The 72,089-nt window shown below is 37.4% G+C and overlaps 1 protein-coding gene, 2 long non-coding RNA genes and 1 other non-coding gene across 5 annotated transcripts; 2 read left to right on the top strand and 2 right to left on the bottom strand.

Annotated features, from left to right (window-relative positions):
- Positions 1–29,503: 29,503 nt before the first annotated feature.
- Positions 29,504–30,589, top strand: LOC126626636 (uncharacterized). Of its 2 annotated transcripts, none has more exons than XR_007624747.1 (4): positions 29,504–29,655; positions 29,736–29,815; positions 29,921–30,004; positions 30,304–30,589. It is a non-coding gene; the product is annotated as an uncharacterized LOC126626636 (long non-coding RNA). The 2 variants fall into 2 exon arrangements; XR_007624748.1 differs by having other exon boundaries at positions 29,910–30,004.
- Positions 30,590–34,777: 4,188 nt separating this feature from the next.
- LOC126625460 (uncharacterized) lies at positions 34,778–36,460 on the bottom strand. The gene has a single exon (XM_050294553.1). It carries the CDS (start codon positions 36,458–36,460, stop codon positions 34,778–34,780), a length of 1,683 nt encoding a protein of 560 aa, XP_050150510.1.
- LOC126627552 (small nucleolar RNA R71) lies at positions 35,804–35,908 on the top strand. The gene has a single exon (XR_007625048.1). It is a non-coding gene; the product is annotated as a small nucleolar RNA R71 (small nucleolar RNA).
- A 19,527-nt stretch (positions 36,461–55,987) lies between the features above and the next one.
- LOC126626640 (uncharacterized) lies at positions 55,988–56,905 on the bottom strand. The gene is made up of 3 exons (XR_007624755.1): positions 56,827–56,905; positions 56,530–56,693; positions 55,988–56,050 (listed from the first exon to the last, which is right to left on the bottom strand). It is a non-coding gene; the product is annotated as an uncharacterized LOC126626640 (long non-coding RNA).
- Between the last annotated feature and the right edge of the window lie 15,184 nt (positions 56,906–72,089).

Below are 72,089 nucleotides of genomic sequence, written 5' to 3'. Positions count from 1 at the left end.
TAAACAAACCTAAAACTTAAAACAGCAACTAGAAGGCTCAAAACTGCCTAAAAACCACTTTCTGGGCAGTTTTGAGCACTTACACTAATCTGGACGAAATTGGTTGAAAACTTGAATCAAAACACCTAGAAACACAAATCAAAACACTTTCTAACTAATCTAAGACTTCAAAATAAAGGGGGAATAGTTTTGGACAGAAATTGAAAACAAAACAGAAACTTTAATTAACACAGATTGTAAAAACGATTTTGGTGAAAAGGATGGATAAAAGGCTAGTTAGGAGGTTCTTCTCCACACATGTCACACTTGCAAACAAAACGATTTTCAGTTGTTCTTCCGATAAACTATGAATACTCAACGCCCCAAGTTAACCGTGAATTGCACTAATTAACCCTCAGTTTTTCCAGAATTTATCAAGTTGGATGATTGCATACGACAACTCAAAACATTCCCTACAAGTTCCCTACATGAATTGCATAATAGAGATACAAGCAAGAATCATTACGTTTTATGAAAAACATAAGCATTGACGAAGCATTTGTTACTATGAATTGCGTGAAACTTATGCTAAGAATTCATTCAACGCGATCGTTTTCAAGCGATCTTCACTACTTGTGATTATAAGATTATAACTATTAGGTGAAACTCCCTCATAATCTAGCATCATATTCATGCATGAAAACTAAGCGTGCACTCTCAATCAACATACATAAATAAGTATCAATCAAATAGATGAACGAATTGAATCCACAACTTATGAAATAACAACTGAATGTAATCGAATCAAATTGCAAGCATGTACATGGTTTCGAATCACCCCCCAACTAAGGGGGTTTAGTTCCTCATACTCACAACACAAAGTTTATTGAATTGAAACATCGAAGACATAAGAAAGATTACACCTAAAATGCCAAGGAAGTCCACTTTGAAATCTGCACAGAAAGCTCCTCTTTCTTCTTCTCCTTGCTGCGGCAGTGAGGGTTAGGGGGTTTTTGGATGGTTTTGGATGAGGGAGAATGGTGGAAAACTATCTAGGATAGGTGTAGGGCACGGCTAGGAAGGTTTGGGGTCAGAAAATATGGAGTTGGGTGAAGGTTGGGCTCGGCAAAGGTGAGGGACAGGTTCTGGCGTGAATGGAGTTTCTGGATGTGTTTTTGGTTTTTTAGAATGGAGTTAGGATGATAGGGTGGTGCGGCAAGGTGTGGGAAAGAGTTATGGAGGTGTGGAATGGTGTCTAAAGGTGGAGGATGGTGGCTGGAATGGATGAATGGCTGCGGCAAGGTAGGGATTTGGGTGATGGTGGCTGCGGCAAGGTGGGGAAAGGGATGTAGTTTTCTGATTTTTATGGAGAGGGAAGAAGAAGTGCGGCTAGGGTGTAGAAATATATATATATAGGCACTTAAAAACCCTAGCAATTCAGATTAGAACAATGGGCTAGGGTTAAGGTTTGTAAAATAGGGCTTTTTGGATGGAAAGGTGCGGCATAGGCTTAGGGATTTCCAATCAGATTTTTGCATGTGAACAAGGCCTAGGTGCGGCTGAAACAATGGGCTAGGGTTAGGGTTTAGGTACGGCATAGGTCCAAGAGTTAAGGATGGGTCATCCAAAAGCCCAAAACCGAGAATAGAAACTCACGAAAATGGAAACCTCCAAGAATAGAAACTTCCAACTTTAGAAACTTTGGTTGCCAATTCCGATTTAGGAAAGATCAACCCAAAATGGAAACTTTTAGGCTTAGCTTTCCTACTTCAAGTAGGAAACCTCAAATCTTCAACTCTTCAATTTCATCCCAACCTTGCGTTCCAAGCATGTCCTTTTTACTTCAAGCTCACTTTCTGCTCCAAAAGCTCCAAACTGCATCATTTCATGTAATACGTCCGCTAAACCTGAAAACACAAGAAAGTAGCTTAAAAGACTACTTTAACGAAGAAAACATAACAAAGATGCATAAGAACTAGCTAACTAAGGCGCATAAATATGCTCCTATCAAATTCCCCCACACTTAGCTTTTGCTAGTCCTCGAGCAAAACAAACAAAAGAAAGAAAACAAAATGAAACAAACTAACCAAAACAAAACCTAAACCTTTCAACAATTGCCTCAGGGATTTCCAATGCACATGACATGTTAAAGATTGTTATCCCCACAAATTTGAGTCATCTTTACACAAGCACATACTTAATTAAAGCCACCACTTACTAATTCACAAGTAATCAATCAAAACAATGCTTTGAATGTAGTAACATGCCTTAGAGAATTCCCTCAATTCCTTACAAGATATACACTCTATTTTCACTCAGATTTTCTAACTCCACACCCTACACTAGTCATATGTGAGAAGATTGATGTAGAAATGAAAACGAATGCTCACATAAATGTATCACAAAGAACGCAATTTCTAGAGTTATGAAGCATGTTTAGATATGATCTCATGAATGGAATGCTACTACTTAGATGCGAGAACCAGTGACACCATATGCTCATACCAAATTCAAACTCCACAAATTGAAACACATAACACTCAAGATAGAAGTTAAGGGTTGTAATGGGGCTTGGGGTGTTGGTTAACAAGGAAAGGATAAGGAAAACAAACGTTCTTCAAGCAATAGTAAGCAAAGCAATGAAATTGAGACTTAGAATTCACTTAGAGTGCAGAAATTAACTTTAAAACACAAGGGAAAGATTTAAACAACTCCTTAGGGCCGAATTCATTGTTTTGGACCCTTACTTCAACAAACAATACTTTGGAACTCTTTTTCTCAACTTTTCAACTCTTTTTCACACTTTTCATATTTTTTTCTTCATTTTTTCTTTTTCCACGAATTTTTTATTTTCTTTTCTCTTTCCACACGTGCCTATGGCACACAAAATCACAACGAAATACTTCCCCCACACTAGTTTTCTGCCAACATAAATCAAAAGGAATTCAATTTGAATCATGCTTTACTATGCTTTAAGAACAAGGGTTTGGATGGTCCTAAACTAGGCTAGGTGAGGAAAACATGGGTTAACAAATAACGAAGGCTAACAAGGCTCAATGGGGTTAAAACCTACAAATCACAATGACATAGGGCACACGGCTTTTTGGCTAAGGTGGTGGTCACTACACAACTTCATCTTGAATATGTGTTATGCAAATCAATAACATGCTTTGAATGAAATGGGCATGAGTTCTAGCATTTGGAACTAAATGATGAAACGCCTTCTAAGTAGCAACCAAGCAAGGAATAATGAGATCATGCAACGACTTAGAAAACAAAGAATGCACAGATTTTAACTCTCCAAATAAGCGTTTAGGCTCAAGTCTCACAAGGTTGTAGCGTTAGTTTGAGTTCCTTCCTTCAAGCATGTTACAAAAACTGATTTTTTTCTTTTATGATTGCATGTGAATTCATAAGTTATAACCACAACTAAACATAACAAAGAGTAAATCAAACTTTCATCCATGTTAGTCACTTTCTTTAACAGTCATGCACTTAAAAACCAAATCCTCATCATTGTGTTGGAAGGTACCCTAAGACACAAACAAACACAAAAACAACTCTTTTTGGGTTTTTAAAACAAATTTTTCAAATTTTTATGTAATTTTCGGATTTTTACTTCAAAACACACTAAAACACATCAAAACTGCTCAAAAACACTTAAAAACAGCAAGGAACAAGTCTTCAAGTTTAGGGTGATAAAATCCCACGAATTTGTATCTAAAACACTTAGTTACCCCCCCACACTTAAAGAAACATTGTCCTCAATGTTTCAAGCATAAAAAGAAACACACAAACAGCAACTAAAACAACTAAATAGGCAGATTCGAAATAAATAACAAAGGGAAGAGTTTAGGAACGCAAATCTGGAATTGGAGTGATTCCGTGGTCTTCCTTTGTTGCATTGCATGGGTTGCCTCCCAAGTAGCGCTTTCTTTAACGTCGTACAGCCGGACGAAAAGCCCATTCACTCTCCATTTGTGCCCACGGCACCCAAAGAAATATCATCCACGGTGATTAGGAGGGATTGCTAAACGCTTGGAAACTGACTTAAACACTCAAAAACAAAGTTAAAAACACTAAACTAGACTCAAAGAATGCAAAACTAAAAGTTAAAACACTTAAACAAACCTAAAACTTAAAACAGCAACTAGAAGGCTCAAAACTGCCTAAAAACCACTTTCTGGGCAGTTTTGAGCACTTACACTAATCTGGACGAAATTGGTTGAAAACTTGAATCAAAACACCTAGAAACACAAATCAAAACACTTTCTAACTAATCTAAGACTTCAAAATAAAGGGGGAATAGTTTTGGACAGAAATTGAAAACAAAACAGAAACTTTAATTAACACAGATTGTAAAAACGATTTTGGTGAAAAGGATGGATAAAAGGCTAGTTAGGAGGTTCTTCTCCACACATGTCACACTTGCAAACAAAACGATTTTCAGTTGTTCTTCCGATAAACTATGAATACTCAACGCCCCAAGTTAACCGTGAATTGCACTAATTAACCCTCAGTTTTTCCAGAATTTATCAAGTTGGATGATTGCATACGACAACTCAAAACATTCCCTACAAGTTCCCTACATGAATTGCATAATAGAGATACAAGCAAGAATCATTACGTTTTATGAAAAACATAAGCATTGACGAAGCATTTGTTACTATGAATTGCGTGAAACTTATGCTAAGAATTCATTCAACGCGATCGTTTTCAAGCGATCTTCACTACTTGTGATTATAAGATTATAACTATTAGGTGAAACTCCCTCATAATCTAGCATCATATTCATGCATGAAAACTAAGCGTGCACTCTCAATCAACATACATAAATAAGTATCAATCAAATAGATGAACGAATTGAATCCACAACTTATGAAATAACAACTGAATGTAATCGAATCAAATTGCAAGCATGTACATGGTTTCGAATCACCCCCCAACTAAGGGGGTTTAGTTCCTCATACTCACAACACAAAGTTTATTGAATTGAAACATCGAAGACATAAGAAAGATTACACCTAAAATGCCAAGGAAGTCCACTTTGAAATCTGCACAGAAAGCTCCTCTTTCTTCTTCTCCTTGCTGCGGCAGTGAGGGTTAGGGGGTTTTTGGATGGTTTTGGATGAGGGAGAATGGTGGAAAACTATCTAGGATAGGTGTAGGGCACGGCTAGGAAGGTTTGGGGTCAGAAAATATGGAGTTGGGTGAAGGTTGGGCTCGGCAAAGGTGAGGGACAGGTTCTGGCGTGAATGGAGTTTCTGGATGTGTTTTTGGTTTTTTAGAATGGAGTTAGGATGATAGGGTGGTGCGGCAAGGTGTGGGAAAGAGTTATGGAGGTGTGGAATGGTGTCTAAAGGTGGAGGATGGTGGCTGGAATGGATGAATGGCTGCGGCAAGGTAGGGATTTGGGTGATGGTGGCTGCGGCAAGGTGGGGAAAGGGATGTAGTTTTCTGATTTTTATGGAGAGGGAAGAAGAAGTGCGGCTAGGGTGTAGAAATATATATATATAGGCACTTAAAAACCCTAGCAATTCAGATTAGAACAATGGGCTAGGGTTAAGGTTTGTAAAATAGGGCTTTTTGGATGGAAAGGTGCGGCATAGGCTTAGGGATTTCCAATCAGATTTTTGCATGTGAACAAGGCCTAGGTGCGGCTGAAACAATGGGCTAGGGTTAGGGTTTAGGTACGGCATAGGTCCAAGAGTTAAGGATGGGTCATCCAAAAGCCCAAAACCGAGAATAGAAACTCACGAAAATGGAAACCTCCAAGAATAGAAACTTCCAACTTTAGAAACTTTGGTTGCCAATTCCGATTTAGGAAAGATCAACCCAAAATGGAAACTTTTAGGCTTAGCTTTCCTACTTCAAGTAGGAAACCTCAAATCTTCAACTCTTCAATTTCATCCCAACCTTGCGTTCCAAGCATGTCCTTTTTACTTCAAGCTCACTTTCTGCTCCAAAAGCTCCAAACTGCATCATTTCATGTAATACGTCCGCTAAACCTGAAAACACAAGAAAGTAGCTTAAAAGACTACTTTAACGAAGAAAACATAACAAAGATGCATAAGAACTAGCTAACTAAGGCGCATAAATATGCTCCTATCACCAAGCCCACCTCACGATGATACGATGTTTGGCTAGCAACAATAATAATGAGAGAGTACGCTTACTCATTTGCAACTAATGCAAGTACCCATCTTATTTGGCCTCTAGAGAATGTCACCTCACAATGATATGATGTTGGTTCCATTGCACTTAGTTAAGTCATTCCCACCATGCTTAGTTCGTGAAGGGGTTCAAGAATAGCCTCACGATGATATGATGTCGGCTATCCTCGTTGCCTACACTAACCTCATCATATGTTTATGGATTCCTCCTGAGTATAAGCATGCACTTTGTACTCCCCCATGATAGGGTGAAGCCGGTGTACAAGTCATAAACGATTGGATCCCACCACGGTGGAAGGCCTACGAAAGAGTGTTCTAAGCACTCTCACGCTTATCAACTTAATAAGGGTTTGGTTGAGGGTTTTAAGTCTCATCATATATAAACATACATTTTAATCTCTATTAAAACTATTTTGGTCCTATTACAACTATTGGTCCATATGATTGTTTTTAGTTGTATATAATACTCCCACTATGCTTATAAAATGGTTTTTAAAGCAAGAGTATATGATACTACTAACATAACCTTTGCATTCATTTGATGGACTATATAGTTGCCTTAGGGCCTTAGGATGATTATGAACCTTTGTTTAGATTCAACATGAGCCTTGTGTTGAATCTCGGTCTAGGGATGGTGATTGATTTTAGTTACGCGTTTAATCACATTAAGGCGTGTTGTCTTAGGGGCGTTGGACCCAACTACTTCATTTTCATGCATATCAAATAAAGCAAGAAAGAAGTACTTCAAAGTAAAGGTGAGCTTATGCTCATTACAACATTTGCATAAAACAAATTACCTTAAAGTAAAGAAGAGCTTAAGCCCTTTTACAACATTTGATCAAATCAAATTACAACCAAAATCTAATCTACACATTCCCATGGTTCAAACAAATTTGAAACGGCCTTTCACATAGCTCAATTATATTAGGCTTAGGTTCATAATCACCCTTTAATTAATTAACACTTTAACTAATTAAATTGAATGCAACATTTTCATTTGGTTTTTGTATCCATAAAATTGATTTAAATGGAGCTAAACAAAATGAAAATCCAATTCTCATTTAAAGAGACAAAACAATTTTGTTCTCTACCTAATTTGGGCCAATATGCAATAACCACAACTTTTGGGCCATAAAGCAATTAACCTCAACTTTTGGGCTATATTGCAAAACTTTTGGGAAATTTTTTCAACAATTTCATAAAGCCTTGCAAGTGGTTTTTGGTTGGTGTAAATCATTAAACCATGCATGTGGTGTGTAAGGTGTGTAAGTCTTACACACCCATCACAATTTCTATCACCTTTCAAAAAATATAAATGTTTTGATGATAGATATTTCACACCAATCAACACAAAACAAAGACTTTATGAAATTAATCAAAACTTTGAATCAAAACACCAAACTTTTTGTTCTTGGCAAAAATGTCAAGAACATTGAAGAACATTCATGAAAAACCCAAAATTTTTCCATGAACTTTTTCCACCCAAAAACATTCCAAAAACATTCAAACTTTAGGGAAATAACATCTAACCAAACTAGGGTACATAGGGGTTCCAAAAGTCACTTGAAAACACTTTTAACAAGTCAAACAAGAACCCAAAAATCCACCCTTTGGATTTGGCCGAAAATCCCCAAAGTCATGGCACCAAATTTTAGCTCCAATATTCATGCTCATATGAACTACATCTACAACATTTGAGATGGCAAATTTTCTAACAAAATTTACATTCAAAGAAACAAGAATAAAGCTTGTAACAATTACAACTTTTAAATCACAAACTATGAACTACAAAACCCAAAAGGATTCACCAACTACTAGACCTAGGCTCTGATACCACTTGAAGGATTATTTTGTGAAAACATGTTCATTTAAGCAACATCAATAAGCATGCAATTAACAATTAAAGGCGGAATCATGCTAACATGCACTTAAAAACAAAACATTAACCAAGAAATTCAAAGCCTAGTAGATTGGTGAACCAAAACTCAACTCAAAACATAGTGAGTTGAAATTTATACCTTTGTAGATTCCTCTTTGCATAAGCAAAGGCTAATCACCCAAAGAGAGGGCCTTCATTCCTTGCATCTTAAATCTATGGATTTGGATGGAAGAATAGGTTTCTCCAAGTTCCCAAAATAGGGAACCTCTAAGCCTCTTCACCAAGGAGAGATAGGAGAAGAAATGAGTGACCTTGGAGTAGTGGGATTGCAAGATGCACCCCCAAGGTGGCCGGCCTCTTTAGAGAGAAATGGAGAGACATGTTCTCTCCAATTTTCTCCAAAACAAACCCTTTATGAATTTTAGGCTATAAAGTCATATTTATACCTTTATTCATTTGAGTGGCAAACTTGTAAATAAGTCCAAGTTCACTACCCTTAGCATCATGGCTGGCCCTAGGGTATTTTTGGGCTAATTAGGCCTTTGTGAATCATTATTCATTAAGTTGTCATACAACTTAAGTCAATGGGCTTGACGTTCGAAGCCCATTGGGCCTTAAGGTCCAAAACCTATCCCGAGGTCTTTAACGAACTTATTCGTTTGATTAATTAACATATTAATTAATCCTTGCCATAAATAAATGATTAAACCATTTAATCATTCTTACTCATGTCCATTGTTTCTTCAATCTCCACCTTACACGGTGTGCGATCCATTAGGTTCCTTTTAGCGAGGCAGTGGGCGATTAAAACCATTTTATATCGATTGTGAATTGAAACTTACTTTCAATTCTCCCTTTAGTGATTACACACATTTAGGGCTTCCACAAACCATGAGTGACACCTTGCAGCATATCATGGTTACCCAAGCTAATCAGAAGAGGTAGAGAAAACCTATTCAGTTTGGGATTACAAATGCAATACGGTCTTTCTCTAATCTAATACTCCTGACCACATTGTTTGGTTTGATAGTTTATTTATTCATGTCTACTATCCAATGTGATTCGTGTGCTTATATGATTTCCTTGAATGTGATTTAGAACGACTTTTCTAAATCTCATTCATACTCTGGCCAGAGATTCTAAATCATATCATAGAGTATTCTCCCTCAAACAGTTTGAAGGTTAGAGATCCCTTGTTGCGCATTCACTTGCCTCCATGGCTAAGTGGCTTAACCCCAACGATGTCGTGGACACCCCGATGGGGTGACTTTGACATAATCAAAGATCAAGGACTTAACCACAAGACAACTGTGATGCCTCAGGTCAAAGGACTAATTTGCATTATCCCAAACATGAGTATGAGAACTCTTCGTTGATCACGTTCAGTGAACTCATTCTCTACTGAGCACCTACGTACTTGTCTTGATGTCACACACACCAATGACTCGAGACTAGTCACTCTCCCTGAGAGAAGACATAGCACGTACCGATCTTGACGGACTGTCAATGCCCAATTGGCAATCCTATGATCAGGAACATTTAGGATGTGTCTACGAAAGAATGGTCTTATGAATCTAACTTCATTAGATTACATTCTTCCAATCACATATTCCTTGGACTTTATCGTTTAAGCATATAACATTTATATGAGACGGCTCAAACAATAATCTTTGCCCCTTATAGTTAAACTAGATTAGTTTAACATGCGAAATGTCCGTAAAGTATCATCATATGATTGGTTTTAGGGCACATTTCCAACAACATTTCCAACACTTGGAATTTGTTTAGACACCAAATAATTCACTAAATCGGCATACCATGGCTCACTTACCTCAATGGACAGCAGCTGCTTATCTAGGAATGCTTCTAGGATGGGTAAGGGCTCCTCATTGAGTACCAAACGGCTCAAGTGGTTAGCCACCATGTTCTCACTTCCTTTCTTGTCCCAGATTTCGATATCAAACTCTTGGAGAAAAAACATCCAGTGAATAAGCCTTGGTTTGGCCTCTTTCTTTGCAAGTAAATATTTCAAAGCTGCATGATCAGAATAAATGATGACTTTAGTTCCAAGTAAATAAGATGACATTTAAGCGTTATTTAAGGCATTGCATAATAGATGACATGCGGCTGCTTGTCCTTCCTTTGTCCCAAAACAGCCCCTATTGCATAATCTAAGGCATTGCATATAAGCTCGAAAGGAAGACTCCAATCTAGTGGAACTATGATGAGGGTCGAAGTTAGCAAAGGTGATTGAATGCCTTCTCACATTCATCGTCGAATTTAAATGGCACATCCTTCTGTAGGAGTCGGCATAGGGGTGTGGAGATCTTCGAGAAATCTTTGATGAATCGTCTATAGAATCCTGCATGTCCAAGAAAACAAGGTTAGTTTCGATTTATCAACCTCAATTCCTTTTTCTGAAACTATGCCTTGTTTTAACATAAAGTGACATTTTTCCTAATTTAAAACAAGGTTAGTTTCGATGCATCGTTTCAAGATTAATGTGAGATTAGTTAAACAATCATTAAACAAATCACCAAAAACACTAAAATAGTCCATGAATACTTCAATAATCTTCTTAACAAAATCTGAAAAGATACTTACCATGCATCTTTGAAACGTGGCTAGTGCATTGCATAAACCGAATGGCATTCAATCATAAGCAAAGGTACCAAATGGACAAGTAAAAATGGTATTTTCTTGATCATCCAGAGCTATGACAATCTGATTATATCCGAATAACCATCAAGAAAACAATAAAACGAATGACCAGCTAACCTTTCAAGCATTTGATCAATGAATGGCAGGGGGAATTAATCATTTCTTGTGGTGGCATTGAGCTTTCTATAATCGATGTAAACTGGGTGGGTACAAGTTCGTCTTCTTCATTCTTCACCACAGTGACTCCTAATTTCTTTGGAACAACTTGGACCGGGGAAACCCAACGACTGTCCGAATTGGATAAATAACTCCACAATCAAGAAGCTTGATGATCTCCTTCTTCACAACTGATAGGAGCATATTTATGTGACTTAGTTAGCTTGTTCTTGTGCATTTGTGACGTTATTTCTTAGTTAATTATGTATTTTAAGCTATTTTCGGGTGTTTGTAGGTCATAATAACAAAGTTGGCAAGAAAGTGCATTCTGGAGCATTTTAGAGCATTTTTTGAGCCAAGATTGGATAGTGCAAGCTTGGAGACATGAGGATGGACGTTTTTGAAGATTTGAAGGCTAGAAATCAGCATGTGTCTGTGCAAGTGTGTTGACTTACAACTTCAAACATCCATCCACTACACCCATTACATCCACTCATTACCAAACACTCATCCACTACACCCATTACATCCACTCATTACCAAACATCCACCCACTACACCCATTACATCCACTCATTACCAAACACTCATCCACTACACCCATTACATTCACTCATTACCAAACATCCACCCACTACACCTATTACATCCACTCATTACCACAACACTCACCCACTACACCCATTACATCCACTCATTACAACTCCATACACTCCTCTCCCTAGCCTATAAATACATCCACCCTTCACCATAATTTGGGGGCCATCATCCAAAGACACTACATTTCACATCTCACAACTTCATTCACAAACACAATTTCCTTGCCGTGACCTCCATCCATTCATCTAGCCATACTACATCTCACAAATCCATACACTTTCATCTCTTAGCCGTGCAAATCTATTCCATCCATATATCCATACACATCATAGACACTTGTGCTACATGATAGGAGCATATTTATGCAACTTAGTTAGCTTGTTCTTGTGCATTTATGTTGTTTTCCTTAGTTATTTTAGTGTTTAAAGTCATTTTTGTGCAATTTCAGGTTTTAAGGACAAAGTATGCAAAAAGATGCATTTTGGAGCCTTTTGGAGCAGTTTTGGACATCAAATGGATTGCACATGCTTGGAGCTGAGAAGATGGACGAAATTGAAGATCAAATGAGCGTAAGATTGAATGAAGATGTGAAGAATTGGATTCAGGACAAATAAAGAATGAAGAGTTCAAAATTGGAAGCCAAAGTTTCTAAAGTTGGAAGTTTCTATTCTTGGAGGTTTCCATCTTTGGCTCTAAACTTTCCTAATCCTAATTCACCTATGTTCCAGCTGCAAGGAGGCTTCCTAAATATTTTAGGACACTAAATAAATGCTTCTAGAAGACCTAGACCTATCCCTAATCTTTGCCGCACCCACCTTCCTATTTTTCCTACTTTACCTTCCTTGTTTCCCTTTCTTGTTTTCCTAGTTCTTGCAATTAAACACATTCCTGTTTTGTTCCATCCCTTGCTGCACAAGGGAGAGATTCTCCTTCCTATTTTATGTCCTAAAACATATTTCCTTTTCCCTAAAACCCTATGCCGCACCTTACATCCTTTCTTGCCTATTTTCTGACCCAAAACACATTCCTAAATCTGCCCTACAATTTCTGCCGAATTTCCCTTTCCTTTTCTCTTTAATTCCTGCACCTTTCTTGCCTATTTTTTGACCCAAAATCACATTCCTTTTCCTACATAAATCCTTCCCTAAAACCACTTCAAATTCGTAGCCCTTCCTTCCCCTATAAATAAAGGTCCTTGCTGACCATTCTAAGCATTCCACCCTTCACCATAACCTACCTACATCCATCCACCACCATAAAACATTCACCATTCACGCCAGAAACACCATCCCACTCTCTGCCGCACCTTTCCTTCACCATTCACCATATTTTTTGACCCAAAACCACCCTAGCCGTCCCATACACCTATCCCAGCCATAAACCCATCCTTCTACACCATCCATAACCCCCAAAACTCACCCATTCGTGTGTCGTAGCAAGGAGAAAGAAGGAAGGACTCTTGGATGCTCAAGCTTCATCGTTGGTGCATTCTAGGTGTAATTCGTTTTATGATTTCAATGTTTAATTTCTTTTCCTTTCGTTTTGCTATGAACATGAGTGGCTAAACCCCTATTGGTTAGGGGTAATTTTGAAGCCATGACTATGTGTGCAAGTTGATTTGATAAATTCCAGTTAAGGTTGCTAGTCACGATCGCGTTAAGTCCAATTCCTAGCATGAGTGACATAATGTCATAGTTGCAAGTGCTTTGTCAATGCTTATAGTTTTCATTGAACGTAATGATCTTTGATTGTATCTTTATTATGATGTCATGTAGGGAACTTTTGAGGAATGCTTTGGGTTGTCGAATGATGTCATCCAATCCAATAACACAAGGAAAACTTGAGAATTAACTAGTGATGTCACGGTTAATTTGGGGCATTGTCATTCATAATTCAATGAAGGAATAACTGGAAATCGAGTCGTTTGCATACTTGTCATGTGTGGAGAAAGAGCCTCTAACTAATCCATCATCCATTTAAAACCCCAAAATCGTTTTCAATTCTGTTTTTACTTTGCAATCTGTTTTGTCAGTTTATTTTCGTCCAAATCAAACCCCCATTTATTTTGAAGCCCTAGATTAGTTAGAAAGTGTTTTGGTTTATGTTTTTAAGTGTTTTGGAACAAGTTAAAACCCAAATTCGTCCAATTTGGTGGTTTGTGCTCAAAACTGCCCAGAAAGTGTTTTTAAGGCAATTTTGAGTCTTTTGGTTGCTGTTTTGAGTTTTTGGTTTGTTTTAGTGTTTTAAACTTTAGTTTTGCATTCTTTAAGTCTAATCTAGTGTTTTAAACTTTGTTTTTACGTTTCTAAGTCAGTTTTCAAGTGTTTAGCAATCCCTCCTAATCCCCGGTCTAGAACGATCCCTACTTATTCATACTACAATTGTCAACAAGAGGGTTTAATTTGTGTGCTTATATATTTCGCATCACTACAACAAGGTGGTGAAAACGAAGGTCCTTGGCGTTTCAAGCTTGGAACTTTGGAGCGTTTTAGGTGTACTTCATTCTTGCTTTCAATGTCTACTTTGTTAGTTTCTAATTTTATTGCAATTATGAGTGGGTAAACCCCTATTTAGTTAGGGGGAAGTTTGAAGCCATGAACATGCTTGAGATTTGAATTGATTTCTTCCAATTGTGATTTGATAAGTTGTGATTGCAATTCAATTATCTATTTTATTCATAACTGATTCTTGTATGTTTATTAAGGATGCATACTTAGTTTTCATGCATGAATTAGATGCTAGAATATAAATGAGTTTCACCTAATCGTTACAAGTTTATATTCATGCGTAGTGAAGGTTATTTATCACAATCACGTTAATTGAATTCTTGGCAATTGTATCATGCATTCATAGTTATAATTGCCTCGTCAACACTTATGATTTTCATTGAACGTAATGATCTCTGATTGTATCTCTATTATGCATTCATATAGGGGACTTTTAGAGAATGATTTCGGTTGTCGCTTGCATTCATCCAATTCAATGAGTAAAGGAAAATCTGAGGGTTAATTTGTGCATCACGGTTAATCTGGGGTGTTGAGCATCATAGTTTATTGAAAAGCAATTGGAAATCGATTCATGTACAAGTGTGTCATGTGTGAAGAACAGACCTCTAACTAATCCATCCATCATCGTATTCCTCAAATTTGTCTTACAATCTGCCTAGTTTTATAAGTTGTTTGTTTGATTCAAATTCATCAAAACCAAAATCCCCATTTTACTTTCTTGTTTCAAAGTGTTAAATTTCCATTTTGTTTGTGTTTTTGAGTGTTTTGATTCAAACCAAAACACTAAATTCGTCCAAAATTGTGTTAGAGTCAAATCTGCCCAGTTTGTGTTTTTAGGCATTTTTGAGTCTTTAGAATCTGTTTTGACTCCCTTGAGTCTATTCAAACATTTTTAACTTTGCTTTTATGTTTTTGAGTAAGTTTAGAGGTTTTAGCAAACCCACCTAATCCCCGGTTTAGAACGATCCCTACTTGCATTTATATTACAATTTGACAAAAAGAGGGTTTAATTTGTGTGTTAAGTTATTTACAGACCAACACCTCTACCTCGTGCCTGCCTGCCATGCAGAAGAAACAAGCAGAGAAGAATGCAGACTGCACAATCAAATCAACCCAGCAGAAGGAGTCTGAATTGAAACCAAGGAACTCCCATATTCCTCGCTCAGAATTCCAAACCAGTTCGAGATCAAAGATGTGGAAAGACAACAAGAACATCTATCTCCAAAACCAGATTTGCGTTCTTAAAGTCTACTCTGTCTGGTTTTTACTTTGCCATACTTGTCATGTTTATTCGTTGTTTGTCTGTTTGCTTGTTTTTTGTGTGAGTTTATGCTTGAAACATTGAGGACAATGTTTGATTTAAGTGTGGGGGGGGGGGGGTAACCATTGTTTTGCATGAAATTCGTAGGAGTTTATCACCCATTACTTCTAGTATTGTTCCTTACTGTTTTAAGTGTTTTTAAGCTGTTTTGGAGTGTTTGAGTGTGTTTTGGCATAAAATCCGAAAATCTCATAAAAATTTGAAAAATTATTTTGAAAAACCCAAAAAGAGTTGTTTTTGTATGTTTATTTATGTCTTAGGGTACCTTCCAACACAATGATGAGGATTTGGTTTTTAATTACATGACTGTTAAAGAGAGTTATAAACATGGATGAAAATTTGATTTACTCTTTGCTGTATGCTTAGTTGTGGTTATAATTTATGAATTCACATGCAATCATAAAAGGAAAAATCAGTTTTTTTTTGTAACATGCTTGAAAGAAGGAACTCAAACCAACGTTACATCCTTGAGAGACTTAGGCCTAAATGTTTATTTGGAGAGTTATTAATCTGTGCAATTTTTTTTGTTTTCTAAAGTTGTTGCATGATCTCATTATTCTTTGCTTGGTTGCTACTTAGAAGGCGTTTCATCATTTAGTTCCAAATGCTAGAACTCATGCCTATTTCATTCAAAGCATGTTATTGATTTGCATAACACATATTCAAGATGAAGTTGTTTAGTGAGCCAAGAGCCAAAAAGCCTATCCCGTTCATTATGTGTTTAAGTTTAACCCCGTTGAGCCTTGTGTTGCCTATATTCTTTGTTACCCACACTATCCTCACATAGCCTAGATTAGGACCATCCATTCCCTTGTTCTTCAAGCATAGTAAAGCATAATTTAGAAGGAATTCCTTTTGTTGAACTCTTGCAGAAAAACAAGTGTGGGGGAAGTGATTCTTTTGTGTGTCTGTGCGCCAAAGTCCTTCATAAGGCACGGGTAGAAAAGGAAACGAAAAAGAAAAATTCATGGAAAATAGAATGAAAAGAAGAAAAGTTGTGAAAAGAGTTGAAAATTTTATGCTTGAAACATTGAGGACAATGTTTGATTTAAGTGTGGGGGGGGTAACCAAGTTGTTTTGCATGAAATTCGTAGGAGTTTATCACCCATTACTTCTAGTGTTGTTCCTTGATGTTTTTAAGTGTTTGAATGTGGTTTGACATAAAAATCCGAAAATCTCATAAAAATTTGAAAAATTGTTTTGAAAAACCCAAAAAGAGTTGTTTTTGTATGTTTATTTGTGTCTTAGGGTACCTTCCAACACAATGATGAGGATTTGGTTTTTAATTACATGACTGTTAAAAAGAGTTATAAACATGGATGAAAATTTGATTTACTCTTTGGTGTATGCTTGGTTGTGGTTATAATTTATGAATTCACATGCAATCATAAAGGAAAAATCAGTTTTGTAACATGCTTGAAAGAAGGAACTCAAATGTACGCTACAACCTTGTGAGACTTGAGCCTAAACGTTTATTTGGAGAGTTAATAATCTGCGCATCATTGTTTTCTAAAGTCGTTGCATGATCTCATTATTCTTTGCTTGGTTGCTACTTAGAAGGCATTTCATCATTTAGTTCCGAATGCTAGAACTCATGCCTATTTCATTCAAAGCATACTATTGGTTTGCATAACACATTTTCAAGATGATGTTGTGTAGTGACCACCAAAGCCAAATTGCCGTGCCCCTATTTCATTATGTGTTTAAGTTTAACCCCGTTGAGCCTTGTTAAGCCTATGTTCTTTGTTAAACCACACTATCCTTACCTAGCCTAGTTTTAGGACCATCCATACCCTTGTTCTTGAAGCATAGTAAAGCATGACTTAAAATGAACTCCTTTTTTATCAATGTATTGCAGAAAGCAAGTGTGGGGGAAGTGATTCTTGTGTGTGTGTGTGTGCCAAAGTCCTTAATAAGGCACGGGTAGAAAAGAAATAAAAAAGAGTGAAAAGAAAAAAAGTTTGTTAAAAAAGGGTCCAAAACATTGAATTCAGCCCTAAGTGTTGCATGAATCTTCCCTTTGTATTTAAAAGTTGATTATGCATTCTAAAGTGAATTCCAAGTGTCTATTTCATTGCTTTGCTTGTTATCGCTTTAAGAACGTTTGTTATTCCTATCCTTTCTTTATTAGCCATTACCCCCAAGCCCTGTTACAACCCTTGACTTCAATCTTGAGTGTTGTGTGTTTCAATTTGTGGAGTTTGAAATTGATATGAGCATATGGTGTCACTGGTTCTCGCATCTAAGTAGTAGCATTCCATTCATGAGATCATATATATACATGAATTAATAATTCCAGAAATTGCTTCTTTGTTGAAAAACATATGTGAGTACTAGTTTTCATGTTGACATCAATCCTCTCACATATACCTAGTATAGGGAGTGTAGTCAGAAATTCTTGTGTGAAAATAAGAGTGTATCTAGTAAGGAATTGAGGAAATTCTCTAAGGCATGTTACTATATTCAAAATGTTGTTTTAATTGATTAAATGTGAGCTAGTGAATGGTGACTATGATTAAGTATGCTCGAGGATAAGGAATACTTAAATCTATGTCAGTGGTGATTTTTGGCATGTCATGTTTCATTGAAAATCCCTGAGGCAAATGTTGGAAGGTTAGGTTGTGTTTTGTTTGTTTTGTTTGTTTTGTTTCGTTTTGTTTCTTTTGTTTTGCTCGAGGACTAGCAAAAGCTAAGTGTGGGGGAATTTGATAGGAACATATTTATGCGATTTAGTTAGCTTGTTCTTGTGCATTTGTGTTGTTATTTCTTAGTTAATTATGTATTTTAAGCTATTTTCATGTGTTTGTAGGTCATAATAACAAAGTTGCCAAGTAAATGCATTTTGGAGCATTTTAGAGCATTTTTGAGCCAAGATTGGATAGTGCAAGCATGGAGACATGAGGATGGACGTTTTTGAAAATTTGAAGGCTAGAATCAGCATGTGTGTGTGCAAGTGTGTTGACCTACAACTTCAAACATCCATCCACTACACCCATTACATCCACTCATTACCAAACATCCATCTACTACACCCATTACATCCACTCATTACCAAACACTCAACCACTACACCCATTACATCCACTCATTACCAAACATCCACCCACTACACCCATTACATCCACTCATTACCACAACACTCACCCACTACACCCATTACATCCACTCATTATAACTCCATACACTCCTCTCCCTAGCCTATAAATACATCCACCCTTCACCATAATTTAGGGGCCATCATTCAAAGACACTACATTTCACATCTCACAACTTCATTCACAAACACAATTAACTTGCCGTGACCTCCATCCATTCATCTAGCCATACTACATCTCACCAATCCATACACTTTCATCTCTTAGCCGTGCAAATACATTCCATCCATATATCCATACACATCCTAGACACTTGTGCTACAACAAGGTGGTGAAAACAAAGGTCTTTGGCGTTTCAAGCTTGGAACTTTGGAGCGTTTTAGGTGTACTTCGTTCTTGCTTTCAATGTCTACTTTGTTATTTTCTAATTTTGTTGCAATTATGAGTGGCTAAACCCCTATTTAGTTAGGGGGAAGTTTGAAGCCATGAACATGCTTGAGATGTGAATTGATTTCTTCCAATTGTGATTTGATAAGTTGTGATTGCAATTCAATTATCTATTTTATTCATAACTGATTATTGTATGTTTATTAAGGATGCATACTTAGTTTTCATTCATGAATTAGATGCTAGAATATAAATGAGTTTCACCTAATCGTTACAAGTTTATATTCATGAGTAGTGAAGGTTGTTTATCACAATCGCGTTAATTGAATTCTTGGCAAATGTATCATGCATTCATATTTATAATTGCCTCGTCAACACTTAGGATTTTCATTGAACGTAATGATCTCTGATTGTATCTCTATTATGCATTCATATAGGGGACTTTTAGAGAATGATTTGGGTTGTCGCATGCATTCATCCAATTCAATGAGTAAAGGAAAATCTGAGGGTTAATTTGTGCATCACGGTTAATCTGGGGTGTTGAGCATCATAGTTTATTGAAAAGCAATTGGAAATCGATTCATGTACAAGTGTGTCATGTGTGAAGAACGGACCTCTAACTAATCCATCCATCATCGTATTCCTCAAATTTGTCTTACAATCTGCCTAGTTTTATAACTTGTTTGTTTGTTTCAAATTCATCAGAACCAAAATCCCCATTTTACTTTCTTGTTTCAAAGTGTTAAATTTCGGTTTTGTTTGTGTTTTTGAGTGTTTTGATTCAAACCAAAACACTAAATTCGTCCAAAATTGTGTTAGAGTCAAATCTGCCCAGTTTGTGTTTTTAGGCAGTTTTGAGTCTTTAGAATCTGTTTTGAGTCCCTTGAGTCTATTCAAACGTTTTTTACTTTGTTTTTATGTTTTTGAGTAAGTTTAGAGGTTTTAGAAAGCCTTCCTAATCCCCAATTTAGAACGATCCCTACTTGCATTTATATTACAATTTGACAAATTGAGGGTTTAATTTAAGTGCTTAACTTTCATCGCATCATCGTCATCAAATTCCATTGTCAACGTCCCCTTGAACACATTTATCTTGGTGCGGGCTGTTTTCATGAAAGGTCTTCCAAGTAGGATCAGCAATGGAGTAGAATGGGTCGAATCTTCCATCTCAAGTACATAGAAATCGGCTGGATAGATTAAATGATTAACCTGCACCAAAACATCTTCCAAAACTCATTTCGGATATGCATTAGAACGATCTGATTGTTGAATAATAACTTCATCATTTTTCTACTCTCCTAGGTTCATAGATGCATAAATAGAGTAGGGCATGACATTAATGGATGCACCTAAGTCTAACATGGCATGCTCAAATTTGGTATTACCAATAACACAAAGGATTGTGAACTACCTGGATCTTTGCATTTAGGTGGCAGTTTTCGTTGCAAAACTGCCGAGACATTCTCACTTACCCTTACCACTTCTTTGTTCGAAATCCTCCTCCTTGTTGTACAAAGCTCTTTCAAAAACTTAACATACTTCGGAACTTGTTTGATTGTATCAAGGAGGGGGATATTGACTTGCACCTTCCTAAACGTCTCCAGAATGTCTTTTTCACTCTCTTCTTTCTTAGATTGCATAAATTTGCGAGGGAAAGGAACATTCGATGGAATAGGGTTAGAAGTACTTGAATTTGGACCTACCTTAGTTGAGTTGGATGACATAGGGTTCTTAAGGGGTTGCAGTAAGGGGTGCTCTTCCCTTGCTGTGGCAGTTTCTTCTTGTTGCAGCAACTTTTCGTCCTCCTCTTGGCTTGGTTTGGACATTTATGGGTTGGTTCCAACCTACACTTCTTAATATGATTGCCTTGGCGGTTTCAAATCCTCCATTTGGATTTACAACGGTTGAACTAGATAGTCTGCCTTGTTCTCTAAACTGTCCCATGAATTCCGCCATTTGCCCCATTTGATTTTTTAATTCGCCCATCTCCTTGGCTTGATTTTGTAGGCCCTGCGTTAATGAAGTTAGTAATCAAAGAATTTTATCGTTATCCATTAACGAACCTGAATTTGGTTGGGCAGATTGTGGATGAGGTTGTGGTGGTGCGAATGGCATTGGAAAGAGCCCTGGAGGTGGCTGTCTATATCCTCCTTATTGTTGAGGTTCCCTCCACTTCATATTTGGGTGATCTCTCAAGTCCGGATTGTAAGTGTTGGAAAATGGGTCATTCCTTGATTGATTTTGGCTTTGCTAACCTATGGCATTGGCACTTTCCCATCCCACATTCGCTATCAACTGAGGACATTGATCATTGAGATGTCCTTGCATAAAGCACACGCCACAAGCACTTGTTCCTTGCCCTTTGGATCCTCCAACAACCTGTGACAACTGTGAGATTAGCTAATTGAGATTGAATTTCGTCCATTGAACTTACCTCATTAACTTGGTGTTGTCGTGGGCGGTCTCTTTGTCCAACTTCTTCATATTGTTGTGCATTTAAGGCTCGGTTCGGTATTAAGATCTTTGTTGCAACTGGGGTTTTGTCAACCAAAGCACCACCTGACGAGGCATCTAGCATTTGTCTCTCAATTGGAAGTAGTCTTTCTTAGAAATATTGAATTAAAAGCTCTTCCTTCATTTGATGTTGTAGGCAGGATGCAACTAATGCCTTAAAACGCTCATAGTACGCTGGAAAGGATTCTCCTTGGCTTTGTTGAATTCCACTAATTTTCTTCCTCAAAAGAATGACTCTTGAAGTTGGGAAGAATTTCTCTAAGAATACTCTCTTCATGCTTTCCCAATAAGTGATGGTTCCAGGTGCTAATTCATAGAGCCAATCATTAGCCTTGTCCATATGAGAGAATGGAAAGGCTTTCATCTTTAGAATATTGCCATCCACGTTGCTTGGTGTCATGCTTAAGCACACCACTTCAAATTCCTTCAAATGCTTGTTCAGATCTTCCATGGACAACCCATGGTATTTGGGAATGTGATGCAGCAAACTAGACCTCAATTCAAACTCATCGGTCTTGCCTTGAGCTGTTCTAGGGTATTGAATGCAAAGAGGCATGGCATTGTCCAATCCCGAGGCTGAAAGTTCCTTGATTGTTCGATTGTCAACAGCCATGTCTTGTTCCTCTTCGAATTCCTCTTCAATTTCAACTTCAAATTCAGATTCGGAACTAGAACTAGGTGGATTGGGTTCTGGCTGCTTCATTTTCCTTCTCAAAGTTCGTTCAAAATCGTTGTCAAACTCCAATATGTGTGCACGAATAAGTTGAGAACTTCGAGTCATAAACTAGTACCTAAAACGAAGAAAACAAAACTAAACAACATCAGAAACACAAACAAAACAAAAGAGAAACAAAGGGAAGATAAGCAATTTTGCTAATCCCCGGCAACGGCGCCAAAATTTGATGTGATATAAACTAGCACACAAATTAAACCCTCTTTTGATAGTTGTAGTATGTGTAAGTAGGGATCGTGTAGGCTGGGGATTAGGAGGGATGCTAATCTACACAAATTTAACTTAAAAACACAAAACTAGACTCCAGTGACTCAAAATTACCCAGAATGACTCTGAACAGCACAAAACAAACAAATTGACTCAAAACAGAAACTAAAGGGTGATTTGGACAAAAATTAAACTTAACTTGACTCAAAATACTAATGGGGGTGGTTTTGACGAATTTAAGACTAAAACTAAGTAACTTGTAGAAAACAAACTAATTAATATGAAATTAGGGTGAATGAAAGGGATGAAAGGCTAGCTAGAGGGTCCTTCTCCACACACGATACATATCCATACAAATTGATTTCCAGTTATTCTTCCTGTAAACCATGAATGACAATGGCCCCAAGTTAACCGTGAACTGCACAAATTAACCATCAGATTTCCTAAATTCGTTGAATTGGACGCAGCAACGCAACCAAATTATTCTTATCAAGTTCCCTACATGAACTGCATAATAGAGATACATATCAAAGATCTTTAAGTTCTATAAAAATCATAAGCATTGACAAGGCATTCATAACTATGAATTGCATGATACTCCTGCCAAGAATTTACTTAACATGATCGTGACTAGCAACCTCCACTACTTGGAAATATAAGTTCATAACTATTAGGTGAAATTCCCTTATATTTTAGCATCAAATCGCTGCATGCAAACTAAGTATGCATCCTCAATCAACACACAAGAATAAGTTACCAATCAAACAGATAAGTAAATTGCATTCACGATTTATGAAATCATAACTGGATGTAATCAATTCATATCACATATATGTTCATGGCTTTGAATTCTCCTCTAGATAAAACAAAATTAGTTCCTCATGTTTGTGTTGGAAATATGCCCTGAAAGTCAATCTTTGGAAGAAACCTTTCAGGACAAATGAATCGATGTATAGATGATACATCAAATGACAAAGATACTATTTAGGACTATCTCAATTAACAATATATGTCCTAAATAATGAATCCATGGACAATGGATCGATTGAAGAAGTAATCTAATGATGTTAGACTACAGAGACCTTCTTCACATAACCATTATGTCCAAAAGGTTCCTGGTCATTAGATTGTCGGAGGGAAACTGACAATGCTTAGACCGATACATACTGTGTCCGTTTTAAATGGAAGAATGGAAAGTCTCATCCCATTTGTGTAGTGACACTAAGACAAGTATGTAGGTGCTCATTAAGGGAATGAGTTCACTGAATACAATCGAACGAGAGTACTTGCATGGAGGTCTACTCACATGTCCAGCAAGTAACTCTAATGGTTGGAATAATGTAAGTAGTCCTTTGACCTGAGGCATCGTCGTTGTCTTGTGGCTAAGTACTTAATCTTTGATTATGTCAAAGTCACCCCATTCGTGGGTGTCCACGGCATAATTGGGGTTAAGCCACTTAGTCATGAAGGCAAGTGAATGTGCAACAAGGAATCTCTAATCCTCGATAAGAGAGGAAGAATACTCTAAGATATGATTCGGGAACCTTCGGCCGAAGTATCGAGCGTAATAAAGGAAAGCGTTCCTATACGACTCAATAGAATCATATAAGAAGGAATAATCACATTAGGGGTTTGACATAATATATCCATACCCTAGTAATGTGATTGAGAGTATTGTTTTAGAGAAGGATCGAATTACATTGTAATTCCAACTGAATAGGTTCTCCGAACAACTTCTACATTAGCTTGGGTAGCTATGACATATGGTTAGATGTCACTCATAGCTTGTGAGTTCTTCTAGATGATTAAATGTAGTCATCAAAGAAGAAAGGTGAATTAAAAGGAAGTTTTAATTCACTAAGTGATTGGATTAAATATAATCAATTGGATTGATGTCAATCACCTCACTGCCTTGCTAATTAGAACCTAAAATGATTGTACACCGATACACTCTTGTAGTGAGTAATTAATGCATGATGGAAATAATTAATTGGATTAATTAAGTGTTGTGATTAATTTAGGAAGTCTAAAGAAATCATAAAAGCGATAAAAGATCGTTTTGGGCTTAAAGAAACGTTCGGGTTTAATTGGGTCCATTGGGCCTAAACCCATTGGGCTTTTATTCAAGCATTGGATGACTAGAAATAAATAAAAGCCCAAAGCCCAAACCAACACAAAGGGGCCGGCCATTTAAAGTGGAGAGGGAGAGATGTTAGTCAATTTGTTGACTAGGTTTCTTTTTGTCTATATAAGGAACTTTATAGAGATTTATTCGTTAGGATTTTTGTGTGTTTTAAAACAACAAAGAGGCAAAAGAAACATCTCTCTAAAAAAACACCAAAGGCCGGCCACCTTGAGGGTGATTTAGCTAACAATCTTTCACCCTTTTGGTTATTCCTCCATCCATCTCACTACACTAGTGGGGTGGATATTTAGAGGTCTTCTCTTTTGGTGACTAAAGGAGAACCTTGGAGCACTCTTACTAACAAAGTGGAGGAGGCAAGGAGGGAGGCTAGGCTCAAGGACTTCAAGGAGCAAAGGACTTGGAGGTGGTCCATCCTTGGTCTAAAATCAAGATCAAGAGGTATAGACCTATACCTTCACTTTGTTCGTCACTTAAATGTTTTAGATGCATTATACATAAACCTATGAACCTTTAAGGGGATTTGCATGACTATTGCTTTGATATTATTTGATAACATGCTTCCGTTGCTTATGTATATATATTTTGAATTGTATATGCATGCTAGTCATTTAGAAATCCCATGTGTTAAACTCATAATTTTCCCTTCAAGTGGTATCAGAGCCAAAGGTTTATGTATAATGTGTCCTTTTGGATTTTATGCATATGGGTATTAATATGATGTATGACATAACTATTGCTTCATTCAAAATAAGTTTATCTTTTGTTTTTCAATAGTTGAAAAAATGTTAGTCAATAGTTGAGAAAGATATGTATGCAAAAGATGTTTTGTATGCATGAATGAAAATTGAGTTTTGAACTAGTTTGACATATTATTTCTTCATTTAAAGTATGTTTATCTTTTGTTTTTCAATGGTTGAAAAATATAAATCAAGAGTTGAAAAAGATATGCATGTAAAAAGGTGTTTTAGATGCATGAATGAAGAGTAAGTTATGAACAAAATTTGGGGTTTTGTTCCTTGTCGTAGGCACGGCATTAAGGGGGTTTTTTGGGCATGTGTTTGTGTTTTGTTGTAAGACACTCACACATCATTTTAAAGCTAGAAAGTAGAGCCCATGTCACTTTAGTTTTTGGGTTTGAAAAATCACCAAGAATACACAAATCTTGAAAATATGTTCATGGTTTTGTTCTTGGTGTTCATGGTTTGTTTTTGGTGAAAATGGTTTTATTTGGTTTTCATAAATTGTTTTATGGTTTTGGATGATATACTCATCATCCATAGCCTTCCCAAAAATTTATTAAATCCTAGACTTGACTAGGAAATTTCCATCAATCCCTTTCACCTAAGTTTTAATTCCAAAACCAAGTGACAAGCAAATTTGGATTTTTTCTACTTTGCATTGAATTAAAGCAAGATGGGTGAGACTTCCCATCTCCCCTTAATGTGGCCGGCCACCCTAGTGGATTTATCCACTTGGGGGGGTTTTTGTAATTTGGAAAAAGATATTTTATACTTTTGAGTATTTACGGTTTGACCCCTAACTTTTTCTTATTTGCATTTAGGCCCCTACTAACTAGAAAGTTAAAATCTTTGATTTTAATTTTGTTAGTTGTTTAAACTCATAATACTATTATGCCCATATGCACTAAATCTAAATGTTCATGTTGCATTCCATTTTGATTATTTAATGTGATTAAGTAGTTAGAAAAGGGTGACTATGGACTTATGCCTTAAATGATAATTGAGCTATGAGATAAGGCGCTAAAATCAAATTGTTTGAACCTTGGGAATGTGTTTTAATTACTGTTTTATTGGACCTTGTCACATTTGACATTAATCTATCTCTCCCTCTTAGTATGTGTAATTTGTAGGAATTTGTACAAATCGGTTTGTGATTCTTATTATTTCTTAATCTCTTTTAGTTAGTTGATTCCCTCTAGTGCTAGATGATAGGATTTTTACTGCTTATGTGAATGCGATAAAAACCTCCTATTTTACTTGCAAGAATCACAAGGTTATTGTAGTATAAACGGATCTCGCAAGGTCATTCTCCACAGGGATTATTAAATAATTCGAAACAAATCAGATTCCAATTAATGATTGTAAAGTAGAAATTGAAGTGATTGATTTTAAAACCTAATTAAAATAAAAACGAAATTAATGAATTAAAATAAACAATCTGCAATATTAGAGCTAGAGAGAAAAAAAACAGTTTTGAGAAAATCAAATTAAGAAAGCACTAGGGTTCCACCATCACCTAGCAATCCTATGAATTTTTACCAATTACTTATGATCTACACATGCCACTTTGAAGGTTAGATTTTCCTAATTCATATTCTACTTGGAACCTCCAACATAGAACGTATATCTAACATGCAACCTGTCCGGACGTTCGGATCAAATCTAAACATGAAAGACTCATTATGCTTTATGAAAATCCTTTGAAAAACCATGCAATCCTTAAGACGTGATATTCATCCTAAGAGAAATTACAATTATTAATCACAAGAAGCCAGCGTCAATTTCAGGGAACCTTCCGACCAAAATTGCATCAAATTACTTTTCTAAAGATCCTAATGGTGATCAGGCATTAAGACAATTAGATAGTTTTTATCCCGGTGATTAACAATTCAAAGTACGCATGCAATCAATCATAAGAAATTTAATAAAAATCACATATTCATGCTAAGGCTCAAGGCTTCGCCCTAGCAAAAGAAATTAGTTCCGCATATTCATAATTGAAATCATAGAAAATATTCTTAAGAAAAAGATTGAAAACACCTTCAAGTAGAAAATCTTCAAAACCCTAGCACTCCTCTCTGTCTCCAGTATTGCATACAATAAAGCGTACCCTAAAACTGTAGACGGCCAAGCAATATATCTGCTAAGCCCCCACCAAAAACCCTAGAAAACATAACCCTAAATTAAATGATAAAAATTCGTCTAAAATCTGAACAGCCACGTTTTGGCCCATAAGCTGCTCCAAAACTGGCCCAATATAGCTGGATTTAATGTTTGGACTATTCTGAACACTTTTCCAGAAGGCCACGAACCCATCCGAGGTCATCTTGGGCTCCAAAAACGCAATTTAAGCCCAAAAACGTCACTTTCCAGCACTGCGCACTGCTTCTTTATTTCATCGTCAGAAAATCACCGCTTGGTGGAAAAATCCCAAATTTTGATACGATCAAGCTAAGTGACTCACGAACGTCCTCCAACTGGAATTACTCCAAAATTCGTCCATTTGATCCTGTTTTGCTCCAGAGGAAGCCGAAAGTCCTATATTGAAAATACAATTCAAAGTATCAAAATTCTTCCAAAATATTAACAAAAATATACTAAGATTAGGGTAAAATATATAATATAAAATCTACTCATCAAATACCCCCAGACTTAGCTTTTTGCTTGTCCTCAAGCAAAACAAGACTCAAACAAAGATAAAAACTTAACAAACTAGACAACTAGCTAAACTTAACTGACAAAAATTTTCACCTTCAAAGTTGCAATCCATAGCAAATTTTAAAAACTAGAACATCTTTTCAAAAGTTCCAACCAATCCCACCACAGAGTCTAAGCCATTTAGAATCAATTAGAAAAGAATTCACAAACTTCCTTTGGTGTAAAGTGAACCAACATAATTAAGGAGACTCGACTAAAACCCTTACCTCTCGTCCTTATTTATTTCACACATAGTAACTTTAAATATAACTCTCTTTCTTTTTCTTTTTTTTTTCTTTTTCACTTTTTTTTTTTTTTTCATATATAACAATTTTTTTTTTCTCCAGTAACAGTAGTGGTCGTGCAATGTCGGTTTACTTAAGCTTTCGATCCAACCCATGTAGCAAGCTTTAGGTCAATGACTCCCAAACCACTAGGGCTTTAGGACACTAGGTGTAGAACACCCCTAAGGACTTATTAACCCGAGCTGAAAAGGCTACGAAACCAACTAACCACCCTGCCTCATGCCAAAACTCTACCGTTTGACGCGAGAATCACTGCTGATTAGGCAGGACTGGCCCGGTTACTAGGCAGAACCTCGGGTGAGACAATTATTACTTTATTTTTTTTTTTTTTTTCACACTAATAACTGACTTTACTTAGAATAAAAATTAAAAATTAAAAATAAACTTAGACTAAAAGCAAGTATTTCAATCTCACTCCCCACAAACCATGTTGGTGTGATGTGCAAAGTTCAAAGTATAATTCATGAATTAGTGTCTAAGCAACGATAAATAGAAAAGACTCTAATGTGGGATTAACTTTCACCATGTCCATTTGTTCTAACGCTTAAAATACTCTATGGATATTAACTTAGGAATAATGAAAATTTTTAAACTTGACACAACAAAAAAAACTAAAATTTACTTTCCCACCCCCAAACTTATGTCACACTTTGTCCTCAAGGTGTGGAAACTAAAATAAAAGAAACTAAAAAAAAAATGACAAAAATAAAATAAACTTAAACTAACAAATAATAATTATAACAAGGAAAATGAGTAACAATAACCAAAGAAAAAGAAAAAAAGACTACCTGGCTTTGGAAGTGACGTTGTGGTTGATATAGGTGTGGCCAAATAAAAACCACACAAAGCCCATGCAATGAAAACCAACTTGCACGCCACCTTCACTTGCACGCCTGCTGTACACAGTATTTGAAATCAGCAGGGCATCACGTGGCTTCCATCAGGGCCTTGCTCTGAGAAGGGCATGCAGCTGGCGTCCATTGGATTAAAGAAACTCTGAGATTTTGAATGGCATTGGATGCTCTGAGATATTTGATTGGCATGCAGCTGGCATGCGAATTTGCATATGGCGTGAGCAATGTCTCTTGTCAGAAAAAAAAATCCCTATCAGTCCTCAGTGATATTTTTTTGATTTATTTTTTTTTATTTTTTTATGTGTCAGTCAGTACCACAGAGCCAACGGCTCTCTACCACTGCAAAACCATCCTCCTCGAGTAGCCCGTGAAGCTGAAAATAGGCACACGTGTCGCGCATCCGTTTCACCACACCTTAGGATTCCAAATAAAAGGTTTAGATAAACCCATTTGTCCATCTCTCTTTCTAGAAAAGCTAAAAAAACTTTTAAACCATCTCAGTTCTGCATTCCTTTTCCTACCAATCTTCCATTTTATTTTTCAGCCCTCGCTCTCACTAAAATCAGAAATTGCTCTCTAAAATGAAAAAGAGCTCTCCTTCTATCACATTTGTCTCTCATTTCCTTACTCCTCTTCACCCTTAGCCGCGCAACCACACACACCTTCCTCTGCAAAAATCCGAAAACAGCCCTACCACAGAGGTAAACCTTGTCCATTTTTGCGTCTCATATACTCCACACTGCATGTGTAGACTGATGTGGTATCTTGTTTATGTGCACAGGTTCTCGATCTGGAAGTTTAGCCATGACAAGGAAAACGCAATGCAAACCAGCTACCATGCAGATCTGGTTCCTGCAAAAGGTAAAAATCTTGTACTCCGTAGGTTAATGACAAAAATAGCTTCATCACCTATGCATATAATTATAATGGTGTGGTATGTGTGCACAACACTCAGATCTGTGACAGACCCGAGAAAGAACTCTCAAACTGAAACTCCACTGGACATAAAGCATGGCCCATCATGAAGGTTTTGATCTTTCGATTATGAAGGTATAAACTCATCCCTGTTCTTGGTTAAATGTCATGATTTATTTCGTCCATGGAACTTTGAAAAATAATAACAAACACCATATGTATATGCGGGTATGAACATGAATCGAACGAACAACATACTGACTAACATGATATGATGAAAGTGAAGTTGAAGTGCGGGAGACTGATGAACAAATAACAACACTAATAAGACCTTCAGAAAATATGACTTTCACAAGCTTGTGTGTTTTAAGTGATACATAACCTGGATCATGAAAATCAAAGTGTCATTAGTCTTCTTGTTGTGAACTGTGCAGGAAATGTGGTCACTGATAGATCCGTGGGAAATAAAATGGACGGCGAAACCTCAGCTGCAATAGACAAAAACGGGACAAGCTTCCAAGAACCCAGATCGGTGAATCTGGGAGGTAAAATTTCATATCCTTGCAAGTGGAATTGTTGTAGATCTGGTAATAATATCTGTACTCAGTTCTGTGGTGTATGGATCTGTGATTTAATTGTGCTTCCTCCATGCATCGCAAAACTGAGCTGCAGAAATTAACTGCTCTAAATTCTGTTTATGTGCTGGATCTGCAACAATCACCCCCAAACTTGCATCTGTGAATGACTTTTTTTTTTTTTTTTTTTTTTTTTATATTGACTGCTTTAAATTTCCTGCCTAGTGTAGATGTGGTTGATGTGAACGTTAGACTTGCTGCTGGGTGCAGGATTCCAGCCTAGGACGCGCTTTATTTTCCATGTTCGCAACCTGCAATTAACCAATACGCGTTAAAAAATGGAACATAAAAATAAAAATAAAATGGGTAAATAAAATCAACTTGCCATCTTCCAAATTTATTTATTTATTTTTTTTTTTGAATTTTTCGTTTTTTTTTTTTTTTTCTTCCGAATTATTTTTATGTGTATGTTTTTTTCTTTTTCTTTTTTTTTAAGAGAAAATCAAACAAAAATTAAAATTAGCAAAGAGTTTAGAAAAATTGGGTTGCCTCCCAATTAGCGCTTTATTTTAAGTCTGTAGCTAGACGTTGCGGAAGTTCGGTGGCTAGATCACTGGTGCCTTCAGAGTCAAAGACTCGTATGCTGTATCGAAGGGTGACTCCACGTATGGTTTCAGCCTGTGACCATTCACCTTGAATGTGTTGCCTTGAGCCTCATTAGATATTTCAACTGCCCCATGAGGAAAGATTTTTGTAACCACATACGGTCCAGTCCAACGAGATTTCAATTTTCCTGGAAACAACTTTAGCCTTGAACTGAATAGCAACACCTTTTGCCCTGGCTGGAATTCTTTCCGTAAAATTTGACTGTCATGAAACGCTTTAGTTCTTTCCTTGTAGATGCGAGAACTTTCATAAGCACCCTGACGAATTTCCTCCAGCTCATTGAGCTGCAATTTACGTTGTTCCCCAGCTGAGTCATAAGAAAAATTTAACTCTTTAATTGCCCAGTAAGCCTTATGCTCCAGCTCCATAGGTAGATGACATGCTTTCCCATAAACGAGTCGAAATGGCGACATCCCAATAGGAGTTTTATAAGCTGTCCTGTAGGCCCACAATGCATCATTTAGTTTTAAACTCCAATCTTTTCGTGTTGAACCAACTGTTTTCTCCAAAATGCGTTTTAATTCTCTGTTTGAAACTTCCACTTGACCAGATGTCTGTGGATGATAAGGTGTAGCCACACGATGATTAATCCCATATTTTGCCAACAAATTAGCAAATGGTTTATTAATAAAGTGCTTTCCCCCATCACTAAGAATAACGCGTGGAATTCCAAATCGTGGAAATATAACACCTTGGAGGAACCTCAGGACTACTGATCCTTGATTAGTTGGTGCTGCTATGGCCTCGACCCACTTAGACACATACTCCACAGCCACTAAAATATATTGATTCCCATGGGAAGATGGAAATGGTCCCATGAAATCAATACCCCAAACATCAAATAATTCAACAATCAAAATACTTTGCTGGGGCATCTCATTCCTTTTGGACTGGTTGCCGACTCTTTGACACCTATCACAAGCCATGCACCAATTGTAAGCATCTTTAAAAAGTGTAGGCCAAAATAACCCGCTCTGCAAAATTTTCTCTGCTGTCCTTTTCTGCCCAAAATGTCCTCCACAAGCAAAATGATGAGCAAACCTTAAAACGCTTTCCTGTTCAGCTTCTGGAATACACCTGCGAATAATCTGGTCTGGGCAATACTTAAATAGGTATGGCTCATCCCAGAAATAATGCTTCACATCAGATAAAAACTTCTTTTTCTGCTGAAATGTTAAATCTGGATGCACTACACCTTTAACTAAGTAATTAACAATATCAGCGAACCATGGTGAACGGAAATGGACTGCAAATAACTGTTCATCTGGAAAACTTTCCCTCAGTGGTAGGGAATCCTCTTCTGAAACTGTGGGAATAATCAATCTAGACAAATGATCAGCCACCACATTTTCACTGCCCTTTTTATCTTTGATTTCTAAGTCAAACTCTTGCAATAAAAGAATCCAACGAATTAATCGAGGCTTAGCATCTTTTTTAGACAACAAATATTTCAAAGCTGCATGATCTGTATAAACAATCACTTTAGCTCCAACTAAATACGAACGAAATTTTTCCAAAGCAAAAACAACTGCCAACAATTCCTTCTCTGTTGTTGCATAATTTAGTTGTGCATCATTGAGGGTTCGACTAGCATAATAAATAACTTGGGGAAGTCTATCTTTCCGCTGTCCAAGAACTGCCCCCACTGCATAATCTGATGCGTCACACATCAGTTCAAAAGGTAAGCTCCAATTAGGAGCTGCAATAATGGGTGCTGTAGTGAGGAGTGTCTTTAACTTCTTGAAGGCCTCCAAACAAGCCTCATCAAAAATGAAAGGGGCGTCTTTAGCCAATAAATTACACAAGGGTCGGCTAATCTTGGAGAAATCCTTGATGAACCGTCTATAAAACCCGGCATGCCCAAGAAAAGATCGAACACTCTTAACAGTTGTCGGGGGTGGCAACTTTTCAATTGCATCAATTTTAGCCTTATCAACTTCAATACCCCTATTAGAAATCAAGTGGCCCAAGACAATTCCCTGCCTAACCATGAAATGACACTTTTCCCAGTTTAAAACCAGGTTGGTCTTAATGCATCTGTCCAGAACTAAAGATAAATTCTGCAAACATTGGTCAAAAGAATCCCCAAAAACAGAAAAATCATCCATAAATACCTCAACTACATGTTCAACTAACCCGGTAAATATGCTCATCATGCAACGCTGAAACGTAGCAGGCGCATTGCACAAACCAAAAGGCATTCTTCTATATGCGAAAGTTCCAAAAGGACAAGTAAAGGTTGTCTTTTCTTGATCCTCAGGGGCAACTGGAATCTGGTTGTACCCTGAATAGCCATCCAAGAAACAGTAGAAAGCACGACCAGCCAACCTTTCCAACATTTGATCAATGAAAGGCAATGGAAAATGATCTTTTCTAGTTCCCGCATTGATCTTTCTATAATCAACGCACATACGCCACCCAGTAGTCAAGCGAGTAGGCACAAGTTCATTATTATCATTTTTCACAACTGTAATACCAGAACGCTTAGGCACCACTTGAGTTGGACTAATCCACTTACTATCTGAAATGGGATAGATCATCCCAGCATCTAGAAGTTTCATAACTTCATTACGAACCACTTCTTTCATAATCGGATTTAACCGACGTTGTGCGTCAATGGCAGGTTTTACTCCATCCTCCATCAGAATTTTGTGCATACAAATTGTAGGGCTGATCCCTTTAATGTCAGCTATAGTCCAGCCAATTGCATCTTGATGACTCCTTAAAATGCGCAACAATTTATCTTCCTCTGTTGATGATAAATCAGCAGCTATAATAACTGGCAGCGAAGAATCTGCACCCAAGTAAGCATATTTCAAGTGTTCTGGAAGCACCCTTAACTCCAGTTTAGGTGGCTGTACCTTAGAAGGTTGCAATAGCTTTTTGGGTTCCCCCAAACTTTCAAAAACGTGCCTCCAACGTGGAGGTTGAAAAGGAACACTTTCCAAAGCTGAAACATACTCAAAAACCTCTTCATCTTCTGTATATTTATTCTCAAACCCGTGCAACACATTTAACAATGGATCAGATGTCAAACGTGACATAATTTCAGCATGTAATATGCTGTCAAGCACATCAACACGCATACAGTCATGCACATCACCTGGCCTTTTGGTAGCTTCAAATAAACTGAACACAACAGATTGATCTTGCACTCTAAGTGTAAGTGTCCCAGCCTCTACATCAATTAACGTTCTGGCTGTAGCCATGAAGGGACGCCCCAAAATAATCGGTGTTTGCATATCTTCATCCATTCCAAAATCACAAAATCTGCAGGAAGGTAGAGATTATCCACTTTAATAATTAGGTCTTCTATAATACCCCTTGGATAAGCAACTGAACGGTCCGCTAGTTGTAGAATAACTGATGTAGGCTTGATTTCTCCTTGTCCTAGTCTCTGAAAAACAGAAAAAGGCATTAAATTAATACTAGCACCTAAATCAATTAAAGCACGTTTAAAATGAGAATTTCCAATTGTGCATGAAATTGTAAAACTCCCTGGATCTTGTTTCTTTGGGGGCAATTTGTGAAGCAGAACAGCGCTGCACTGTTCTGTAAGAATCACTTTCTCAAAATCCACAAGCTTCTTTTTCTTTGTGCAAACATCCTTAAAAAACTTGGCATAAGACGGAATGTTTTTGATGGCATCAATTAACGGCAGATTTATCTAAACTTTAGACAAAGTCTTCATGAAATCTGTCAATTGTTGATCTTTAACTTTAGGCTTCAACCGTTCGGGATAAGGCATAGGTGGCTCATAAACACGATCCTCAACAATAACTGCACTATTTTCGGAACTGTTCACTGTCTGTTCAGAATCTTTTGAATTGGCAGATTTTTCAACAATCCCCGAATCTGTTTTAGGCTGTGAAATCACCCGCGAATTTTGAATGCAATTTTCATCCCTGTTATCAAAACTTTTTCCGGAACGTAGAATTCTAACTGCCTTGCAATCTGCACCTCCCCTAGGATTTGGTTCGGTTTGACTGGGAAATGTACCTGGAGCCCTTCCAGAAACCTGCAAAGCAATCTGCCCAATTTGTTTTTCCATGTTTTTCACTGATGCCTGCAGATTTTGAATTTCTTGAGTGGTAGTATTTGCCAATTTTTCAATCGCTACCTCCCAGGCAGCCTTAGGTGCAGCAGGTTGCTGTACCTGCTGTTGAAATTGAGGTCTAGTGTGTTGTTCCTTATCCCACCTTAGATTAGGATGATCTCTCCAACCTGGGTTGTAGAAATTAGAATATGGGTCGTATCGGGGACGCTGGAAATTGTTAAATGCATTAACCTGCTCTGCTGTAAAATCTGGTGAAACCTCTTTATGTGGGCAGCTCATAAAATCGTGAGTTATCATGTTGCAAATGCTGCAGGCAGCTTGTAAAGGCTGCTGTACAGCACCTTGAGAACCTGGCATTCTCTGTAATAACATGTCAAATTTCGCGTCAAGCCTTTTCTCCATTTTTTCAATTTGTGCTGTAACATAGGGAGAACCAGTAGACATCTCGAAAGCTGACCTAGATTGTGGCTGCTCCACTGCCCACTGCTGAGTATCTTCTGCCATTTTTTCAAATAACAAACAAGCCTCTTGTGCATTTTTGTCTTTGTACGTACCTCCGCATGAAGCGTTGACAAGAGTTTTTGTAGTCATATTCAACCCTCTGAAAAATATGTGCATTTGATTAGTAGTGTTAATACCCGAATGCGGACATTTTCTAATCAACTCTTTAAACCGCTCCCACGCCTCATGAAACTCTTCGTTTGGTTTTTGGGCAAAAGATAAAATCTGAGTTCTCATGTCAAGAGTCTTAGAAGCTGGATAATACTTGTTTAGAAATTTTTCACTGAGTTGGGCCCAAGTTGTAATGCTTCCAGATGGGAGTGTGAGGAGCCATCTCCTTGCCTGATCTTTTAGAGTGTATGGAAACAACCGCAGCTTAATAGATTCGGCTGAAAATCCCCTCACCAAAATGTTTTTGCAACCCATTAAAAATTCCGCAATGTGCATGTTAGGATCATCAGATGACAACCCATGAAACGTAGGTAGAATATTCAACATGTGCTGTTTTATTTCAAATGCAGTCCCTTCCTCCACTGCCGGATATGTGATGCAACTGGGTATATTTGTGGTATGGGCAGTCAGTGAATCACCCAGGGGCAGACCTGCCTCTGGAATTATAAACGCCATTTTTTCTTTGTTGTGCAGGTCCCCAGAAAAGACTGATTCCATAAACCTCTCCTGCAGAGGACGAACCCGCTGCAAATTTTGCTCTTTGCGTTTCCTCCTTAAATGCTGCTCAAATTCTGGATCAAGTGGAATCAATTTTTGCACTGTTGAACGGGTGCTGACCATGCACAGATTTCTGAAATCTGTACTGTTGTAATCTGTAAAAATAGATGAAAACGAAAATTAAATATTTTTTTGTTTTTTTTTTTATGTATGTATAAACAGCAATACTAATTGAAAATCTGATTTGTAGGGATTATTTTAAATAATCCCCGGCAACGGCGCCATTTTCTTGATAGGATTTTTACTGCTTATGTGAATGCGATAAAAACCTCCTATTTTACTTGCAAGAATCACAAGGTTATTGTAGTATAAACGGATCTCGCAAGGTCATTCTCCACAGGGATTATTAAATAATTCGAAACAAATCAGATTCCAATTAATGATTGTAAAGTAGAAATTGAAGTGATTGATTTTAAAACCTAATTAAAATAAAAACGAAATTAATGAATTAAAATAAACAATATGCAATATTAGAGCTAGAGAGAAAAAAACAGTTTTGAGAAAATCAAATTAAGAAAGCACTAGGGTTCCACCATCACCTAGCAATCCTATGAATTTTTACCAATTACTTATGATCTACACATGCCACTTTGAAGGTTAGATTTTCCTAATTCATATTCTACTTGGAACATCCAACATAGAACGTATATCTAACATGCAACCTGTCCGGACGTTCGGATCAAATCTAAACATGAAAGACTCATTATGCTTTATGAAAATCCTTTGAAAAACCATGCAATCCTTAAGACGTGATATTCATCCTAAGAGAAATTACAATTATTAATCACAAGAAGCCAGCGTCAATTTCAGGGAACCTTCCGACCAAAATTGCATCAAATTACTTTTCTAAAGATCCTAATGGTGATCAGGCATTAAGACAATTAGATAGTTTTTATCCCGGTGATTAACAATTCAAAGTACGCATGCAATCAATCATAAGAAATTTAATAAAAATCACATATTCATGCTAAGGCTCAAGGCTTCGCCCTAGCAAAAGAAATTAGTTCCGCATATTCATAATTGAAATCATAGAAAATATTCTTAAGAAAAAGATTGAAAACACCTTCAAGTAGAAAATCTTCAAAACCCTAGCACTCCTCTCTGTCTCCAGTATTGCATACAATAAAGCGTACCCTAAAACTGTAGACGGCCAAGCAATATATCTGCTAAGCCCCCACCAAAAACCCTAGAAAACATAACCCTAAATTAAATGATAAAAATTCGTCTAAAATCTGAACAGCCACGTTTTGGCCCATAAGCTGCTCCAAAACTGGCCCAATATAGCTGGATTTAATGTTTGGACTATTCTGAACACTTTTCCAGAAGGCCACGAACCCATCCGAGGTCATCTTGGGCTCCAAAAACGCAATTTAAGCCCAAAAACGTCACTTTCCAGCACTGCGCACTGCTTCTTTATTTCATCGTCAGAAAATCACCGCTTGGTGGAAAAATCCCAAATTTTGATACGATGAAGCTAAGTGACTCACGAACGTCCTCCAACTGGAATTACTCCAAAATTCGTCCATTTGATCCTGTTTTGCTCCAGAGGAAGCCGAAAGTCCTATATTGAAAATACAATTCAAAGTATCAAAATTCTTCCAAAATATTAACCAAAATATACTAAGATTAGGGTAAAATATATAATATAAAATCTACTCATCACTAGACTAGAGTTTCTTTAACTATTGGTAAGGAGACATAACTAAAAGAGGGTTTTGACATGAGATTAAATATTAAATGGGTCCAATGCCCTAATTAGCAATGAATGATTGTCTTTCATTTCTAATGGCTCAATGAAAATGTTTTAATTGGATTGAAAAGCACGTAATTAAATTGACACAACCTCCCCGAGTTTATATTCAACAATGTTGGCTCATTGTTGCAATAACCTAATAAGTCCATGGTCATCCAAGAGCCTGAGATAACTATAAAGTCCAATTTCAAAGGAATGCAAAAACCTTAGTAGTAGTAGTTACTTCCAATATTTGAAAATTCGTTTTTGATATTGATTTGTTTTTCTTAAAACAAATAGTGGGAGTATCATACGCTACTAAACTATAATGAAAACAATTAGTAGTTATATATATCTCCAATATTTTGAAAAATGTTTTGATATTGATTTGTTTTATGAAACGAATAGTGGGGATATCATATGCTACTAATTTCATTAACTTTGGACTAGTAGTTGTAATAGGACATTATTTATTTGAATATGATTAAATAAATAAAATTGATGAGACCTTAAAATCCCTCAACCAACATACAATATTAAGTTGAAAGCGTAAGAGTGCTTTGAACACTTTTTCGTGGCCTTCCACCGTGGTAGGCTCCAATCGTTTATGACTTGTACATCGCCTTCACCCTATCATGGGGGAGTGCAAAGTGCATGCTTATACTCAGGAGGAGTTTATTTAAAACATTTGATGAGGTTAAGGTAGGCAACGAGTGTGGCCAACATCGTATCATCGAGAGGTCATGCTTGAACCCCTATCTAAACCGGCATGGTGGGAAAGAACTTAACTAAGAGAAATGATGCCAACATCGTATCATCGTGAGGCATTGCTCTCTAGAGGCCAAAAAGATGGGTAATCACAAGAGTTTGTTGTGAATGGGTAATTGTACCCTCTCATTATTATTTTTGCTAGCCAACATCGTATCATCGTGAGGTGGGCTTGGTAATAGTGAGCCTCCCATAACCCGCTACGAGCTTTCTTTGAAAACTCCCGGATTCCATCTTGAGGGATATGGAATTTGCCAAAAATGGTGGGTGGTGTCATTCGGTTTAAAGACCCGAATCGTTTGACTTAATCGACAATCAAACTAATTATTTTATTGTTTATGTATTTAGATATGGTTGGAAGCACACTTGCAAAAATACTCGACAAACATTGCCTAGAGGGGCACAATTTCCCATCGTGGTAACGTAATGTCAAGATTCTCCTAACATTGGAGAAGATTGTTTACGTACTAGACAAGGCTCCACCTCACATACCTCTCGGCCATGAGGCTACTGAGGATGAACGTGCTAAGTTTGACAAGCACGTTGAGGATGACACACAAGCCAAGTGCTATCTGTTAGCTTCCATGAATGAGGAGCTACAGAGACAGCACGAGGGCATGGACAGTGCATCTTCCATAATACTCCATCTTACGGAGTTATATGGTGAAGGGACGCGCAACCGTCGCTTTAGCACTGTTTGTGAACTTGTGAAGACCAAGATGGTCAAGGGGGCTCCAGTGCATCAACATGTACTGAAGATGATAGGATTCATTGAACAATTGGAGAACCTTGGTACTCCACTTGACGGGGAATTGGCCCAGGACTTCGTATTGGCTTCTCTTTCTGATTCATTCGCGCAGTTCGTAATGAACTACAATATGAATAAGATGGATAGTACTCTCTCTGAGTTACTAAATATGTTAGTAACTGCCGAGAAGACTATGAAGAAAGAGAATGTTGTAGGGACTTCTGCAGTAGTCTACAACAAGCCATCCTCTTCCAAGGCCAAGCCGTAAGGCAAAGGCAAAGGGAAAGAGAAGAAGCCAACCACTCCTAAGCCGAAAGGAGGAGTGAGTAAAAAGAAGGCAAAGGAGCCCAAAGGGACTTGCCACCACTGTGGAAAGGAGGGGCATTGGAGGAGGAATTGCAGGTTATACCTTGCAAGTCTTAAGGACAAGCCACAAGGTATGGTTTATGTTCTTATCTTCAATTCTAATTGTTAGATCTTCTAAATATTTATATTTGATATAAAGAGCTAATCACTTGTATAATTGTATATAGGTGGAGAAGCCAAGTAGAAGATGAACAAGCAAGGAAAATGTGGTGAAGGGTTCGGCCACTATGTTTTTTGCTTACTACTTAGGAAGTTTGTTAGGCATTAAAGATAGTCTTTAAACTTTCTTATTTTGTTAAGAACTTATTATGTGGCTTCATATGATGGAAGATCACTATTAGTGCCTAAATGTATAAAGGTATTAATATTAGTCTCTAAATGTATAGAGCTAATACTTTCTGTATTAAATATTATGAATGTTTGAATTATCATATTAATGTAATGTGAAGAATGCTTTTTTAATATACTATTTCCTTAAAGTAGTGTTATGAATTGAAAATTGTTGGGAGTTGTCCATCATTCTCTTTTATGAGAACAAGCTAAATAACTAAGCATATGGACAAGTTGATGAAACAAAAGGGAACTAAGTTCAAAATGAGTCACAACATATGATTTAACAACAAGACAATCCAAATTCAACATCTCATGTAACAATATTGCTCTACGTAGTTTTAATAAAGAATTATATCAACCACCTAGAAGGAATGGTTGAGTTTCTATATCCTTAGTAGGAGCCATGCTTCCACTAAAGACTTGGATAATTCTTATATGACTACATTAAAGGCCTTAGTATGACTAAAACTTGAAGTATGGTGTATGACACCATATAATTTAAATGAATAGACTTAATGAAACAAGTCACACATTTCAAATGGAATTACTTGAGAAGGAATTCTTTTGTGTGTGATTCATTTAAGTTAGTGGGAGCAATATGCATTCAAATCAAGAAAATATAATTGTTATTTTTGAATGAATGCTAAGTTACAACAAGGCCAGTGGGAGTGATGTCATAATTTGAGCAACAAGATGTGAATAAAGTCTATTCGATAGACTTAATAAAACATAGATGTTACTCGAGAAATGACATAACATGACATGGTCTATTTTGAAGTATAGACTTGAAATTGGACTTATTGATATAGCAAGGCTATCTCAATAATGTTATATGGGAATTGAATCTCAAATGTTGTAGATTTAAGAAAGCATTTTCCTATGTGATAGGAAATCACTTTCATAACCCTTATAATGAATGTGTCACAAAATCACAAAAGGGACACATGTATGGACTTGTGAAGTAGATATCCAAAAGTGAAGAACCACAGAGGTTGTCACTTTAAGATATTATTCTATATCCCAGGATCAAAACCAAAGCAACTGATAGAGTATTACTGCCTTTAAGAAAGAAACATCAGAGTGGGACTCTGGAAGCATGCATTCACTTAGGTTATTAACCAAAGTGAAAAATAAGCCATTTTAACAAATGGAACTTCATAATGGATGAAGTACTAATCATATGAATGTATTGTTAGTATTGTACTACAATGGTCTCAAGGTTGGAGCAAAGTTTGTATAAAGTATACAAACGAAATATATGACGATATATTGTTTTAGAAACTGCTTCAAAAGCGTGTTTTGAATGAAGGGGTTCTTATAGAACCAATGATTGAATCCAAACCATAAGGTCGTTAGTAGGATACTACGACGTAATGGGCGATAGCTCAAGCCATGGAATCAAGGTCTCATCAAAGTATTCGAACACAAGAAAGAGACATCATCAAATGTTTTGGAAACATTTGATAAGTAAATCCCTTTTAAATAAAAAGGATTAATACATAACCAAGTTAACCTACGAGCATAAGCTCTCTCAACTAGCATGTATAAGATACACTAGTGATTGACTTTAGTGCAAGTGGGAGATTGTTGGAAATATGCCCTGAAAGTCAATCTTTGGAAGAAACCTTTCAGGACAAATGAATCGATGTATAGATGACTCTTATACATCAAATGGCAAAGATACTATTTAGGACTATCTCAATTAACGATATATGTCCTAAATAATGAATCCATGGACAATAGATCGATTGAAGAAGTAATCTATGTTGGAAATATGCCCTGAAAGTCAATCTTTGGAAGAAATCTTTCAAGACAAATGAATCGATGTATGGATGATTCTTATACATCAAATGGCAAAGATACTAATTAGGACTATCTCAATAAACGAAATATGTCCTGAATAGTGAATCCATGGACAATGGATCGATTGAAGAAGTAATCTAATGATGTTAGACTACAGAGACCTTCTTCACATAACCATTATGTCCAAAAGGTTCCTGGTCGTTGGATTGTCAGAGGGATACCGACAATGCTTAGACTGGTACATACTGTGTCCGCTTCAATTGGAAGGATGGAAAGTCTCAACCCATTCGTGTTGTGACACTAAGACAAGTATGTAGGTGCTCATTAAGGGAATGAGTTCACTGAACACAATCGAATCAGAGTACTTGCATGGAGGTCTACTCATATGTCAAGCAAGTAACTCAAATGGTTGCAATAATGTAAGTAATCCTTTGACCTGAGGCATCGTCGTTGTCTTGTGGTTAAGTACTTAATCTTTGATTATGTCAACGTCACTCTATCAGAATGTCAACGGCATAGTTGGGGTTAAGCCACTTAGTCATGAAGGCAAGGGTATGCGCAACAAGGAATCTCTAATCCTCGATAAGAGAGGAAGAATACTCTAAGATATGATTCGGGAATCTTCGGCCGAAGTATCGAGCGTAATAAAGGAAAGCGTTCCTAAACGACTCAATTGGATCATATAAGAAGGAATAATCACATTAGGGGTTTGACATGAAATATCCATACCCTAATGATGTGATTGAGAGTATTGTATTAGAGAAGGATTGAATTACATTGTAATTCCAACTGACTAGGTTCTTTGAATAAACTTCTACATTAGCTTGGGTAGCTATGACATATGGTTAGATGTCACTCATAGCTTGTGAGTTCTTCTAGATGATTAGATGTAGTCATCAAAGAAGAAAGGTGAATTAAAATGAGGTTTTAATTCACTAAGTGATTGAATTAAATATAAGCAATTGGATTAATGCCAATCACCTCACTGCCTTGCTAATTAGAACCTAAAAGATTGTTCACCACAACACTATTGTAGTGAGTAACTAATGGATGATGGAAACAATTAATTAGATTAATTATGTGTTGTGATTAATTTAGAAAAGTCTAGAAAAATCATAAAAGCGATAAAGATCGTTTTGGGCTTAAAGAAACGTTCGGGTTTAATTAGGCCCATTGGGCCTAAACCCATTGGGCTTTTATTCAAGCATTGGATGACTTGAAATAATAAAAGCCCAAAGCCCAAAAACAACACAAGAGGGCCGGCCATATTATGTGGGTTTTGGAGAGATATTTAGTCAAGTGTTGACTAGGTTTTCTTTTTGTCTATATAAGCAACTTTATAAGATATTGTTCATTAGGGTTTTTGTGAGTTTTGAACAACAAAAGAGGCAAAAGAAAATAGCCATCTTGAACCACAAAGGCCGGCCACCAAAGGGGGTTTTTACTAACATCTCTTACACCCTTTTGGTTATTCCTTCATCCTTCTCACTACACTAGTGGGTGAGGATCTTTAGAGGTTTCCTACTTTGGAAACTTGAAGAGAACCTAGGAGCACTCATTCTATCAAAGTGGAGGAGGCAAGGAGGGAAGCTAGGCTCAAGGATTTCAAGGAGCAAAGGGCTTGGAGGTGGTCCATCCTTGGTCTCAAGTCTAGATCAAGAGGTATAAGACTAACCTTCACTTTGTTCTTGATTCTTTAAATTGTTTTGATGCATTATATATAAACCTATGAACCTTGAAGGGGATTTGCATGACTATAGCTTTGATAATATGTTTTAAATGCTTTCGCTGCTTTCGTATATTAAATTTGATTTGGATATGCATGATAGTCATTATGAAATCCCATGCTAGAATCTCATAATTTTCCCTTCAAGTGGTATCAGAGCCAATGGTTTATATATAATGTGTCCTTTTGGATTTTATGCATATGGGTATTAGTATTATGCATGACATATTTATTGTTTCATTCAAAGTATCTTTGTCTTTTGTTTTTCAATAGTTGAAAAATGTTAGTCAAAAGTTGAGAAAGATATGTTTGCAAAAGTGTTTTGTATACATGAATGAAAAATGAGTTTAGAACTAGTTTGACATATTATTTCTTCATTTAAAAGTATGTTTGTCTTTTGTAAATCAAGAGTTGAAAAAGATATGCATGTAAAAGTTGTTTTGTATGCATGAATGAAGAATCAGTCATGAACAAAATTTGGGGTTTTGTTCAAAAGGGTAGGCACGGTTTTGGGGGTGGTTTTGGGTTGTGTTTGTGTTTTATTGTAAACCACTCACACATCCTATTAAAGCTTAAAAGAAGTGTTCTTGTCACTTTTGTTTTTGGGTTTGAAAAATCACCAAGAATGTACAAATCTTGAAATTGTGTTCATGGTTTTGTTCTTGGTGTTCATGGTTTGGTTTTGGGTGAAAATGGTTTTAATTGGTTTTCATGCATGGTTTTATGGTTTTGGATGATGTTCTTACCATCCATAACCATATTAAAAACTTATAAAACCCTAGACTTGACTAGGAGGATTTCCATCACCCATCTCACCTAAGTTTTAATGGCAAAACCAAGTGACAAGCAAAATTTAATTTTTCTTACATAAGGTGGCTTTTAATGCATGTTGTGTAAGATTGTGTAAGAGACCTCCCATCCCCTTAATGTGGCCGGCCTCCCTAGTGGATTTATCCACTTGTGGGGCTATTTTGTAATCTTTAAAAAGTTGATATTTACTTTGAAATATTTACGATTTTACCCCTAACTTTTCATATTTACATTTAGGCCCCTACTAACTAGAAAGTTAAAATATTTGATTTTAATTTTGTTAGTTGTTTAAACTCATAATACTATTATGCCCATATGCACTAAATCTAAATGTTTATGTTGCATTCCCTAATGATTATTTAAATGTGTTTAAGTAGTTATGAAATGGATGACTTTGGACTTATGCCTTAAACGATAATTGAGCTATATGATAAGGCGCTAAAATCAAATTGTTTGAACCTTGGGAATGTGTTTTAATTACTGTTTAATTGGACCTTGTCACGTTTGACGTTAATCTTTCTCTCCCCTTTTAGTATATGTAATTTATAGGAATTTGTACAAATCGGTTTGTAATTCTTATTACTTCTTAATCTCTATTCGTTAGTGGATTCCCTCTAGTGCTAGACTAGAGTTTCTTTAACTATTGGTAAGGAGACATAACTAAAAGAGGGTTTTGACATGAGATTAAAGATTAAAAGGGTCCAATGCCCAAATTAGCAATGAATGATTGTCTTTCATTTCTAATGGCTCAATTAAAATGGTTTTAATTGGATTGATAAGCACGTAATTAAATTGACACAACCTCCCCGAGTTTATATTCAACAATGATGGCTCGTTGTTGCAATAACCTAATAAGTCTATAGTCATCCAAGAGCCTATGATAACTATAAAGTCCAATTTCAAAGGAATGCAAAAACCATAGTAGTAGTAGTTACTTCCAAAATTTGAAAAATTCGTTTTTGATATTGATTTGTTTTTCTCAAAACAAATAGTGGGAGTATCATACGCTACTAGACTATAATGAATACAATTAGTAGTTATATATATATCTCCAATATTTTGAAAAATGTTTTGATATTGATTTGTTTTATGAAAACGAATAGTGGGGATATTATATGCTACTAAATTCATTAACTTTGGACTAGTAGTTATAATAGGACAATTTATTTGATTGTGATTAAATAAATAAAATTGATGAGACCTTAAAATCCCTCAACCAAACAATATTAAGTTGTAAGCGTAAGAGTGCTTAGAACACTTTTTCGTGGCCTTCCACCGTGGTAGGCTCCAAGCGTTTATGACTTGTACACCGCCTTCACCCTATCATGGGGAAGTGACAAAGTGCATGCTTATATTCAGGAGGAGTTTATTTAAAACATTTGATGAGGTTAAGGTAGGCAACGAGTATGGCCAACATCGTATCATCGTGAGGTCATGCTTGAACCCCTAGCTAAACCAGCATGGTGGGAACTAAGAAACATAATGCCAACATCGTATCATCGTGAGGTATTATTTTCTAGAGGCCAAAAAGATGGGTAATCACAAGAGGTTGTTGTGAATGGGTACTTGTACCCTCTCATTATTATTGTTGCTAGCCGACATCGTATCATCGTGAGGTGGGCTTGGTAATAGTGAGCCTCCCATAACCCGCTAGGAGCTTTCTTTGAAATCTCCCGGATTCCATTATGGGGGATATGGAATTTGCCAAAAATGGTGGGTGGTGTCATTCAGTTTAAAGACCCAAATCGTTTGACTTAAACAACAATCAATCTAATTATTTTATTTGTTTATGTATATAGATATGGTTGGAAGCACACTCGCAAAAATACTCGACAAACATTGCCTAGAGGGGCACAATTTCCCATCATGGTATCGTAATGTCAAGATTCTCCTAACATTGGAGAAGATTGTTTACGTACTAGACAAGGCTCCACCTCACATACCTCTTGGCCCTGACGCCACTGAGGATGAACGTGCTAAGTATGACAAGCACGTTGAGGATGATACACAAGCCAAGTGTTATCTGTTGGCTTCCATGAATGAGGAGCTACAGAGACAGCACGAGGGCATGGACAGTGCATCTTCCATAATACTCCATCTTACGGAGTTATATGGTGAAGGGACGCGCAACCGTCGCTTTAGCACTGTCTGTGAACTTGTGAAGACCAAGATGGTCAAGGGGGCTCCAGTGCATCAACATGTACTGAAGATGATAGGATTCATTGAACAATTGGAGAACCTTGGTACTCCACTTGACGGGGAATTAGCCCAGGACTTCATATTGGCTTCTCTTTCTGATTCATTCTCGCAGTTCGTAATGAACTACAACATGAATAAGATGGATAGCACTCTCTCCGAGTTACTAAACATGTTAGTAACCGCCGAGAAGACTATGAAGAAAGAGAACATTGTAGGGACTGCTGCAGTAGCCTACAATAAGCCATCCTCTTCCAAGGCCAAGCCGCAAGGCAAAGGCAAAGGGAAGGAGAAGAAGTCCCCCACTCCTAAGCCGAAAGGAGGAGTGAGGAAAAAGAAGGCAAATGAGCCCAAAGGGACTTGCCACCACTGTGAAAAGGAGGGGCATTGGAGGAGGAATTGCAGGTTATACCTTGCAAGTCTTAAGGACAAGCCACAAGGTATGGTTTATGTTCTTATCTTCAATTCTAAATGTTAGATCTTCTAAATATTTATATTTGATATAAAGTGCTAATCACTTGTATAATTGTATATAGGTGGAGAAGCCAAGTAGAAGAAGAACAAGCAAGAAAATGTGGTGAAGGGTTCGGCCACTATAATTTTTGCTTACTACTTAGGAAGTTTTGTTAGGCATTTAAAGATTGTCTTTAAACTTTCTTATTTTGTTAAGAACTAATTATATGGCTTCATTTGATGGAAGGCCACTGTTAGTGCCTAAATGTATAAAGGCATTTATATTAGTCTCTAAATATATAGAGCTAATACCTTTTGTATTAAACATTATGAATGTTTGAACTATCATATTAATGTAATGTGAAGTATGCCTTTTTAATATACTATTTCCTTAAAGTAGTGTTATGAATTGAAAATTGTCTTGTTGTATCCTAGATGAGATACAAGAGTTATATCACTTAATTGTAATGTGATAAACCAAACTTTAGATTTATCAATTATGGATAGATCTCACATGTAGGACATAAAAGGATACAATGAATCTTTAGATTTGGTTCCATTTGTCTACCTATGAGTTCTATATGAATTGACAAAAGTCTAGAGAATCCTTTCTTGAAGAAAAGGAAGATCACATTACAATGATATAAGTAATAAGAAAAACGTTTCTTATATGGTTATCACTTGAAACACAACGATCAAGATCACTCTTGATTCAATTAGTAGTTTTGAACAATTAATTGGGCATTCTTAAAATTGTTTTAAAAGTCAATGGTGTTAGTGATTAAACCGAGAAAGAAGTGTCTAAATCTATAAAAGGTTTAAAGACTTTAGTCACTTAAATAACAAGACATTAAACTTAGTGAAGATTGAAACAAATAAGCTTGAAATGTTTCAAAGCTACTACACAATGTCTTCTACCAATATAATCCACTTTTATACATTTTGAATGTATGAAATGATTTCTCATTAAAGTCATGAGAAATAGTGGGAGGTGTGAAAATGGATATAAACTTGAATGTGATTGGTTTATAGTTGTCTAAAGAATAATAGTACTTGACTATTATTAAGAGTTTGTAATTTTAATTGTTAAAAGGACTCAAGCTCTTCAAACGTTAAAAATCTATGTTGTGTAACATTTAAAGAACAGTCTTTGAATGTTGGTTTCATCAACCTAGCATAAAATGGTTATATGTTGGGAGTTGTCCATCATTCTCTTTTATGAGAACATGCTAATAACAAAGCATATGGACAAGTTGATGAAACAAAAAGGAATAAGTTTCAAAATGAGTCACAACATATGGTTTAACAACTAGACAATCCAAATTCAACATGTAACGATATTGCTCTATGTAGTTTTGATAGAGAATTATATCAACCACCTAGAAGGAATGGTTGAGTTTCTATATCCTTAGTAGGAGCCATGCTTCCACTAAGGAATTGGATAATTCTTATATGACTACACTAAAGGCGTTAGTATGACTAAAACTTGAAATATGGTGTATGACATCGTATAATTAAATGAATAGACTTGATAAAACAAGTCACATATTCAAAAGGAATTACTTTAGAAGGAATTCTTTTGTATGTGATTCGTTTAAATAACTTGTGTTAGCTAGGGTTGTTGATGGTCTCAAAATTGTTGAGAACATCATCAATAAGCTATTGGATCTCAATGATTCTCAATGGATCCAAGACAAGTTAGTGGGAGCAACACGCATTCAAATCAAGAAAATATAAGTGTTATTTTTGAATGAATGCTAAGTTACAACAAGGCCAGTGGGAGTGATGTCATAATTTGAGCAACAAGATGTGAATAAAGTCTATTTGATAGACTTGATAAAACATAGATGTTACTCGAAAAATGACAAAACATGACACGGTCAATTTTGAAGTAAAGACTTGAAATTAGACTTACTGATATAGCAAGGCTATCTCAATAATGTTATATGGGAATTAAATCTCAAATGTTGAAGATTTAAGAAAGCATTTTCCTATGTGATAGGAAATCACTTTCATAACCCTTATAATGAATGTGTCATAAAATCACAAAAGGGACACATGTATTGACTTGTGAAGTAGATATCCAAAGGTGAAGAAACCACTGAGTTTATCACTTTAAGATATTACTATATCCCAGGATCAGAACCAAAGCAACTGATAGAGTATTATTGCCTTTTAAGAAAGAAACATCAGAGTGGGACTCTGTAAGCGTGCATTCACTTAGGTTGTTAACCAAAGTGAAAAATAAGCCATTTTAACAAATGGAACTTCATGTTGGATGAAGTACTAATCATATGAATGAATTGTTAGTATTGTACTACAATGGTCTCAAGATTGAAGCAAAGTTTGTATAAAGTATACAAACGAAATATATGTAGATATATATGTTTTAGAAACTGCTTCAAAAAGGTGTTTTGAATGAAAGGGGTTCTTTTAGAACCCATGATTGAATCCAAACCATAAGGTCGTTAGTAGAGTACTACGACGTAATGGGGCGATAGCTCAAGCCCTGGAATCAAGGTCTCATCAAAGTTTTCGAACACATTAAAGAGACATCATCAAATGTCTTGGAAACATTTGATAAGTAAATCCCTTTTAAAATAAAAGAGATTAATACATAACCAAGTTGACCTACGAGCATAAACTCTCTCGACAAGATGTATAAGATACACAAGTGATTGACTTTAGTGCAAGTGGGAGATTGTTGGAAATATGCCCTGAAAGTCAATCTTTGGAAGAAATCTTTCAAGACAAATGAATCGATGTATGGATGATTCTTATACATCAAATGGCAAAGATACTAATTAGGACTATCTCAATAAACGAAATATGTCCTGAATAGTGAATCCATGGACAATGGATCGATTGAAGAAGTAATCTAATGATGTTAGACTACAGAGACCTTCTTCACATAACCATTATGTCCAAAAGGTTCCTGGTCGTTGGATTGTCAGAAGGATACTGACAATGCTTAGACTGGTACATACTGTGTCCGCTTCAATTGGAAGGATGGAAAGTCTCAACCCATTCGTGTTGTGACACTAAGACAAGTATGTAGGTGCTCATTAAGGGAATGAGTTCACTGAACACAATCGAATCAGAGTACTTGCATGGAGGTCTACTCACATGTCAAGCAAGTAACTCAAATGGTTGGAATAATGTAAGTAATCCTTTGACCTGAGGCATCGTCGTTGTCTTGTGGTTAAGTACTTAATCTTTGATTATGTCAACGTCACTCTATCAGAATGTCAACGGCATAGTTGGGGTTAAGCCACTTAGTCATGAAGGCAAGTGTATGCGCAACAATGAATCTCTAATCCTCGATAAGAGAGGAGGAATACTCTAAGATATGATTCGGGAATCTTCGGCCGAAGTATCGAGCGTAATAAAGGAAAGCGTTCCTAAACGACTCAATTGGATCATATAAGAAGGAATAATCACATTAGGGGTTTGACATGAAATATCCATACCCTAATGATGTGATTGAGAGTATTGTATTAGAGAAGGATTGAATTACATTGTAATTCCAACTGACTAGGTTCTTTGAATAAACTTCTACATTAGCTTGGGTAGCTATGACATATGGTTAGATGTCACTCATAGCTTGTGAGTTCTTCTAGATGATTAGATGTAGTCGTCAAAGAAGAAAGGTGAATTAAAATGAGGTTTTAATTCACTAAGTGATTGAATTAAATATAAGCAATTGGATTAATGCCAATCACCTCACTGCCTTGCTAATTAGAACCTAAAAGATTGTTCACCACAACACTATTGTAGTGAGTAACTAATGGATGATGGAAACAATTAATTAGATTAATTATGTGTTGTGATTAATTTAGAAAAGTCTAGAAAAATCATAAAAGCGATAAAGATCGTTTTGGGCTTAAAGAAACGTTCGGGTTTAATTAGGCCCATTGGGCCTAAACCCATTGGGCTTTTATTCAAGCATTGGATGACTTGAAATAATAAAAGCCCAAAGCCCAAAAACAACACAAGAGGGCCGGCCATATTATGTGGGTTTTGGAGAGATATTTAGTCAAGTGTTGACTAGGTTTTCTTTTTGTCTATATAAGCAACTTTATAAGATATTGTTCATTAGGGTTTTTGTGAGTTTTGAACAACAAAAGAGGCAAAAGAAAATAGCCATCTTGAACCACAAAGGCCGGCCACCAAAGGGGGTTTTTACTAACATCTCTTACACCCTTTTGGTTATTCCTTCATCCTTCTCACTACACTAGTGGGTGAGGATCTTTAGAGGTTTCCTACTTTGGAAACTTGAAGAGAACCTAGGAGCACTCATTCTATCAAAGTGGAGGAGGCAAGGAGGGAAGCTAGGCTCAAGGATTTCAAGGAGCAAAGGGCTTGGAGGTGGTCCATCCTTGGTCTCAAGTCTAGATCAAGAGGTATAAGACTAACCTTCACTTTGTTCTTGATTCTTTAAATTGTTTTGATGCATTATATATAAACCTATGAACCTTGAAGGGGATTTGCATGACTATAGCTTTGATAATATGTTTTAAATGCTTCCGCTGCTTTCGTATATTAAATTTGATTTGGATATGCATGATAGTCATTATGAAATCCCATGCTAGAATCTCATAATTTTCCCTTCAATCTAATGATGTTAGACTACAGAGACCTTCTTCACATAACCATTATGTCCAAAAGGTTCCTGGTCATTGGATTGTCGGAGGGAAACTGACAATGCTTAGACTGGTAAATACTGTGTCCGCTTCAAATCGAAGAATGGAAAGTCTCATCCCATTTGTGTAGTGACACTAAGACAAGTATGTAGGTGCTCATTAAGGGAATGAGTTCACTGAACACAATCGAACGAGAGTACTTGCATGGAGGTCTACTCACATGTCAAGCAAGTAACTCTAATGGTTGGAATAATGTAAGTAGTCCTTTGACCTGAGGCATCGTCGTTGTCTTGTGGCTAAGTACTTAATCTTTGGTTATGTCAAAGTCACCCCATTCGTGGGTGTCCACGGCATAATTGGGGTTAAGCCACTTAGTCATGACGGCAAGTGAATGCGCAACAAGGAATCTCTAATCCTCGATAAGAGAGGAAGAATACTCTAAGTTATGATTCAGGAACCTTCGGCCGAAGTATCGAGCGTAATAAAGGAAAGCGTTCCTATACGACTCAATAGAATCATATAAGAACGAATAATCACATTAGGGGTTTGACATAATATATCCATACCCTAGTAATGTGATTGAGAGTATTGTTTTAGAGAAGGATCGAATTACATTGTAATTCCAACTGAATAGGTTCTCCGAACAACTTCTACATTAGCTTGGGTAGCTATGACATATGGTTAGATGTCACTCATAGCTTGTGAGTTCTTCTAGATGATTAAATGTAGTCATCAAAGAAGAAAGGTGAATTAAAAGGAAGTTTTAATTCACTAAGTGATTGGATTAAATATAATCAATTGGATTGATGTCAATCACCTCACTGCCTTGCTAATTAGAACCTAAAATGATTGTACACCGATACACTCTTGTAGTGAGTAATTAATGGATGATGGAAATAATTAATTGGATTAATTAAGTGTTGTGATTAATTTAGAAAGTCTAAAGAAATCATAAAAGCGATAAAAGATCGTTTTGGGCTTAAAGAAACGTTCGGGTTTAATTGGGTCCATTGGGCCTAAACCCATTGGGATTTTATTCAAGCATTGGATGACTAGAAATAAATAAAAGCCCAAAGCCCAAACCAACACAAAGGGGCCGGCCATTTAAAGTGGAGAGGGAGAGATGTTAGTCAATTTGTTGACTAGGTTTCTTTTTGTCTATATAAGGAACTTTATAGAGATTTATTCCTTAGGGTTTTTGTGTGTTTTAAAACAACAAAGAGGCAAAAGAAACATCTCTCTAAAAAACACCAAAGGCTGGCCACCTTGAGGGTGATTTAGCTAACAATCTTTCACCCTTTTGGTTATTCCTCCATCTATCTCACTACACTAGTGGGTGTGGATATTTAGAGGTCTTCTCTTTTGGAGACTAAAGGAGAACCTTGGAGCACTCTTACTAACAAAGTGGAGGAGGCAAGGAGGGAGGCTAGGCTCAAGGACTTCAAGGAGCAAAGGACTTGGAGGTGGTCCATCCTTGGTCTAAAATCAAGATCAAGAGGTATAGACCTATACCTTCACTTTGTTCTTAACTTAAATGTTTTAGATGCATTATACATAAACCTATGAACCTTGAAGGGGATTTGCATGACTATAGCTTTGATATTATTTGATAACATGCTTCCGTTGCTTATGTGTATAAATTTTGAATTGTATATGCATGCTAGTCATTTAGAAATCCCATGTGTTAAACTCATAATTTTCCCTTCAGTTTGCAATTAAACAAAGATAATCTAATTTAAACATTGAACTAAAACTAAGGATATAAAGACCTCAGAAATGCTCCAGCACTCCCATGGCCTTGGATGGCAGCCACGGCACAAAGTTCTCTCTCCATCCTTCCTTGCAAAGCTACGGCACAATTGTGTATTTTTCTGATTTTAGGCTCTTATGTGTGTGGTGCTCTGAATGGTGCGAATTTAGGTAGAATAGGATTAGGATAAGATAAGATAAGGTTGGTTAAGATAATGTTTGGATAAGGTTTTGGATAATGTTCCTTCCTTTTAGCTGATTCCTTATCTTCCAAGTCTTGATTTAATTCTTCCAGATTTGTAGCACATTTTTAGCCTCTTTAAACTTCAAAAACGTCCATCCATTATGCTCCATACGCATCCTATCCATTCCAAGCCCAAAACTGTTCTAAAATACTCCAAATTGCCTTTTCTTGCTAACTTTGTCATTTGGACCTGAAAACACACGAAAATAGTTTAAAACACTCTTATAAGTAGAAATTAGCTATGTAAATGCAAGAGAACAAGCTAACTAAGTCGCATAAATATGCTCCTATCAATTACTCTTTAATTTTTAGGGGGCTTTAATGAAAATGATTTCTCTAAACTTTTTATTAATAAAAAACAATTTAATAACTTTATTTAATGGAAAAAAAACCCTAAACTTTAATAAAAATGGCTTAAATTTTAATGAAAATGACAAAAGTTTAATATAATATAAAATAAAAAAGTGACAAAAAAACTCCCGCGTTTTTTAACACTGATTATTTCTTAGATTGACTATTTCTAAAACCGGATACGAGTACTATACTATTTCTTAAACTGAGCACTAACTATTTTGAAAACTAAATACGGGTACTATCACTATTTCTTAAACTAAACACTAGTACTGTCACTATTTCTTAAACTCAACACACATTATTTCTAAAACTGAATATAGGTACTATTTCTGAAACTGAACACGGGTTGGCTTGCGCCTTGCAGGTGCTTTTGGTTCCTTTTTTTCTTCTTTTTCATTCTTTTGTCCTTATCATTAAATAAAGTTATTAAATGGTGTTTTGTTAAAATTCAAAGTTTTGACACCCTTTTTCATTAGTTTTTGACACACCCCGATCGAGATCGAAGCATGTTAGCCATCACGTGAGGGTGACGTAGCCATGTCCACAGTGCGGAAGCAATAAAGATAAGAAATATACGAATAAATAAAAACCAAAAGCTACTACTGAGTACTTATAAACAGGAAGTGCTAGGAGTGAGATACAAGTGTAAATACCCTTAATCAGAGCATAGAAAGTCTAGGTGCAGTCCAGTAGGACAAGTACTAGTTATACAGTACCAGAAAATGTCCTATGATTAATTTATTATGTCAAAACCATCGAAATCCTCGTACGCCACCAACCGCAAGTCTACCTAAAACCTGGAGGGGCGCAAAACAAAAAATGTGAGTGGACAAAAACAAAGCTTTTCAAAGTCATTTCATTTCTCAAAAGTTCTAACCCCTCACCGTAAAACATGAAAATTTTCCCAAAATTAGAATATAAACATATGCATATATATATATATATATATATATATATATATGTAAATATCTCAATTCAAATCATGCTTCACATAATCATATTCATAAGTATGCCATGCCAAAACATAAAATAGAATAAGTAACTCAGTTGAGAATAAATTCATGAAAAATAACATATTAGCCGGAACCCCTGCATAAGTTTGTACGGCTGAATTCATAGCTTATTATTCAATCTAGCCTGAGTCGCTACAATGACCTGTACGACATTATATTGCACACAAGTCGGAACCAATGAAAAGGTCTGTATGACAAGACTGGGTGTAATATAATTATGCTCAATACTACGTTCTTATGATAGCTGGGCAATAAATCGCTAGTCACCTATGAGTCGGAACCACCTATGATGGTCTGTACGACAAGACTGTGTACCTAACTTGGATCCAATGTGAGCATATGGTGCAGGAGGTGACATTATAAATAGGCATGTGACATATCTCTGGCTAAATCACAATCACCCTAGGTGCAGGTTTATGAGCTCAATGTTTCTCAATCACAACTTTAATCACAATCACAATTCATAACTCACCTGCGCTTACCTAAGCGTCCACAACACCACAATTATATAATATGCATCATATACCAATTCATTTACGGAATATAAATTTATATGCATGGTATTTCAAGGCATACTTTCATTTAAACGAATTTTCTGGGAAAATATCAAGTATATAAGTATATACTGAAAACCAAAAGCCCACTCACTAGTATGTCGAAGGGTCATAGCCCCCAAGTCGCCCTTGACTGCGCTCGTCCTTAGGATAAGTCTCCCCTATATGTGAAACAACTATAAAAAGGTTAATTTAAAGCACCTAACCAATACTAGCTAATAACTTCTCATACAATGCTCAAATGGGGTGTTTGAATATACCAACATGATCTACACAAACATCCTCATATTTTTAAAATAATTTTTGGACGTCCTACGCGCCGCCACATGCCGGCAAAGGCACTGCAACACGCGCGGCCACTTGCAGGGACCCTAACGGAATCCCCTAACCCTGTTAGGAATATTCCGTGGAATATTTCATTAAATAGTAACGGAATCTGTTAAACTAACCAATGCCGTTAGGAATATTCCGTCAAAGTTGACAGAATATTCAGTCATCCCCTACCTCAGAACTCCGGCGACCGTCGCCGTCGCCGGAAAACTGGGAATTTTTCAAACCTTCATTTCTCATCCATTTCTCAGTCAAATTTCATGAAACTTAAACCAATTTGAAGCTTGACATGAATAGAATACAACCATACCTTTCAAGAGCTCTAAGATCCATGGAACTCGCCGGAAAATCCCTCGATAATCCGGCTAAACCTGCAACTCATCAAAACTCAACTTTCTGACGTCCAAATCACTTCATTTTTCTTCTCCGAGCTTTGTGAAGATGATTCAAAGCTTCCTATGCCCTTAAAAACTCCTAAAAACCTCACAATAATTAGTGTATGAACAGTACCTAAAACTGGGATTTCGGTTTCTCGGATTTTCGAAGGTTTTAAGTCCAAATAAAGGTATAAATCAACTCCTAGACATGCAAAGAGTTTGAATGTTACCTTTAAAACCTTGATCCATGCCTGAAATGGAATACTTGGAGTTCGTCCGTACAAAGTTGATGGAAACAGGAGAAAATCGAAAGGGAGGAGAGAGAAAGAGAGAGTTGGGGTGTGTGTGTGTGGTCCTAAATTTTTTACTTCTAACAACCACAAAAACATAACAACTTTTAGTCCTAATTAGTTCCAAATAATAGGAACTTAAGGAATTAGTTCACTCCCAACTCAAAACCACACAAACACACAAAACGTCCAAGGGCAAAATAGTCAGTTCACACTGTCGATACTAAATATTTTGGGACGGGCTGTGACAGTTTTCCTTAATTTTTATCCAATCGTGAAGGAGAAAGTATTGAATGATAAGTGGCCACAATTTTCTTGAACCATAAAATCTAAGAGAACGAGAGTATACCACAAATTAGAGGTCATTCCTTTCCACTTTTATGGTTGGATGGTGGTTTGGTTTGTCAATGTTTACAACTGAAATAAAAATATTGTATTTATTACATAGTGCTAGCGCTCATCATCAAAATGTCCACATGCAAACCTCCTCCCTATAATAATTGGGGGAATGCTACCAACATTCACACTTGAAATTGGTACCAGGCGAAATATCCTACAATTAAATGTACTTGTTTGACTAGTCAGCAACACCAATCAACTAAGCAGATATGTTAGTTTATCAATAGCAGAGGTGGTCAATTTAAAGCTTGGTTTACTAAAGTGTTCCTAGTTAACTAAGATCCAATTCAGTCCACATTTTATCTGACAAGCTTAATTGCATGGACTTATCTATTTGCAAATAATGATGAACATATATCACAAGCAAAGAGTAAGATAAGTAAACTAGAAAAGCAATAAACTGCAAAGGGAGTTTTTGGTCAGAAGAACCCACCTCTGGGTTAAAAACAGGGGAATCTTAACGAAGTCCAATCCATTAGTGTAAACAAAATTCTTGCAGAGTACCACACAAAGCTTAATTTTAGACCTAGTCTATGGAGCAGCTTTACCTTTGTGCAACATTGCCTTATACGAGAAGGATTCCTTCGATCTTCACCAAGTGACAGTTCTTCCTGAGCTCTTCACGTTGTGTCACCGAAACCAAATCAACTTATGTATATGTTGTTATGGTGAAGTTGATGTAAATCTGGATTCAATGTCCAGTCAATTTCACTAGTTAAATACTTGAAAGATGAAATTGACGTGAATCCAAAAAATAGGTTAATTCAAAGATTTAAAACTAGAAAAACTTGATCAAAAACATGAATCAAAATCACAAAGACAATGCTACCTTAATATACAACGATACAGGTATTTAGTGCATGAGTGTGATATTGTGGCTTGGGTTTTCAAGTAAGAATACAAGAGACAACTCCAAGCTAAAAAGCACTATCTTTGAGAAAATATAAATCACCTATCCAAATTGAAATGAAACCCTAAATTGAGATTTTAAAGAGGGCAATGGATCAAAAAAGACACGTGTCATGTGCAAAAGCAATCTAGAAAGATCTAGGGTTAAAAATTCATTTTCGAGAAAAAATTGTCAGAAGGCCCATGTGGGTTGTCTTAAAATGTGCCCAGCTTGCGTGAAAGCAACAAGAAGTTTTTGTTGGAAATGTGCCCTAAAACCAATCATATGATGATACTTTACGGACATTTCACATGTTAAACTAATCTAGTTTAATATCAAGGGCAAACATTATTGTTTGAGCCGTCTCATATAAATGTTATATGCTTAAACGATAAGTCCAAGGAATATGTGATTGGGAGAATGCAATCTAAAGAAGTTAGATTCATGAGACCATTCTTTCGTAGACACATCCTAAACGTTCCTGATCATATGATTGCTAATTGGGCATTGACAGTCCGTTAAGATCAGTACGTGCTGTGTCTTCTCTCAGGGAGAGTGACTAGTCTCAAGTCATTGGTGTGTGTGACAGCAAGACAGGTACGTAGGTGCTCAATAGAGAATGAGTTCACTGAACACGATCAACGAAGAGTTCTCATATTCATGTCACATGAGAACTCATGGTTGGGATAATGCAAAGTAGTCCTTTGACCTGAGGCATCATAGTTGTCTTGTGGTTAAGTCCTTGATCGTTGATTATGTCAAAGTCACTACATCAGGAGGGTGTCCACGGCATAGTTGGGGTTAAGCCACTTAGCTATGGAGGCAAGTGAATGCGTAACAAGGGATCTCTAACCTTCAAACCGTTTGGGGGAGAATACTCTATGATATGATTTAGAATCTCTGGCCAGAGTATGAATGAGATTTAGGAAAGTCGTTCCAAATCACATTCAAGGTAATCATATAAGCACACGAACCACATTGGATAGTTGACATGAATAAACTATCAATCCAAACAATGTGGTCAAGAGTATTGTATTAGAGAAAGACCGTATTGCATTTGTAATCCTAAACTGAATAGGTTCTCTACCTCTTCTGATTAGCTTGGGTAACCATGATATGCTGCTAGGTATCACTCTTGGTTTGTGGAAGCCCTAAACGTGTATAAACACTAAAGGGAGAATTGAAAGTAAGTTTCAATTCACAATCAATTTGAAAGAGTTTTAATCGCCCACTGCCTCGCTAAAAGGAACCTAATGGATCGTACACCGTGTAAGGTGGAGATTGAAGAAACAATGGAGATGAGTAAGAAGTACGGCGGGACTCCCTACGCTCTCTACGAGGCGGCATGATTCTGACAGAAAACATCAAAAGATCGTTAAGACATTAACAAATTTACAGGACTGCAACCTAGGCTCTGATACCAAACTGACACACCCTGATCCGGAGGATCCAGGTGTGCTGGCCGTCACGTGGGCGTGACGTAACCATAAGCACGACACGGAAGCGTAACAACAACATAAATCAGCAGAAATTCAAACCAAACTCAACATAACCACATACGGACATATCCGGACGAGTTTACAAGTAAACACATAAGTTCAGAGCATAGGTTATCTGCAGTCAAGTAGGACTAAAATAAGAATACATCACCCTCAGGTGAGTCCTACATGTCCCAAATCTGTCAGAAAGCCGGAAAGGACCTCGTGAGCCAACCACCGTTAAACTAGAACCTGGAGGGGCGCAAAACAAAATGAGTGGGTCAGTAAAACAAATTAGTTTTCCAAAACATTTCATTAAAACAGTTATATCCCCTCGCCGTAAAAACCTGTATACTTTCCCAGAAATTATATAACCATATAAAATCTCAACATTTAAATCTCAAATCTTTAACATTTTCAAGAAAACATGCCATGCCATAAATCAAAATATAAATCAGGTGAAATAAGGAATCAATCGGAGACCCTGCAGTTGGTCCTATACGATTAATTCAATAGCTCAATATCTCACTAAGCCGGAGTCACCACAGTGACCTATACGGCCCTACTCTGCACATCACTCGGAACTACGTAAGGTAGTCTATACGATGAAAGGTGTAAAAATACGCTCTAGTGCTTCTCTCATCATATCATCAGCGCGCATAACTAAGGTCACCCACTAGTCGGAATCACGCCTAGTGATCTGTACGACTAGCATGTCGGAACCCTCACATGGTCTGTACGACATCCACCTACTTGGATCCAAGGCGAGCGTGCGGTGTGGTGAATAATATAAGCACTAACACCTAGGGTGCAGATTATGAGCTCAACACATCTCAACAACAACAATTCAATGAATAAATGAACTCACCTGACTTACCTGTGCCTCCACAGCACCATGCAACATGTATGCATCATATATCAATCATATAACTCATGTGAAATTCACCTTTTCCAAATAATTCTATGCATGGCATTTTAAAAACGTTTTCTCATATAAATGCATTTTCTGGGAAAACAATAGCATATAGGTAATACGAAAACAAAACTGCCCACTCACTGATAAGTCGACGGGTCGTAACCCCCGTGGCGTCCCTGGATGCGGTCGTCCTCGGGATACGTCTCACCTATATGCGAAACAACTATAAAAACATTAATTTTAAGCATATCACCAATAATTCGAAATAACTTCTCATACGATGCTCAATTTTGGTATATGAATATACCACATCGACCTACTCGACGTCACGAGCGTCGAGAAATTTTCAGAAAAAATTTTGGAAGCCCCACGCGCCCCCACGCGCCACACGTGGCACGGGTCCACGCGCTGGCCACGCGCAGCACGTGCAGCGCACGTGTCGTCTTCTTCGCAGGGCCTCGCCGGACTGGTTCTCCGGTGGCCGGACTCCGGCCGAACTCCGGCCGATTTTCAAACTCACTGTTCTCCTTCGTTTTTCACCCATTTTCTTCGTATTTTATACCAAATTGAAGCCCTAAGAGTGTACTATCACGTTGGACTAGTTTTAGGGCCTAAAAACTACGAAATCTCACCTTGCAAAAACCAAGGATTCGGCCAAACTTGAAACCTACGATCCCGACGTCCAAAACTCTCCAACGAACGTCCCCGAGCTTCCTTAGGACCTCCTAAAGCTCACCACAAGCTTGAAATCTCCTGAAACACAACATTTTACGTTCGCATGAACAGTACCTCAAAAATGGAGGTTCGGGATCTACGTGAAATCGAAGGTTTCACTTCCTAAAACTAGCACCAATGAACTCAGGACGTCAAAACGATGAAGATACATACCTTATTTGCCCCGATCCGTTGAGTTTCGAAGGGTTTTGGGTGAAGGTCCGTACGATATGGGTGTGTGTGTGTGAAGTCGAGAGAGAGAGACAGAGACAGGGAAAGCACGGGGAAAGGAGAGGGAGAGAGGAAGGTCATGTGTGGTCCAAATTAATCCACACCCTCCATTTCATCCTAACCAAACATACCAAAAATCAATTTCCAATAAAATCCCATCCAACCAATGCTATTTTCAAAATAACGCTATGTACCTACGTACCTTAATGTCCAATAAGGGCAATTCTGTCATTTCACATTCCCGTCAAAAGTACCTCCGGGACGGGCTGTGACAATCTCCCCTCCTTATAGAATTTCGTCCCCGAAATTCCCATAACCAAATAAATCAATTAATACTCGTAAAATAACCTTGGGTACACCTCTCTCATCCGGTCTTCCGTCTCCCAAGTAGCTTCCTCTGCAGAATGGTTCCTCCACAACACCTTGACCAAACTCACCGTCTTGTTCCTTAGAACCTTATCTTTCCAATCCAAGATAGTGACTGGTTCCTCATCATACGTCAAATCCGGATTAATCTCTAACGGTTGAGGAGGAATCACATGAGAAGGATCAGAAACATAATGCCGAAGCATAGAGACATGGAACACATTATGGACCTTAGATAACTCCGGAGGCAGTTCCAACCGGTAGGCAACTTCACCAACTCTTTCAATGATCACATAAGGTCCAATATATCTCGGACTTAGCTTCCCTCTTTTCCCAAATCGTACCACACCTCTCCAAGGCGACAATTTCAAGAATACCCAATCACCCACATCATACACTCGATCAGTAGTATGCCGATCCGCTAAACTCTTATGTCGATCCTGGGCTGCTTTCAGGTTTGACTTAATTACCTGAACATTTTGAGTCGTCTCATCCACGATCTCAGGGCCTTCTAATACCCGTTCACCAACCTCAGACCAACATAATGGCGTTCGACACGCCCTACCATAAAGTGCCTCGAATGGGGACATACCAATGCTCGAGTGAAAACTGTTATTATAAGCAAACTCCATTAAGTCCAGACGATCATGCCAAGAATCACCAAATTGTAATACCGAAGATCTCAACATATCTTCCAACGTCTGAATGGTCCTCTCTGATTGCCCATCAGTTTGAGGATGATAAGCTGTGCTATACAGTAATTGAGTACCCAGAGCTTCCTGAAAAGCCACCCAAAATTTAGAAGTAAACCTCGGGTCTCGATCGGAGATAATATTTACTGGGACTCCATGATACTTGACAATCTTCGAAATAAACAACTTAGCCAATTTATTCAGAGGGTATTTCTCCCTCACTGGAATGAAATGCGCCGACTTGGTGAGTCGATCCACAATCACCCAAATACCATCAAATCCATTTCGCGTACGAGGAAGTTTATACACGAAATCCATGGTTATATTTTCCCATTTCCACTGGGGAACAGGAAGGGGTTGCATTCGCCCAAAGGGCTTCTTCCTTTCTGCTTTCACTTGCTGGCAAATAATACACCTGCTCACATATTCTGCAATTTCTCTTTTCATACCCGGCCAATAATAAAATGGTCGAATGGTATGATACATTTTTGTTCCTCCCGGATGCATCGCATAAGCTGAACAATGTGCTTCATCCAGAATTTCCTTCTTCAATTCCTCATTATTCGGAACATACATTCTGTCTTCTTGCATGAGCATACCATCTGATTCCCGAATTCTGAGGTCTTTCTTTTTCCCTTCACCTCTTAACTGAACCAACTCCTGAATTTCTTCATTCACCATCTGAACTGCAAGAATACGATCCACCAAAACTGGCCTGACTTGAAAATTAGCAAGAAAAGCTCCATCTCGGTCTTCAATTTCCAACCTTACCCCCGTTGTCCTCAATTCAGCAAGAAGAGGAACACGACTAGCATATAAGGCATTAAGCCTACCTTGAGGTTTTCTACTCAGTGCATCCGCTACTACATTAGCACGACCTGGATGGTATTCAATGGTACAATCATAATCACTTAACAATTCCATCCACCTTCGCTGACGAAGATTAAGATCATGCTGAGTAAACAAATACTGAAGACTCTTGTGATCAGTGAAGATCTTACACTTCTCACCATACAAGTAATGCCTCCAAATTTTCAAAGCAAAAACAATTGCTGCCAATTCAAGATCGTGAGTAGGATAGTTCCTTTCATGATTTTTCAACTGCCTAGAAGCATAGGCAATCACCTTATTATGCTGCATCAAAACACATCCCAACCCATTTAATGAAGCATCACTATATATCTCAAAATTACCGCTATCGTCGGGAAGTACCAACACCGGTGCATGAGTGAGGCAATACTTCAATTGTTGAAAACTCCGCTCACAATTCTCATCCCACTCAAATTTAACATCCTTCCTGGTCAACTTTGTCAACGGTAAAGCAATCATAGAGAAATCCTGAACGAACCGTCGATAATAACCTGCTAAGCCAAGAAAGCTTCGTACCTCCGTGACGGTTCGAGGTTGCTCCCAATTCTCCACTGCTGCAATCTTTTGAGGATCAACTTGAATACCTTGAGCTGATACAACATGCCCCAAAAATGCCACTTCAGTCAACCAAAACTGACATTTACTGAACTTGGCATACAACTGATGCTCCCTTAATTTCCTTAACACCAAATTAAGGTGTCGGATATGATCTGCTTGGGACTTAGAGTATACCAGAATATCGTCAATAAAAACAATAACGAATTTATCAAGATATTTCTGGAATACCTCATTCATTAATCTCATAAAAGCTGCAGGTGCATTAGTCAACCCAAACGGCATAACCGAAAATTCATAATGTCCGTACCGAGTTCGGAAAGCCGTCTTAGGTACATCATCTTCTTTAATCTTCAATTGATAATATCCAGATCTCAAATCAATCTTAGAAAATACACACGCACCTTTCAGCTGATCGAACAAATCATCAATGCGAGGCAATGGATAACAGTTTTTAATCGTTACCCGGTTCAATTGTCTATAATCAATACACAATCGAAAAGTTCCATCCTTCTTTCTCACAAATAATACTGGGGCACCCCAAGGTGAAGAACTAGGTTGAATAAAACCTTTATCAAGTAATTCTTGCAACTGGATTTTTAATTCCCTCAACTCAGCAGGAGCCATTCTATAAGGAGTCAGAGATATAGGGTCCGTACCTGGAAGCAAATCAATAGAGAATTCCACCTCCCTGTCTGGTGGTAATCCCGGCAAATCATCAGGGAATACATCCGGATAATGTCTGACCACACCAACTTCTTCTATACTAGTAGGAGCAACATCATTTAATACCACATGTGCCAAATATCCCTGACAACCCTTCGATAATAATTTCCTCGCCCTTATGGCAGAAATAACTCCATGTCTCACCCCACTTCTCTCGCCCACAAAAGTAACCTCGGGTAATCCAGGACGATAAAAAGTAACTGATTTACCATAACAATCAATATGGGCACGATTATGGTGTAACCAATCGGCCCCTAAAATCACTGATGCGAAATAGATTAAGCACACAAATTAAACCCTCTTTTTGTCAAATTGTAGCAAAGATGTAAGTAGGGATCGTTCTAGACCGGGGATTAGGAGGGATTGCTAAACGCTTGGAAACTGACTTAAACACTCAAAAACAAAGTTAAAAACACTAAACTAGACTCAAAGAATGCAAAACTAAAAGTTAAAACACTTAAACAAACCTAAAACTTAAAACCGCAACTAGAAGGCTCAAAACTGCCTAAAAACCACTTTCTGGGCAGTTTTGAGCACCTACACTAATTTGGACGAAATTTGATGAAAACTTGAATCAAAATACTTAGAAACACAAATCAAAACACTTTCTAACTAATCTAAGACTTCAAATAAAAGGGGGATTTGTTTTGGACGAAAATTTAACACAAAACAGAAACTTGAAACTAAACAGATTGTAAAAACGATTTTGGTGAAATAGATGGATAAAAGGCTAGTTAGGAGGTTCTTCTCCACACATGTCACACTTGCAAACAAAACGATTTTCAGTTGTTCTTCCAATAAACTATGAATACTCAACGCCCCAAGTTAACCGTGAATTGCACTAATTAACCCTCAGTTTTTCCAGAATTTATCAAGTTGGATGATTGCATACGACAACTCAAAACATTCCCTACAAGTTCCCTACATGAATTGCATAATAGAGATACAAGCAAGAATCATTACGTTCTATGAAAAACATAAGCATTGACGAAGCATTTGTTACTATGAATTGCATGAAACTTATGCTAAGAATTCATTCAACGCGATCGTTTTCAAGCGATCTTCACTACTTGTGATTATAAGATTATAACTATTAGGTGAAACTCCCTCATAATCTAGCATCATATTCATGCATGAAAACTAAGCGTGCACTCTCAATCAACATACATAAATAAGTATCAATCAAATAGATGAACGAATTGAATCCACAACTTATGAAATAACAACTGAATGTAATCGAATCAAATTGCAAGCATGTACATGGTTTCGAATCACCCCCCAACTAAGGGGGTTTAGTTCCTCATACTCACAACACAAAGTTTATTGAATTGAAACATCGAAGACATAAGAAAGATTACACCTAAAATGCCAAGGAAGTCCACTTTGAAATCTGCACAGAAAGCTCCTCTTTCTTCTTCTCCTTGCTGCGGCAGTGAGGGTTAGGGGGTTTTTGGATGGTTTTGGATGAGGGAGAATGGTGGAAAACTATCTAGGATAGGTGTAGGGCACGGCTAGGAAGGTTTGGGGTCAGAAAATATGGAGTTGGGTGAAGGTTGGGCTCGGCAAAGGTGAGGGACAGGTTCTGGCGTGAATGGAGTTTCTGGATGTGTTTTTGGTTTTTTAGAATGGAGTTAGGATGGTAGGGTGGTGCGGCAAGGTGTGGGAAAGAGTTATGGAGGTGTGGAATGGTGTCTAAAGGTGGAGGATGGTGGCTGGAATGGATGAATGGCTGCGGCAAGGAAGGGATTTGGGTGATGGTGGCTGCGGCAAGGTGGGGAAAGGGATGTAGTTTTCTGATTTTTATGGAGAGGGAAGAAGATGTGCGGCTAGGGTGTAGAAATATATATATATAGGCACTTAAAAACCCTAGCCATTCAGATTAGAACAATGGGCTAGGGTTAAGGTTTGTAAAATAGGGCTTTTTGGATGGAAAGGTGCGGCATAGGCTTAGGGATTTCCAATCAGATTTTTGCATGTGAACAAGGCCTAGGTGCGGCTGAAACAATGGGCTAGGGTTAGGGTTTAGGTACGGCATAGGTCCAAGAGTTAAGGATGGGTCATCCAAAAGCCCAAAACCGAGAATAGAAACTCACGAAAATGGAAACCTCCAAGAATAGAAACTTCCAACTTTAGAAACTTTGGTTGCCAATTCCGATTTAGGAAAGATCAACCCAAAATGGAAACTTTTAGGCTTAGCTTTCCTACTTCAAGTAGGAAACCTCAAATCTTCAACTCTTCAATTTCATCCCAACCTTGCGTTCCAAGCATGTCCTTTTTACTTCAAGCTCACTTTCTGCTCCAAAAGCTCCAAACTGCATCATTTCATGTAATACGTCCGCTAAACCTGAAAACACAAGAAAGTAGCTTAAAAGACTACTTTAACGAAGAAAACATAACAAAGATGCATAAGAACTAGCTAACTAAGGCGCATAAATATGCTCCTATCAAATTCCCCCACACTTAGCTTTTGCTAGTCCTCGAGCAAAACAAACAAAAGAAAGAAAACAAAATGAAACAAACTAACCAAAACAAAACCTAAACCTTCCAACAATTGCCTCAGGGATTTCCAATGCACATGACATGTTAAAGATTGTTATCCCCACAAATTTGAGTCATCTTTACACAAGCACATACTTAATTAAAGCCACCACTTACTAATTCACAAGTAATCAATCAAAACAATGCTTTGAATGTAGTAACATGCCTTAGAGAATTCCCTCAATTCCTTACAAGATATACACTCTATTTTCACTCAGATTTTCTAACTCCACACCCTACACTAGTCATATGTGAGAAGATTGATGTAGAAATGAAAACGAATGCTCACATAAATGTATCACAAAGAACGCAATTTCTAGAGTTATGAAGCATGTTTAGATATGATCTCATGAATGGAATGCTACTACTTAGATGCGAGAACCAGTGACACCATATGCTCATACCAAATTCAAACTCCACAAATTGAAACACATAACACTCAAGATAGAAGTTAAGGGTTGTAATGGGGCTTGGGGTGTTGGTTAACAAGGAAAGGATAAGGAAAACAAACGTTCTTCAAGCAATAGTAAGCAAAGCAATGAAATTGAGACTTAGAATTCACTTAGAGTGCAGAAATTAACTTTAAAACACAAGGGAAAGATTTAAACAACTCCTTAGGGCCGAATTCATTGTTTTGGACCCTTACTTCAACAAACAATACTTTGGAACTCTTTTTCTCAACTTTTCAACTCTTTTTCACACTTTTCATATTTTTTTTTTTTCTTCATTTTTTCTTTTTCCACGAATTTTTTATTTTCTTTTCTCTTTTTTTTTTTTCTTTTCTTTCCACACGTGCCTATGGCACACAAAATCACAAAAGAAATACTTCCCCCACACTAGTTTTCTGCCAACATAAATCAAAAGGAATTCAATTTGAATCATGCTTTACTATGCTTTAAGAACAAGGGTTTGGATGGTCCTAAACTAGGCTAGGTGAGGAAAACATGGGTTAACAAATAACGAAGGCTAACAAGGCTCAATGGGGTTAAAACCTACAAATCACAATGACATAGGGCACACGGCTTTTTGGCTAAGGTGGTGGTCACTACACAACTTCATCTTGAATATGTGTTATGCAAATCAATAACATGCTTTGAATGAAATGGGCATGAGTTCTAGCATTTGGAACTAAATGATGAAACGCCTTCTAAGTAGCACCCAAGCAAAGAATAATGAGATCATGCAACGACTTAGAAAACAAAGAATGCACAGATTTTAACTCTCCAAATAAACGTTTAGGCTCAAGTCTTACAAGGTTGTAGCGTTAGTTTGAGTTTCTTCCTTCAAGCATGTTACAAAAACTAATTTTTTTCTTTTATGATTGCATGTGAATTCATAAGTTATAACCACAACTAAGCATAACAAAGAGTAAATCAAACTTTCATCCATGTTAATCACTCTCTTTAACAGCCATGTAATTACAAACCGAATCCTCATCATTGTGTTGGAAGGTACCCTAAGACACAAACAAACACACAAAAACAACTCTTTTTGGGTTTTTAAAACAAATTTTTCAAATTTTTATGTAATTTTCGGATTTTTACTTCAAAACACACTAAAACACATCAAAACTGCTCAAAAACACTTAAAAACAGCAAGGAACAAGTCTTCAAGTTTAGGGTGATAAAATCCCACGAATTTGCATCTAAAACACTTAGTTACCCCCCCACACTTAAATCAAACATTGTCCTCAATGTTTCAAGCATGAAATCACACTAAACAAAAAGAAACACACAAACAGCAACTAAAACAACTAAATAGGCAGATTCAAAATAAATAACAAAGGGAAGAGTTTAGGAACGCAAATCTGGAATTGGGGTGATTCCTTGGTCTTCCTCTGTTGAATTGCATGGGTTGCCTCCCAAGTAGCGCTTTCTTTTACGTCTTGCAGCCGGACAATGCTCCTTTGAAGGTTATTGAACCCCACGGCATGGAGGGGTGTTTCCTCTACACCTTGTCCTTCGAACCACTTCATGCATTGGGTCCTTGAATGGAATGGGATAATGATCCTTTCGTAGTGTCGTGTTGTGCTTCTCTAAATCAACACGAACTCTCCCACCATATTGACTTTGATTAGGTACCTGCACCGTACAAGGTAACAACCGATTAATTGAAATGGGAATTGAAATTGGATCAGGTGGCTTACCTAGGTGCGGCATAGGAGTGGGAGTACAATGGACAGATGCACAAAGGTTGCACTCGGCCAAATTTGGTGATTTCAAGGTTGAGGCCGTGCATTCTTTGTTGCTCACTCCAATTCCCTCCTCGATGGTAGTTCGAGGTGCATTCTTCTTGACTAGTGTTGAACATTCCTGCCCTATATTTTCAATTACATTAATGGCACAACAAGAACGAACATCATTAGTATTCTCAATTGATTCAGGAATCTTAAAGTTAATCATATCACCACCAAAGGCCATAGTTACGGCTCCCTTGGCCACATCAATCTTGGTTTGAGCCGTTTTCATGAATGGTCGTCCAAGCAAGAGTGGTGATGGTGGAGAGTGGGTTGAGTCCTCCATATCAAGCACATAGAAATCTGCAGGAAAAATCAAATGGTCTACCTGCACCAAAACATCTTCCAACACTCCCTTGGGATATGCATTAGATCGATCGGCTAATTGAATTATAACGCCATCATTTTTAAGTTTTCCTAGATTCATAGATGCATAAACAGAATATGGCATGATATTAATTGATGCACCTAGATCTAGCATAGCATGTTCAAATCTTGTATTACCAATTACACAAGGGATTGTGAAACTACCTGGATCTTTGCATTTAGGTGGTAGCTTCCTTTGCAACATTGCAGAGACATTCTCGCTTACATGTACCACCTCCTTCTCCCTAATCCGCTTCCTCGTTGTACAAAGCTTCTTCAAGAACTTGGCATACTTCGGGATTTGCTTGATTGCATCCAAAAGAGGTATGTTAACTTGAACTTTCCTAAATGTCTCTAGAACATCTTTTTCCTCCTCTTCATTCTTGGATTGCAAAAATCTGCTAGGAAAGGGCACATTGGGTGGAATAATGTTAGAATTAACTGAACTTGGACCTTTCTTACCTAGGGTGGACGGATTGGAGGACTTAGGATCAATGGTTGCTTGCGGCAAAGGTTGCTCCACCTTTGCCGTGGGTTGCTTTGGGTTCTCCTCTCCAGATTTCAACGTTTCATCTTCTTTGGGACCTGATTTTGGTGGTGTAGGACCTGCCCCAACTTCTTTTCCACTCCTTAGCATGATTGCATTTGCGGTTTCAAAGCCTCCCTTTGGATTTGGAATGGTGGAACTAGGGAGTTGTCCGGGATCTCGAAACTTACCTACAAACTCGGCAATCTGCCCAATTTGTTTCTCAAGTTGATCCACCCTTCTGTCTTGGTTTTGCATAGCTTTAGCTTGATCTTCCTGCCCATTAGACAACTTAGTTAGTATCTTAAGAAGTGCATCATTGTCAAGAGACGTACCTGAGGCACTTGGGCCGGATTGGGCTTGATTTTGGGGTGGGCCGTAAGTTTTGGGAAAGAACCCCGGGGGTTGTTGCCTAAAGCCTCCTTGGTTTTGAGGTTGTTGGGGCTCCCTCCACTTGAAATTTGGGTGATCTCTCCAACCGGGATTATATGTGTTTGAATATGGATCGTTCCTTGGTTGGTTTTGCCCTTGAAACCCAATTGCATGGGCGCTTTCCCATCCACCATTTTCAATCAACTGTGGACATTTTTCAGAGACATGTCCTTGGATGGAACATACGCCACATACAATTGGTCCTTGCATCTTCATGCCCTCGGCCAACTGAGACACAAGAGAAGTAAGATTAGCCAATTGTGAATGAAGATCAGAAGTTGAACTTACCTCATGTACTTGGTGCCGTGGGGGTCCTCTTTGGCCTACACCCTCGTACTGTTGAGCGTTCAACGCTCTATTAGCAATCAAGACCTTGGCAGCCATGGGTGTTTTGTCCACCAATGCTCCCCCCGCCGAAGCATCAAGCATTTGACGTTCTAGAGGTAGGAGACCCTCGTAGAAGTATTGCAAAAGCAACTCCTCCTTCATCTGATGCTGTGGACAAGAAGCAACAAGTGATTTAAACCGTTCATAATATGTAGGAAAAGACTCACCTTCTTCTTGCTGAATTCCGCTTATCTTTTTGCGGAGGAGGATGATGCGAGAAGTTGGAAAGAACTTCTCCAAGAACGCTCTCTTCATACTTTCCCACGATGTGACAGTTCCGGGAGCTAACTCATATAACCAATCCTTGGCTTTATCCATCAAAGAGAATGGAAAAGCCTTCATCTTCAAGATATTTCCGTCAACATTGACGGGAGTCATACTAGAGCAAACTACTTCAAATTCTTTCAAATGTTTGTTAGGATCTTCCATGGACAAGCCATGGTATTTAGGAATATGATGAAGTAAACTTGACTTTAATTCAAACTCATCTGTCTTACCTTGGGCAGCCATGGGGTATTGAATGCACAAGGGCGCGGCATTATCCAAACCCGAGGCGGAAAGCTCCTTGAGTGTACGATTGTCCATGGCCATGCCTTGGACTTCTTCAAATATCCCTGCCGTGGCTTCCTCCTCCTCTTGTTGTACGTTTTCTTCAAGGTCAGATTCGGAACTGGTTGGATGATGCTCTTGCTGGTTCCTAGCTCTCCTTAACTTCCTCTCAAAATCGTCGTCAAAATCCAAGATGTTTGTACGAATCGGTTGAGAGCTTCTAGTCATACATTAGTACCTAAGAAACAAGAAACAAAATTAGGTCAGAAACTTAAACAAAGTCAGAAACAAAGTGAAATAAAAGAAACAAAAACAATCCAAGGGATTAGCAAA

This window comes from Malus sylvestris, chromosome 6 (assembly GCF_916048215.2).
Source record: "Malus sylvestris chromosome 6, drMalSylv7.2, whole genome shotgun sequence".
NCBI classification, from domain to species: Eukaryota; Viridiplantae; Streptophyta; class Magnoliopsida; order Rosales; family Rosaceae; genus Malus; species Malus sylvestris.
This window is presented reverse-complemented; position numbering and strand designations above follow the sequence as displayed.

Excerpts from the sequence above, each read along its gene's own strand:
- LOC126625460 (XM_050294553.1), bottom strand. The coding sequence starts at position 36,460 with ATGGTCAGCACCCGTTCAACAGTGCAAAAATTGATTCCACTTGATCCA.